This window comes from Salvelinus namaycush, chromosome 26 (assembly GCF_016432855.1).
Source record: "Salvelinus namaycush isolate Seneca chromosome 26, SaNama_1.0, whole genome shotgun sequence".
Lineage (NCBI taxonomy): Eukaryota > Metazoa > Chordata > Actinopteri > Salmoniformes > Salmonidae > Salvelinus > Salvelinus namaycush.
Genome location: NC_052332.1, coordinates 9,012,649 through 9,084,737, shown reverse-complemented (window position 1 = coordinate 9,084,737; position 72,089 = coordinate 9,012,649). Strand labels below are relative to the sequence as shown.

At 43.6% G+C, this 72,089-nt stretch overlaps 1 protein-coding gene across 2 annotated transcripts; it reads right to left on the bottom strand.

Moving 5' to 3' along the window:
* Window positions 1-28,318: 28,318 nt before the first annotated feature.
* LOC120021450 (protein CutA homolog) lies at window positions 28,319-51,242 on the bottom strand. Of its 2 annotated transcripts, XM_038965225.1 has the most exons (7): window positions 51,124-51,242; window positions 50,791-50,974; window positions 47,077-47,225; window positions 37,647-37,706; window positions 29,040-29,085; window positions 28,882-28,931; window positions 28,319-28,721 (listed from the first exon to the last, which is right to left on the bottom strand). In XM_038965225.1, the coding sequence occupies exons 2-7, from the start codon at window positions 50,869-50,871 to the stop codon at window positions 28,619-28,621; spliced, it is 489 nt and encodes a 162-aa protein (XP_038821153.1). In that variant the 5' UTR covers window positions 50,872-50,974; window positions 51,124-51,242; the 3' UTR covers window positions 28,319-28,618. The 2 variants fall into 2 exon arrangements, with proteins under 2 accessions (XP_038821153.1, XP_038821152.1); XM_038965224.1 differs by having other exon boundaries at window positions 50,791-51,227.
* Between the last annotated feature and the right edge of the window lie 20,847 nt (window positions 51,243-72,089).

The window sequence follows — 72,089 nt, the reverse complement described above, 5'->3', positions numbered from 1 at the left end:
CGCCCTGAGGTGCGTGTCATCAGCCCGGTGCCACCGGTGCCGGTCCCACGCATCAAGCCTCCAGTGCGCCTACACACACCAGAGCTTCCGGCGACAGTTCCCAGTCCAGAGCTTCCGGCGACAGTTCCCAGTCCAGAGCTTCCGGCGACGTTTCACAGTCCGGAATCTCCAACGAAGGGCCACAGTCCGGGAACCTCCAACGACGGGCGACAGTCCGGAGCCTCCAGCGACGGTCCCCAGTGCGGAGCCTCCAGCGACGGTCCCCAGTGCGGAGCCTCCAGCGACGGTCCCCAGTCTGGAGCCTCCAGCGACGGTCCCCAGTCCGGAGCCTGCAGCGACGGTCCCCAGTCCGGAGCCTGCAGCGACGGTCCCCAGTCCGGAGCCTGCAGCGACGGTCCCCAACCTAAGTGTATGTAAACTTCCGACTTCAACTGTATTTTAGTAGTGTATTTTTTATGAAATTTGTATCTAATAGTCGCATGCTAATTGCTAACCACTAGCTATCTAAGTGACATTTTGTCCTAGCTAGCTAGTTTTAGCTTCTGTTATTGTTAGCTGTCCATTGGTGTTTGTCACATTTAATACACAGGCCAAAAAGGGATTTCAAGGTATTTGAAAATGTGTGAATGCGTATGCTTTTAGAATGAATGTAAACAGATACCTTTCAACAAAGCGATGCGTTTGCATTAGGTCTGTCAGAGTTAATAAGTCAATATTGTGATTTTTTTTATCGTGATTAATCACATTGTCTGAAACTTTCAAAATACAGTGAAAACATTCAAAAGGCATAATCTACACAGGTAAAAACAACAATGCAATATCAAAACGTGCTGAAATTGAAAGTGTGCTTCATCAAGTTACCTGATTCTGCTAACCGTTATTTTGGAGAAAATCACCACGTCAATATTCTTGTAAAGCTTTTATATGAAAAATCTTAAATTACAGCTCAATTTGATCAAATTCTGAATAAGCGATTAATCATGATTAATCACGGCAAATCCTGCTATTATCTTTATTGCATTTTTAACGTTTGCCAGCCCTATTTTAAATTGAACCGTCAACATTCTGAGATTGAGAGAAATTGATAATAAATATACATTAGAAGAGGAACCAGTGTTGGCATTCTAATGGTCTAGACATAGGCTTCACCCGGGTTCTAATCCAAAAACTTAGAATATCACATGTGAAATGTTGGGAAGCCACGTGTGTTTGAGTAATGTGAACAATCCACGTGAAACTTCACACGTGTCCGAAAATCATGTCTGACTCTTGTTTTTTTATTCACAATAATTTCCAAAACCACTTTTTAAAAATCTGAAAAGCTGTAATGTCTTGAGTCAATAAGTATTCAAGCCCTTTGTTATGGCAAGCCTAAATTAGCTCCGGAGTAAAACTGTGCTTAACAATCCAAGCTTCCTGCCATCCAGAACCTCTATACCAGGCGGTGTCAGTCACTCCAGTCACCCAAGTCATAGACTCTTCTCTCTGCTACCGCACGACAAGTGGTACCGGAGCGCCAAGTCTAGGTCCAAGAGGCTTCTAAACAGCTTCTACCCCCAAGCCAAAAGACTCCTGAACATCTAATCAAATGGCTACCCAGACTATTTCAAATCAAATGTATTTATATAGCCCTTCTTACATCAGCTGATATCTCAAAGTGCTGTACAGAAACCCAGCCTAAAACCCAAAACAGCAAGCAATGCAGGTGTAGAAGCACGGTGGCTAGGAAAAACTCCCCAGAAAGGCCAAAACCTAGGAAGAAACCTAGAGAGGAACCAGGCTATGAAGGGTGGCCAGTCCTCTTCTGGCTGTGCCGGGTGGAGATTATAACAGAACATGGCCAAGATGTTCAAATGTTCATAAATGACCAGCATGGTCAAATAATAATAATCACAGTAGTTGTCAAGGGTGCAACAGGCCAGTACCTCAGGAGTAAATGTCAGTTGGCTTTTCATAGCCGATCATGCATAGCATCTTTACCGCTCCTGCTGTCTCTAGAGAGTTGAAAACAGCAGGTCTGGGACAGGTAGCACTTCCGGTGAACAGGTCAGGGTTCCATAGCCGCGGGCAGAACAGTTGAAACTGAAGCAGTAGCACGGCCAGGTGGACTGGAGACAGCAAGGAGTCATCATGCCAGGTAGTCCTGAGGCATGGTCCTAGGGCTCAGGTTCCCCAAGAGAGAGAAAGAAAGAAAGAGAGAATTAGAGAGAGCATACTTAAAATCACACAGGACACTGGAGAAATACTCCAGATATAACAGACTGACCCTAGCCCCCCGACACATAAACTACTGCAGCATAAATACTGGAGGCTGAGACAGAAGGGGTCAGGAGCCAATGTGGCCCCATCCCATGAAACCCCCGGACAGGGCCAAACAGGCAGGATATAACCCCACCCACTTTGCCAAAGCACAGCCCCCACACCACTAGAGGGATATCTTCAACCACCAACTTACCATCCTGAGACAAGGCCGAGTATAGCCCACAAAGATCTCCGCCACGGCACAACCCAAGGGGGGGCGCCAACCCAGACAGGAAGACCAGGTCAGTGACTCAACCCACTCAAGTGACGCACCCCTCCTAGGGACGGCGTGGAAGAGCACCAGTAAGCCAGTGACTCGGCCCCTGTAATAGTGTTAAAGGCAGAGAATCCCAGTGGAGAGAGGGGAACCTATTTGCATTGCCCCCCCCACCCCCCCCCCCCCCCCCCTTCCTCCCTCTTCTACGCTGATGCTACTCTCTGTTATTATCTATGCATGGTCACTTTAATAACTCTACCTACAGGTACATATTACCTCAATTACCTCAACACCGGTGCCCCCGCATATTGACTCTCTACCGGTACCCCCTGTATATGGCCCTGCTATTGTTATTTTACTGCTGCTCTTTAATTATTTGTTATTCTTATCTCTTTTACTTTTTGGGGTATTTTCTTAAAACTGCATTGTTGGTTCAGGGCTTGTAAGTAAGCATGTTACTGTTGTATTTGGCACATGTGACAAATACAATTTGATTTGATGTTGCATGAACACACTCTGTGTGCAATAATAGTGTTTAACATGATTTTTTAAATGATTACCTCATCTCTGTACCCCACACATACAATTATCTGTAAGGCCCCTCAGTCGGGCAGTGAATTTTAAACACAGATTTAACCACAAAGACCATGGAGGTTTTCCTGTATAGAGTAGACTACAATGTAGGAGTTAGGAGAGGGATAAAGGACCTTTTTTAAAAACTAGGCAAGTCAGTTAAGAACAAATTCTTATTTACAATGACAGCCTACCCGGGCCAAACCTCAGCTCAGACGACGCTGGGCCAATTGCGTTCCGCCCTATGGGACTCCCAAGCACAGTTGTGACACAGCCTGGAATTGAACCAGGGTCTGTAGTGACGCATCTAGCACTGATGCAGTGGCTTAGACCGATACGCCACTCGGAATCCCTTACAGTAGAGACATATGAGGTTCCCTCTGTGCAGACGTATGAGGTTCCCTCTGTACAGACATATGAGATTCCCTTTCATTATCTCTTCCCACAGACTGTGGGGGGAGATACGGTGCCTTGACTTATTCCACAGCCTGAATTCAAAATGGATTCAATAGGGGGGGGGGGGGGTTCTCACCCATCTACACACAATACCCCATAATGACAAAGTGAAAACGAATTTATTGAAAATGAAATACCGAAACAACTCATTTACATAAGTATGCACACCCCTGAGTAAATATATGTTAGAATCAGCTTTGGCAGCAACAACATGTTGAGTCATTCTGGGTAAGTCTCTAAGAGCTTTGCACACCTGAATTGTACAATATTTGCCACTGATTATTTTTTGAATTCTTCAAGCTCTGTCAAGTTGGTTGTTGATCATTGCTCGATAGCTATTTGCAAGCCTTGCCATAGATTTTCAAGCCAATTTAAGTCAAGTCTGTAACCAGGCCATTCAGGAACATTCAATGTCATCTTGGTAAGCAACTCCACTGTATATTCGGCCTTGTGTTTTAGGTTATTGAGTTAGGAATGATGATTGCATCTTTGTAGTGACTCAGTTCTTTGATACACCATACAAAGTGTAATTAATAACTTCATTATGCTCAAAGGGATATTTACCCATCTACCAATTGGTGTCCTTCTTTGTGAAGCATTGTGGTGCCATACAAATCAAATTGTGTGCTGAGGAGTTTCAATTATAAGCACAGGATTAAGACAGTACCAGTCCAACCTCACTGGCTCCAAACACATTATTTAACTGACATCAACTGACACTTGGTCCCATCACACTGGTAGGGACCTGAAGATGCGCTTTAGCTCCCTGAGAAAAATACCATTGAATTTTGGATGGGAAACTGTACTCATTCGAAGTGCACTACTCAGATCTTTAGAAAGAAATTGACAACTAAAGGACACGAAACACCCTGTAAGAGATAAGCAACTTCATACTTATTTCCCCAATCAGACAGTGAATATTTGGAGACACAGAGAGCGTGAGTGTGTATTAGCATGTGTGTGTCAGTGGAGGCTGGTGGTAGGAGCTATAGGAGGATGGGCTCATTGTAATGGTTGGAATGGAATAAATGGAACAGAGTCAAACATGTGGTTACCATACGTTTAATGTGTTTGATACCGTTCCATTTATTCCATTCCAGCCATTACGATGACCACGTCCTCCTATTGCTCCTCCCACCAGCCTCCACTGGTGTGTGGATGTGTACGTGCGTGTGTCCTAGAAGGTGTTCTTGGCAGTGCTTAGAGTCTAATAGAGATATGAGATAATAGCTGAGAGGCTATTACACACACACACACACACACACACGAGCCAATCTCATAACCTCCACTTGAGCCTGACACCTCTCTGCTGGAGGAGAGCCTAGATCAATACACAGCCGTGATAGAGCGGTACCATGGACAGCTCAATGTCCCTGATTGTGTGTGTGTGTGTGTGTGTGTGTGTGTGTGTGTGTGTGTGTGTGTGTGTGTGTGTGTGTGTGTGTGTGTGTGTGTGTGTGTGTGTGTGTGTGTGTGTGTGTCAGAGAGAGGGAGGAAGGTTCATGTAAATGTTTCGTTATTTCTGCCCATTTATTTTTACACTTGACCTCACCTGTCCTTACTGTAAATAAGACATCAGTCTTTTGTTTGGTCATATTCATCCGTACAGGAGCGAAAGACAGACATAGGGGGTGGAGTCGGGCATGTAGGATGCAGATATGATCATGTGAATTCAAGATAATTACCTGACAACACGCCTTATCCCTATATTGACAGTCAACATACTGAGGGGGACATTGTGGTCAGAGAGAGACAACAGTCGTAAACTACTTGATGTGATGTCATCAGCCAAATTTAACCAACCAGAGTGCACCACATCATAAACAGCAGCTGACTCGACTTCATTAGCAAAGTATGTAAGGAAGGAAAGGCGCTAATTCCTGAATACCGCAAAACAGTGGAACAATGACATTTGTGACTCGTTTCAGGAAACTAGGTGTATTTATATCAAAATATCAAACTTGTATGCCATCTGTAAATGCAAATAAAATTGTTAAATGAAGAGCCTGGTTTAGCCACGGAAAAAGACAGCAACCTTGCTGAGATAATGAGTGGGCTGGACATGCCGAGAGATGAGTTTGGATTGGTCTGCCATGTAGCATGCTTCTATCTATAACATGAGCTGGTCAGTATGTGTAGGTAATCCTTTCTAACACAGCTTTTTTGAAAGATATCGCGTAGTAGAACTGCATAAGTGTTGCTCTCCACTTTCTGGAGGACCGAGTTTTGAAATCAGTGGAATTAGAGTATGACAGCTAAGGAGATGGATAAAATTCTGCCGTTTGATTTCAAATATGCAAATGGAGTCCAAAAGAGAACACACAGAACGCTGTTGTATAAAACACCTGTCTCCGGATTACATCTTCAAACAAAGGGCAACCATTGCATCCGTGACAGAGGGAGAAGCGTCCATCCATATATGCCGGTAAGATAGTCTAGCTAGCTACATTTTCAGATATTGCCCGTTTCTAATTTGGTCAGAAAGTCGTTTTCATTTCAAGTTAAAGTGTACTGTTAGCTAACTAGCTAATGTTAGCTGGCTGTCTCGCTAGCTAACGTTACGTATATGATCTGTGTAGTGATATTATTTGTATCTCAGAGCCATTTGTATTGCTAGTTAGCCTAATGTTAGTTAGCAAACATTGAGCCTGGTTGGTTAGCTACCTGCAGATTCATGCAGGGTAGTAACATTTTGAGTTGGGACTATTGTTCATTGTTTAGGTAGCTAGCTACTGTACATGTCTAAACAAAAGACTCCACTATGCAAGTAACGATAGACGTAGCTGGTGAATAAGTGACAAATTTACTAACGCTCAACACCCATTGAATATGGCCGGTGTCAGTAAACGTTGGCACAAAAAAAGCGTAATTCAATTGTTGCCAGCAGCACAGTTGCAGTCACCAACACTCTGGATAACATAAAAACAACTTAACCAGCTATGCTAGGGCGAGTAAACTGGTCAGAGTGACCTGTTCTCTCATTTGTGTCAGGAAGTAGCTAGCAAGCTAGCCAACGTTAGCCAGTTAGCTTGTGCGCTTGACTGCTGCTGTTAGGTCAGAACGCTCGATCAACCCTACTCCTCGGCCAGAGGGTCCATTGTGCGATATGAACGCACCGAGAGCGAAAGGCTCTCAATTTACAAACGCACAATCTGACAATGCTTTGACTTTACGAACGCCCAGAGCACACTCTGGCACTCCAGATTTAAAACTTACGAACACACCCGTAGTATAAACCAGCCTTTAGTCTTGAAGTCTTTGGTTGTTATGTACTTGGCCTCACATGTGGATCCTTAAAGAGATGAGTGGGGTTTAAAGCTTAAGAGGTTGTGAACGATGCTGCATGGGTGTAGACAAAGAAGAGCTCTTCAGTATTTTATCAACTTTCAATGCAGAATTACTTTCCCATTGGTCCTCAACTGTAGTGTATGATATACCATTTTCTAGCTCCGAGTCTCTACTTTTATCCAATGTAAAAAACACAATTTCAAATTTTGCTACATAAGACCGATTTGAGCCAGTCAGTCCCATTTAGTGGAGGACAAAGGGTAATGGTAATACAAATTCATTTCAGAGGTCTTGATTGGCTGACTCTGAGTGTTGTAAAAGTCTGGGCCAGCAGCAACACATAATGAGCTCAGTGATATGAAGTTCATGGGATTCCTCTCCACAAAGCCAGAAAGAAAAAGCTTACATCTCTAGCCAGTTACTACAGTGTGTGTGTGTGTTTCACATCTCTACCACTGAGCATTCAGCCACAGCAGTTCTGATGTCGAACAGAAGAAAAAGCAACCCTCTGACATATCAAGGTCAGAAGAACTCCACACACGCATCCAAGTCACAGATTGACGATCCTAAATCAGTCAATCGTCTGAAAATGCATTTGTGGTGGTGGTGACATAATCACTATCACCATTCATTACTAGGGGAGCTGTCGGAGTGTTGAGTCGTGGTGAGAGGAAGTTAGTCACAGAATGTCTCTCTGTCAGGTCTGCTGTCAGACATCAATGATATCACATCAGACCAGATAGAGTGAGGTGCTTGGCTGTAAAGTACTACCGCTGGCTTTTCAGTTCAGCCTCAGGAGAGCATCAGTCACACAGGCTTGTAGAAAGGTAGGCCTGTCTGTGTAGCTCATTTTGTATAGCAATTTGCTTTGGATATCAGACACATGAACTGAGGCATATACTAACAAAACAGCTACTGATTGCCTCAAATGAAAAATGAGGAATCGGAAGCAGAATTAGAATGAATCATTCTTATTCTATGATTGGAACATCCAATGCAGGGTGAACATTTCTAGTGGAGTGTAGAGTCTGGCAGAGCCTGGTGAGTGTTTGTGTATGAGAATGTGTGTATGTTGAGAGAGAAAACGTAATGTACTAGCTTCTGGATACAAATAAAACTGAATTGGAAAAATGAAAGAAAGGAAATCAAATAGTGAGTGAGAGAGAAAAAAAAAGAAGAGAAATAAGTGAAATACAAAATGAGAGATAAAGGAAATAAAGAGAGAGAGAGACAGAGAGAGAGAAGGCAGGAAGAGTGGGGATGAGAGGACCATAATCAAAGTCTACTGTGTGTGGGTGTTATTCTCAGGTGTGCAGACTACACGGCTTGCTCTTCACCACATAAAGACACCCACACATAGCGTGGGCACTAGGCAGAGCCTGTTCTGAAGTCTGACTCTCTGACTCCTCTTCCAGCTAGAGCTCTCTCTTGCTCTAACTCTCTGTGTTTGTGTGTTTGTGTTATGACCTGGACAGTGTGGTGGTGGGTGGTAGGTTTCAGTAAGATTGACTAAAATAACAAAACCCAGACATCATGTGACACAGTGTCTGTCCTCTGAAACTAGGATCATAAGGTCATCACAAATATTAAAACATGAACTGATGCATTCTAAGGTTCTCATTCTCTCTAAAATCATAAACTCGTAGACAAACGTAATCTCCTTAAACAGTACCCAGTCTAGTGGACCAAGTGGGAAGCAGATGAGCCTTTCCATCTAAAAGGACTCATGAGCACCCACATGTGAAGTTTATAGGAGCATGTCAAATTGGGTCTATACATTTTTCAACCATTTTCCATTCAAAAAATTAGGAATAAGCAAAGGCTTGGATTTCTGGTCAAACAGATGGAAAAGAGGACTTAGACAACATCTACCAGACAAAGTCTTAAAAGATATTAGAAACACAATGGTGCATGGGCGTACCGATAGGATGCATGGGGTGTGAGTAGCTCTGTGTTGTACAGACAAAACTGTAGTTATATAAGGCAATAGGCAAAGAAGAAAATGCCTACCCAGAAGTGGCGCTCCTAGTGGCTGGGGACTTTAATGCAGGCAAACTTAATTCAGTTTTACCAAATTTTTACTAGCATGTCACATGTACAACCAGAGAAAAAAAAATTACTCCACACATAGAGATGCATACAAAGCTCTCCCTCGCCCTCCATTTGGCAAATCTGACCATAATTCTATCCTCCTGATTCCTGCTTTCAAGCAAACACTGAAGCAGAAAGTACCAGTGACTCGCTCAATACGGAAGTGGTCAGATGACGCAGATGCTACACTACAGGACTGTTTTACTAGCACACTGGAATATGTCCCGGGATTCATCCAATGGCATTGAGGAGTACACCACCTCAGTCATCGGCTTCATCAATAAGTGCATCGACGACGTCGTCCCCACAGTGACTGTACGTACATATCCCCAACCAGAAGCCATGGATTACAGGCAACATCCGCATCGAGCTAAAGGCTAGAGCTGACGCTTTCAAGGAGCAGGAGACTAATCTGGACGCTTATAAGAAATCCCGTTATGCCCTCAGACGAACCATCAAACAAGCAAAGCGTCAATACAGGATTAAGATTGAATCCTACTACACCGGCTCTGACACTCGTCGGATGTGGCAGGGCTTGAAACTATTACGGACTACAAAGAGAAACCCAGACGCGAGCTTCCCAGTGACGCGAACCTACCAGACCGGCTAGATGCCTTTTTTGCTCGCTTCGAGGCAAGCAACACTGAAGCATGGACGAGAGCACCAGCTGTTCTGGATGACTGTGTGATCATGCTCTTGGTAGCTGATGTGAACAAAACCTTTAAACAGGTCAACATTCACAAAACCGCGGGGCCAGAGAGATTACCAGGATGTGTACTCAAAACATCGGTGGACCAACTGTCAAGTGTCTTCACTGACATTTTCAACCTCTCCCTGACCGAGTCTGTAATACCTACATGTTTCAAGCAGACCACCATAGTCCCTGTTCCCAAGGAAGCGAAGGTAACCTGCCTAAATGATTACCGCCCTGTGGCACTCCTTGGTGTCCACATCATCTACGAACTATCATGGTCCAAACATACCAAGACAGCTTTGAAGAGGGCAAGATAAAACCTTCTCCCCCTCAGGAGACTGAAAAGATTTGGCATGGGTCCCCAGATCCTCAAAAGGTTCTACAGCTGCACCATCGAGAGCATCCTGACCAGTTCCATCACCACCTGGTATGGCAACTGCTCAGCATCTGACCGTAAGGCGCTACAGAGGGTAGTGCGAACGGCCCAGTACATCACTGGGGTCAAGCTTCCTTCCATCCAAGACCTTTATAATAGGCGGTGTCAGAGGAAAGCACATAAATTGTCAGAGACTCCAGTCACCCAAGTTATAGACTGTTTTCTCAGCTGAACAATTAAGAAAATCGACACCAGACAATTTACATTGACCCCCTCCCTCCCTCTTGTACACTGCTGCTACTCGCTGTTTATTACCTATGCATAGTCACTTCACCCCCACCTACATGTACAAATTACCTCAACTAACCTGTACCCCCGCACACTGACTCGGTACCAGTGCCCCCTGTATATAGCCTCGTTATTGTTATTGTGTTACTTTTTATTATTACTTTTTATTTTAGACTACACTTCTTGTATTCGGCGCATGTGACAAATACAGTTTGATTTGATTTATATGTAGAAACCAGACAACAAAGTTTAAATCAAGCCTCTAAACTTGATAAATCAACATATCCCCAAGCAACTGAGAGAGTGTGAGCGATCAGTTTTGTACAACAGCGAAGGTTTCAGTAGAAGGAAAGGACAAAGGACAAAAGGAAAGGACAAAGGACAAAAGGAAAGGACAAAGGACAAAAGGAAAGGACAAAGGACAAAAGGAAAGGACAAAGGACAAAAGGAAAGGACAAAGGACAAAAGGAAAGGACAAAGGGCAACTTGGAGATGCAAACGAGCGTAATGCTAACTGCTATCCAGGAAAGCTAAAATACTGTCACCGCACACAAAAACCAACACACTGCTACAATCCTTTGTAAAAAAGTAGATTTGTTTTAAAAGACAGTAGAGGCACATGAACGAACAAGACAAAAAAAAATGCCTTTTGGAAACAAAGATGCAAACTTTAGAAGAGGAAAACAGAATGAGACGCACCATGATAATATTGCCCTTACCAGAAGTCGAGGAAAAAGTAGACCTTTCCAGTTATGTGGTCAAACTGATATCAGAGGATCTTGATGTTGATATAGCACTAGAGGATCTGGAATGATGCCATAAAATAGGCATGACAGAGAAGAACTTCATATATGAAATGACCACATTTTACATATGGAACTATAAGACCAAATTCAACATTCTGAAGGCACAACGGGGAAAGGAGATCAAAGTCCAAGGCCAGACCATTTGATTCATCCACCTGTCTGCTAAGCTGAGAAAGAAATGCAAGGAACACCTGCCAATCAGACAGTCACTGGAGGATAATGGGATCAAATCTCAGTGCTGTGGGTACGGAAGGGAACGCAAAGGATGGAATTCACAAGCGCCGATGGAGCCTTAATTAAGCTGTAAGAAACCTTTCCACTTGAAGACTTATAAACATTACGAGTAATGGAGATCTCCGCTGATAGAATTGAACCCCCTGCACTGAGAAGAAGGTAGTTGGTAGTCTTTAACTAAATCTACTTTGAAACACACATGGTGATGGGCTTTAAAAGCAGAAGACGCCTGTACCATGTCAGAAATAGAGTGGAAATGTATTCAATTTCGAGATTGCATCACAATATTACAGCCTTATTCATAAATGGATTAAATTGTTTTTCATCAATCTACAATACCCCATAATGAAAAAGCAAAAACAGGTGTACACAAAGTTCTCCCATCTCCACAGAGGAACTCTGGAGCTCTGTCAGAGTGACCATCGGGTTGTTGGTCACCTCCCTGACCAAGGCCCTTCTGCCCAATTTCTCAGTTTGGCCGGGAGGCCAGCTCTAGGAAGAGTCTCGATGGTTCAGAACTTCTTCCATTTAAGAATGATGGAGGCCACTGTGTTCTTGGGGACCATCAATGCTGCATAAATGTTTTGATACCCTTCCTCAGAGCTGTCCCTCGACACAATCCTGGAGGTCAATGTGAGTGTCAAATTTAGTCAACAACCAAAATGTATTGCTAATTTTCTATGTGAGGCTTATTTGATTGAAGAGAATGTTTCATTAAGATTAGGTTGTTTACTAGTATACTGATATAAGTGGATGCACGTGGCATTCTGGCAACTTTGAGAAAAAACGTTTTATATGGGAGTTGTGACTGTTGTTCACACACGTATCTGCCCTCTCATTGGCTAGAATGTTCCCACCTTATCTTGCCTCTTATTGCCTGCCTTCCTTTGTGGACAATGACTCCAATTGTTAGGGCGGAGACACAAGCATCTCATCATAAAATACACAATCTCTGGTGGAGATTGAAAATTATATATTCTTTTGCACAAAATAAAATTAGACATACAGGAAGTATAAAAACAAACCAGAACATATTTACTATTTTAGGGGGTACAAAAAAATATGGATTATACAAAGGCCTTAAAAGACATTGACTGACACATTTTACAGCTGTCTGGTTAGAAGAATGTAACATTATCTTAATATACTGCTCAAACTCCTTATAAAAAACAGTGAATATAGTGATATTTTTAGTAGTGAATTTACATTTATGAATTTGAAATTCTGCCACTAGAACAACTATATTTAAGAGGTAAAATAGTTTTTCTTTAAAACTTCTAACAAGTATGAACACAGAAATGAATCACGCAGTTTACCAAATTATGCAAGATTGCATTTCTGGGTTAACAGAGATTAAGGCCTACCTGACACTTTGATCCATCGTTGGTGGTGAGTGCGAGACATCTGAAACACGGGGTTCTTGTCCACGATATCCCTTCTCAAATACATTTTAAAAACTCCTTACAACCCCAACTTATTCCCAAGAGAACCATACGACACTCTGTTCATCTGCTCATCACATGGCACTCTGGTTTTAGTGTGCGGCTCTCCGGTATGGACCTGCAGTACGTGGTCGCCGGACTGATTATGTACACACCATAAAGCACAACACAGATTTGTCACAGCAGAGCTGAGCAGCATGCGCTTGGAAATTGATATTGGATTGAAGACGAAGGACAATGGTTTATTATTCAGATGAAGAGGGAGCTCTGACTCATGCATTACTCAATGGCTGTCCCATTAAACCCAATCACTCGAGGCAAATAGGAGTGCTGTTTAGGCTATGGTAGGTGTGCACAGCAGGGTATGTAGGCTTACTAGATATCATCAATAACAATATACAGTGATTTTAAACGTTTTGAAAACATGCAGCTTGAGTTGACGTGCATTCTACAAGTTTAAAGTTCCCAAAATGTGTAGTGATGGGTATCCTTGACTGATTCATAAATATTCTCCTTGACTGATTTACAATGCATTCGTATAGTATCCAGACCCCTTGACTTTTTCCACATTTTGTTACGTTACAGCCTTGTTCTAAATTGATTTAGATTTTTTTTTGCTCATCAATCTAGACACAATTCCCAATAATGACAAAGCAAAAACAGTTTTGAATTTATTTTTGCATATATATTAAAAATACAAAACTGAAATATCACCTTTATATAAGTATTCAGACCATTTCCTCAGTACTTTGTTTAAGCACCTAAGGCACCGATTACAGCCTCACGTCTTCTTGGGTATGACGCTACAAGCGTGGCACACCTGTATTTGGGGAGTTTCTCCAATTCTTCTCTCAAACTCTATCAGGTTGGATGGGGAGCGTAGCTGCACAGCTATTTTCAGGTCTCTCCAGAGATGTTCGATCGGGTTCAAGTCGGGGCTCTGGCTGGGCCATCAAGGACATTCAGAGACTTGTCCCGAAGCCACTCCTGCAATTCTTGGCTGTGTGCTTAGCGTAATGGTCCAATTGGGAGGTGAACCGTCACCCCAGTCTGAGGTCCTGAGAGCTCTGGAGCAGAGTTGGAAAAAGTACTCAAGTGTCATACTAGAGTAAAAGTAAAGATACCTTAATAGAAAATAAGTAAAAAGTAAAAGTAAATGCTATAAATAAAATTCATTTTACGCAAACCAGATGACACAATTTCCTTATTATTATTATTATTATAATTTGACAGCCAGGGGCATACTCCAACACTCCAACAAAATGTACAAACTAAGCATTTACAGTTGAAGTCGGAGGTTTACATACAGTTAGGTTGGAGTCATTAAAACTAGTGGTGGCAGCATCATGTTGTGGGGATGCTTTGCTGCAGGAGGGGCTGGTGCACTTCACAAAATAGATGGCATCATGAGGTAGGAAAATGATGTGGATATATTGAAGCAACATCTCAAGACATCAATCAGGAAGTTACAGCTTGGTCGCAAATGGGTCTTCCAAATGGACAATGACCCCAAGCATACTTCCAAAGTTGTGGCAAAATGGCTTAAGGACCACAAAGTCAAGATATTGGAGTGGCCATCACAAAGCCCTGACCTCTATCCTATAGAAAATCTATGAGGCCTACAATCCTGACTCGGTTACATCAGCTCTGTCAGGAGAAATGGGCCAAAATTCACCCAACTTATTGTGGGAAGCTTGTGGAAGGCTACCCGAAACGTTTGACCCAAATTAAGCAATTTAAAGGCAATGCTACCAAATACTAATTGAGTGTATGCAAACTTCTGACCCACTGGGAATGTGATGAAAGAAATAAAAGCTGAAATAAATGATTCTCTCTACTATTATTCTGACATTCCTAAAATAAAGTGGTGATCCTAACTGATCTAAGACATGGACTTTTTACCAGGATTAAATGTCAGGAATTGTGAAAAACTGAGTTTAAATGTATTTGGCTAAGGTATGTAAACTTCCGACTTCAACTGTATGTTTAGTGAGTCTGCCAGATCAGAGGCAGTAGGGATACCCAGGGAAGTTCTCTTGATAAGTGCATGAATTGGACCATTTTCCTGTACTGCTAGTCATTCAAATGGTAATAAGTACATTTTGGGTGTCAAGGAAAATGTATGGAGATAATGTACATTATTTTCTTAAAGAATGTAGTGAAGTAAAAGTGAAAGTTGTCAAAAATATAAATAGTAAAGTAAAGTACAGATACCCCAAAAGTAGTGCTTAAAAGATTTTTACTGAAGTACTTTATACCATTGCTCTGGAGCAGGTTTTCATCAAGGATCTCTCTGTACTTTGCTCCGTTCATCTTTCCCTCGATTCTGATTCGTCTCCCAGTCCCTGCCACTGAAAAACATCCCCACAGCAAGATGCTGCCACCACCATGCTTCACCATCCAATTAAATCAAATCAAATGTTATTAGTCACATGCGCCTAATACAACGGGTGTTTCACCTTACAGTGAAATGCTTAGTTACGATCCCCTAACCAACAATGCAGTTTTAAAAAATACGGATAAGAATAAGAAATAAAAATAACAAGTAATTAAAGAGCAGCAATAAAATAACAATCGCGAGACTATATACAGGTGGTACCGGTACAGAGTCAATGTGCGGGGGCACCGGTTAGTTGAGGTAGTATGGACATGTAGGTAGAGTTATTAAAGTGACTTTGCATAGATGATAACAGAGTAGCAGCGGTGTAAAAGAGGGGGGCCTGTGGGTAGAAGCTGTTTAGAAGCTTCTTGGACCGAGACTTGGCGCTCCAGTACCGCCTGCCATGTGGTAGCAGAGAGAACAGTCTATGACTAGGGTGGCTGGAGTCTTTGACACTTTTTAGGGCCTTCCTCTGACACCGCCTGGTATAGAGGTCCTGGATGGCAGGAAGCTTGGCCCCAGTGATGTACTGGGCCGTTCGCACTACCCTCTGCAGTGACTTGCGGTCGGAGGCCGAGCAGTTGCCATAACAGGCAGTGATGCAACCAGTCAGGATACTCTCAATGGTGCAGCTGTAGAACCTTTTGAGGATCTGAGGACCCATGCCAAATCTTTTCAGTCTCCTGAGGGGGAATAGGTTTTGTGTCTTGGTGTTCTTGGACCATGTCAGTTTGTTGGTGATGTGGACACCAAGGAACTTGAAGCTCTCAACCTGCTCCACTACAGCAACGTCAATGAGAATGGGGGCGTGCTCGGTCCTCTTTTCCTGTTTCCATTGATCATAAGGATGGTGCCAGGTTTCCTCCAGACGTGACGATTGGCATGCAGGCCAAAGATATCAATCTTGGTTTCATCAGATCAGAGAATCTTGTTACTTATGGTCTGAGTGTCCTTTACGTGCCTTTTGGAAAACTCCAAGCGGGCTGTCATGTGCCTTTTACTGAGGAGTGGCTTCCATCTGGCCACTAACACGTTAGTGTACAGTGAATAAGCAGTTACACTGACGGGCCCCGATGGCAATAAATTAATAATACCAAAAGCTTACCTTGACTTGGAAGAGTTCCAGTGTTGTGTTGGAATGTCATAGCCAGCTAGCTAACAAAGCATCCCTCTGTTTGAGCAGGGTGTTTCAGTAGGCTAAACTAGCTAGCTGCATTTGCTAGCCATGTAAGTGAAACTGAAAGTTTAAAAAAAATAGCAATCTCTTTCTCTCTTGCTTCTCCTTCATTTTGGAATAAATTAATTGTTAAAAACTGTTCAACTATTGTCTTTCTCTCTCTTTGAGTCAACTACTCACCACATTTTATACACTGCAGTGCTAGCTAGCAGTAGTTTATGCTTTCAGTACGATATTCATTCTCTGATCCTTTGATTGGGTGGACAACATGTCAGTTCATGCTGCAAGAGCTCTGATAGGCTGGAGGACATCCTGCGGAAGTTGTCATAATTACTGTATAAGTCTATGGAAAGGGGTGAGAACCATGAGCCTCCTAGGTTTTGTATTGAAGTCAATGTACCCAGAGGAGGACAGAAGCTAGCTGTCCTCCGGCTACACCATGGTGCTAACCTACAGAGTGCTGTTGAGGCTACAGTAGACCTTCTTTGCAAAATAGTGTGTTTTAATCAGTTATTTGGGTGACGTGATTACATTTAGTATAGTTTAATCTAAAATGGATAACTTATATTACAATTTCATTTTTTATGAAATTCACTGAGGAGGATGGTCCTCCCCTTCCTCCTTTGAGGAGCCTCCACTGATCCTCTGTGATTTATGTTCCATTCCTGTGCTACAATTGACAACCATGGCCATGAATGCCAAAAAACAGCCTTACTGAAGCACGTTATTCCTATCTGTCTCTATTGGCCTCGGCTTACTCACAGGACGCTTCTTGGGATCCCTCACCCTGGACCCATCTTCCTTTTTTCACTGCCTCAGCATATGACACCTTCTGCTCGTACTCTGATCCTGGCAACCTCAACCTGCCTTTATCTCACCGGACACCTCTGATCTCCAGCACCATGGGTACCCCTACAGTTTACACACACAACTTTTTCCACCGATACCACACATTCGTTTGTCTCATGTCCTCCTGCACACTTCTCAAATCTAGGAATCTCCCTCCTACACACTGCTGCCACCGTAATGGATTCGGGACAAAATCTCTAACGGAATAACTGGCACATCCTAACTTGACTTTATCTGGTAGACTCTGCATCAAAACTCAGGGTCTTCTCTGTTTCACAATGCTCTACACTGGGTCTACGTTGCACCAAACAGCAGGTGTCACAGACACCGGGAATCTTCAACTTCAGTTGATCCTCCTGAACACTTAACTTCTTAGGGCTAGGGTCTATTTTCCTGAATTTCCGCCTGACTGACGTGCCCAAAGTAAACTACCTGTTACTCAGGCCCAGAAGCCAGGATATACATATAATTGGTAGCATTGGGTAGAAAACAGTTTGTAGAAATGTTAAAATAACGTATGAGACTAACACAATTGATATGGTAGGCAAAAATCCAAAGAAAAACCAACCAGAATGTTTTTGTTTGAGGTCCCAAGCTCTTATAATGGAAAGCTATGGGTCCTATGCAATCCTAGCTCCCAGATCCTAGCTTCCACTAGATAGTTTATTTACATTTTAGGGTACCTGAGGATTAAATAGAAACGTAGTTTGACTTGTTTGAACAAAGCTTAGCGGTAGATTTTTGGATTCCCTTGTCTGCATGTTGAACGAGTGGATTTCTGAAATCGATGGCGCCAACTAAACTGACTTTTTGGGATATAAAGAAGGATTTTATCTAACAAAACGACCATTCATGTTGTACCTGGGACCCTTGGGATTGCAAAAAGAGGAGGATTTTCAAAAGTAAGTGATTTATTTAATCGCTATTTGTGATTTTATGAAGCCTGTGCTGGTTGAAAAATATGTTGATGTGGGGCGCCGTCCTCAAACAATCGCATGGTATGCTTTCGCTGTAAAGCCTATTGTAAATCGGACGAGGCAGTTAGATTAACAAGAATGTAAGCTTTTAAATGATATAAGATACTTGTATGTTCATAAATGTTTAATATTACGATTATTTATTTGATTTGCGCGCCCTCCAATTTCACCCGATGTTGTCGACAGGTGTCACACTGACGGGACACCTATCCCTTTAACGTCACTCCAGTTATCATTCCTTTCAACGGCACCTTTCTCCGGAGAGGAAAGCAAGTTACAGTTCTTCCCAGTCGTGTGGTGTGGAGCTTATGCTTCATCTGGATGGCAGAAATGCAAGAATTCTACAAGATTACACTTCGAGTCACTTTGACCAACCCAAAATTTCCCAACCTCTGCTCCTCCAAACCTTACACCACATATGGATCTGCCAGAATCCTCTCTAAAAATCTCATTCCCTCTGGGCCAGAATCATATTTGTCATCATCAGGTCGAGGCCCAAATTCGCCAGTCTTCACCTGCCACCGCAGTTAATTTATCGTCACTCTGGTCACATTCAATTTCCTTCTCTAGCTCTTCCAAAAGTTCTCTGTGATCCACCACTCCATATTTACTAAAAAATGTCTCTATTTTTTTTACCTGTCCACCATCTTCTTCTTCATCAGATCCTCCAGAAGGCCTCTGCATTCCCCCATTCCTTATTTACTTTTAATATGTTCCAATTTTCTCCTTTGTTTCCTGTCCACCATCTTACCGCGACCTCTAAGATGGTGGACAGGAAACAAAGGAGAAAATTGGAACATATTAAAAGTAAATAAGGAATGGGGGAATGCAGAGGCCTTCTGGAGGATCTGATGAAGAAGAAGATGGTGGACAGGTAAAAAAAATAGAGACATTTTTTAGTAAATATGGAGTGGTGGATCACAGAGAACTGGTTCCCATTCTCAAAAACCCTCTGAGTCAATACATCATCTTTGGCAGTGATTACAGCGAAGATCTTTCCACACCTGGATTGTGCAACATTCGCCCATTTATTATTTTCAAAATTCTTCTTGCTCTGTCAAATTGTTGTTGACCATTGATAGACAACCATTTTCAGGTCTTGCCATAGATTTTCAAGCAGATTTAGTCAAAACTGTAACTCGGCCACTCAGGAACATTCCCTGTCTTCTTGGTAAGCAACTAGATTTGGCCTTGTGTTTTAGGTTATTCTCCTGCTAAAAGTTGAATGAATCTCCCAGTGTCTGGTGAAAAGCAGACTGAACCAGGTTTTCCTCCAGGATTTTTACTGTGCTTGGCGCAATTACATTTATTTTGTATCCTGAAAAACTCCCCAGTCCATACCAATTACAAGCATACCCACAACATTATTATGTACAGGCAGGGTGCAGTAGTGCTGAATTTGGCCTCAGCTGAGCTATTTTAAACTCATAGATTTTCCTGTGTACTTGCCATTTAAATTTTTGATTTATCAATGTTTGTTTTTGTCAGTCAACGTTTTAGAGCACTCTTTGTTTTGTTTTTCATATGCACGTGGATATTAGTGTTCTCCGTGCCATCTGTGGCCAGAAGTATACTATTTAATTAGCATTATTATTTTCTATCACTATTTATTTTCTTTCCTGGATCAGCTGATGATGGTCGCCAATATCACCAGACAACTAGCCTACAGCTAGACACCAATCCGCATCCAATCCGTCCAACATTAATGACAGTAGACCTATAGTTGACTCTTTTTGTTAGAAGCATTCAGTTTTATTATTTTGGATTTCTGTGCCCCTGAGAACTGTTTTCATGTCGAAACATAATGAATTGTTACGTAGGCATAGTTACACTTTGTTATGCATTTTCCAAGATCTCCAAGATCCAGGAATCGTACAGGGTTTAAGTTCAATGTGCTAAAACAATTGTTAAATGCTTAATAATTACAAATAACACTGTCATAAATGACATTCATGTAAGGAAAGAAAAGTGGTGTTTTATGTCACATGATCTGTGAAGACTCCAAGCATTCATTGAATTATGGACAACTCATGAACTAGGGTGTAAACATGTTTTGATTCAACTCATGTATTACATTGAATGCAGGCTACCTGTTCTGCGTGTTTTCATGTGTGTAAAATTGCCTTGGCTGTCAGGGTAGGCTACCAGCGGCGGTGTAGGCAGTGGAGGGTAACCTCAAGTTTATCCACTTTTTTCAGATAAATGCATTGAACGTATAGTGAGTGTTACTTTTATTGCCTTGACGGCAAACCTGCTTTTTTTTTTACCACTACATCACCGGCTACAGGTAGGCCTATTTAAAGTTCATGGTAATAGGCCTCCACATTGTAGCCTAGTCTAGAAAATGTAACATGTGTTAAACGCATGTCTGCATGGTGGTGCGTGACAGACCGCCCTAGAAAGTTATTGACCACGCTGCTGTATTCCCCATGCTTGTCCAGCTCATTCTGGCTGCTGTGGCCTAGGCTACTGGCCTATCTGTGTGCCAGAGAGAGAAATAAGAAGCCGATTAGGTGTGAAAAAACAAAAGAGAGAAGCATCTGGGGTGCACAGAATATTTGGCAATCTGTCACGGACTGTCACGGTCTGTCACGCACCACCATGCAGGCATGCGTTTCCCAATGTTTATACAGTTGAAGTGGCAAGTTTACATACACCTTAGCCAAATACAGTTGAAGTCGGAAGTTTACGTACACTTAGGTTGGAGTCATTAAAACTTGTTTTCAACCACTCTACAAATTTCTTGTTAACCAACTATAGTTTTGGCAAATTGGTTAGGACATCTACTTTGTGCATGAAACAAGTAATTTTTCCAACAATTGTTTACAGAGAGATTATTTCACTTATAATTCACTGTATCACAATTCCAGTGGGTCAGAAGTTTACATACATTAAGTTGACTTTAAACAGCTGTCCTTAAACAGCTTGAAAATTCCAGAAATGGCTTCAGAAGCTTCTGTTAGGCTGATTGACATACGTTGAGTCAATTGGAGGTGTACCTGTGGATGTATCTGAAATATAAATTGCGAGAGTCCCTATTTCCAGGGGCCTTTAGAACATCACCCACACCACAAGCCTACTGAGGGCCTTTCAATATTGGTATTTTATTGGCTGACCGGGGCCTCAAGGCCTGGAGCAGCCTGGTCTAGTGACAATGTCCACCACAACCTTGGATGAGTATGTGTCACACAGAATCATTGTTGCCATGTGATCGACATTCACTGGTCTCCAGTAGTTGAGAAATGGCTTATTCTACTAATAACACTGCAATGTTTCTGACTGTCATTTTGATAACAACATAGAGAGTTGGAGACAGCTTCAGATAAATACTAAAGGTTGTCGGGCCTCCTGCGATTCCCTCGTGGAGTTTTCTCAGTCTCCACGTGGGTTGTAATTGCTCTGACGGTTCTTTTTAACCTATTTTTATTAACGAACTCAGCGGGAGTGCTAAAGGTGACAGTTTGTAGCCTATTCTTAATTACTGTGTTCTCTAGTTAAACTCACAGAAGATACTTTTATCACACAGAAAGACAAATAACATTGAGCCATATGTCATATGGTTTTATTATTGACAAATGGGTGTTAAAGATAACACCAGGATTTGAGCATAAATTATAAGAAAGTATAGTTGCTAGCAGAGTTGGGTAGGTTACTTTCAAAATGTAATCCGTTACAGTTACTAGTTACCTGTCCAAAATTGTAATCAGTAACGTAACTTTTGGATTACCCATCTCAGAAATGTAATCTTATTACATTCCTTGACTTTTAGATTACTTTTCCCTTGAGAGGCATTAGAAGACAAAAATGTATGTTACAAATTGGACAACATCTATTGCAGGATAAATGAATGTTAAAGTTTACGTAGCTGGCCATATATGGATGTAAAATGTTACTTTATGGGTTGGTTATGTAGGCTTCTTATAACCCATCAATTTCTACTACATATAATACTACGATTAAATTATATCATTACATTAAAAAACAAAGTCTATTAGAATTCCAGTCATTCCAGTCATTCCCTTGATCTTCAAGAATTGGACTTGGAAATATGGAACTATAGATTAGCCAAATGATTTTACCTGAGCATGTCCCCAAAACCAACGATTTATTAGCCAGCCCTACTCTGTTGTTTATGTTTTTAACCATGTTATGAGACTATACAGTGTTTGTTTACATTTACAATGTTTACAAACGTTGGAGTAAAATAAGCTTATATTCTGGGTTCTCATGGACTGTGACAGTTGAACTAAGCTCATAAGTTATATTCTTCAAGAATCCATGGATATATATATATATAGTACCAGTCAAATTTTGGACAAAAATACTCTTTCAAGGGTTTTTCTTTACTTTTACTATTTTCTATATTTACAGTGGCTTGTGAAATTATTCACTCCCCTTGCCATTTTTCCTATTTTGTTGCCTTACAACCTGGAATGAAAATAGATTTTTGGGGGGTTTGTATTATTTGAATTACACAACATGCCTACCACTTTGAAGATCCAAAATATTTTTTATTGTGAAGCAAACAAGAAATAACAAAAAAACAAAAAAAAACATGGGCATGCAGAACTATTCACCCCCCCCAAAGTCAATCATTACTTTAAGAAATGAAGTACAGTCAATCTGGAAAATTTAGAGAACTTTGAAAGTTTCTTCAAGTGCAGTCGCAAAAACCATCAAGCGCTATGATGAAACTGGCTCTCATGAGGACCGCCACAGGAAAGGAAGACCCAGAGTTACCTCTGCTGCAGAGGATAAGTTCATTACTTACCAGCCTCAGAAATTGCATCCTAAATAAATGCTTCACAGAGATCAAGTAACAGACATCTCAACATGTACTGTTCAGAGGAGACTGCGTGAATCAGGCCTTCATGGTTGAATTTCTGAAAAGAAACCACTACTAAAGGATGCCAATAATAAGAAGAGACTTGCTTGGGCCAAGAAACACGAGCAATAGACATTAGACTGGTGGAAATCTGTCCTTTGGTCTGATGAGTTCAAACGTGAGATCTTTGGTTCCAAACGCCGCTTCTTTGTGAGACGCAGAGTAGGTGAATAGATGATCTCTGCATGTGTGGTTCCCACCGTGAAGCATGGAGGAGGAGGTGTGATGGCGTGGGGTTGCTTTGCTGGTGACACTGTCTGTGATTTATTTAGAATTCAAGGCACACTTAACCAGCATGGTTACCACAGCATCCTGCAGCAATATGCCATCCCATCTGGTTTGTGCTTAGTGGGACTATAATTTGTTTTTCAACAGGACAATGACCCGACCCAACACACCTTCACGCTGTGTAAAGGCTATTTGAGCAAGAAGAAGATTGAGGGAGTGCTGCATCAGATGACCTGGCCTACACAATCCCCCGACCTCAACCCAATTTAGTTGGTTTGGGATGAGTTGGACAGCAGAGTGAATGAAAAGCAGCCAACAAGTGCTCAGCATATGTGGGAACTCCTTCAAGACTGTTGGAAAAGCATTCCAGGTGACGCTGGTTGAGAGAATGCCAAGAGTGTGCAAAGCTGTCAAGGCAAAGGGTGGCTATTTTGAATAATCTCAAATATATTTTGATCTGTTTAACACTTTTTTTTGGTTACTACATGATTCCATATGTGTTATTTCATAGTTTTCATGTCTTCACTATTATTCTACTGTCACGGCATTCAGAGGAAGAAGGTGAGGACCAAGGTGCAGCGTGATACGTGTTCATATTATTTGAAACTGAACACTAAATACAAAATAACAAAAGGAATAACCGAAACAGTTCTGACAGGTGATACAAACACTAAACAGAAAATAACCACCCACAACTAACAGTGTGAAAACAGGCTACCTAAGTATGGTTCTCAATCAGAGACAACGATAGACAGCTGCCTCTGATTGGGAACCATACCATGCCAAAACATAGAAATACAAAACCTAGACATACAAACATAGAATGCCTACCCACATCACACCCTGAACAATACAAAGCAATCTACGGTCAGGGCGTGACATCTACAATGTAGAAAATTGTAAGAAGAAAGACAAACCCTTGAATGAGTAGGTTTTCTAAAACTTTTTGACTGGCAGTGTATGTATAATTTATATATATATATATATAAGTCCAAAAATGGATGTAGCAACTACAGATTGCCCCTTTAAGTCTATTCAAAGTGAGAGCATGTGTCCTTTAGGCCTATGGATTTTTTTTTATCAGCATGAATTAAATGCTTTTATTACATAGGTTTGGATCTGCACTATGCAGCTGTTGCAAGAGGGGATTTTTCGATGGCTGCCCACTGGTTTAAAAAACAATGATTGAAAGGCAGCTTAAACTTTTTCAATTCAACCATTATTGGGTTCAAATACACATTTAGATTTGTGACCAGCCATCCACAACAACCTCAATCCGTAAGGCGCAAATAGCTAAATGAGAGAGCAGCAGTGTTATTCTCATCAATGCGCCATGTAGATATCAATAATAAGTGATATCCACATCGCCGTAGACTACACCACTGCTGTCGTCCTTACCTCCAAGCGTTTATTCAAGTTGGATAATATTTGGATGCAGACAGCAGTCGCACCATTGGAAGACATAGCTTGGACTATAGCCTACAAAAGCCTATTCCTGCTCTTTTCCCGCGATCCATCAAACACATTTGGTGTGTCATCATAGTGGTCTCTGACATGTGGTCAGACTCGCTCAGGTGGAACAAACTTAAACTTGCGCCTTTTTTCAATGCTGATTTGAATGTAATTGAGAAAACCTCGAAGTGTGAAATATTTTTCATCTAGTTTTTCAAAAGTGTCTGTAATCTGATTACAATATTTTTGCTGGTAACGGATTAGTTACAGTTTTTTTGTAATCCCTTACATGTAATCCATTACTCCCCAACCCTGTTCGCTAGTAACCGAATGTTGAGATCCTTTATTGAATGTAGCTTGCCAAAATAGAAAGTAGGCCTATCCATCACAATACAATAGTGGTGAACACAGAATCTTGATCCCCTTCAATGTAAATGGTCATCAGTATGGAGTCCACTCAGTGATAACCTCCAGTGGGCATGATCAGTCAGCAACATGTCACTATGTTACGCTGACATAACAGTATGTGATTCAGTCTCATAGGAACTCAATCCACTGTTCATGACGCTGATAGTAATATCAAATAAATAGTGATGACATTTACATCATAGCTGTACATTTTTCAGGTCGTTCATCAATCCAATGGTGAAAAGGAAAAATGTCAGTCCCAAATGGCAACCTATTTCCTATACAGTATTCGTGCACTACTTTTGACCAGAGACCTATGGGCCCAGGTCAAAAGTAGTGCACTATATAGGAAATAGGCTACTCGCTACTGCCCTTTCCTGAGTTTGGGGGTAAAGTGGATTATGGGTAAATCCACAGGAACAAAACCTTGCTTAACCATGTCTGCATTTCCTTTGTGAGGTTCTGATGCTGGAAACCGTTTCCCGATGGGGGACTAACCCCCATTCTAACTTCAGCGAGTTAAGCGAAACTATGCTGCATCAATGGTTTAACCAGCATTCTTCTATTCAAGACTATGAGGAAGCAAACTAAACTGGCTCTGAAAACGGTACCATGATAAATCACTCCACTCAGACTGTAGCTGTTTGACATCTTGTCTATCATTTATTACAGAACATTTTTCAGTTAGTCCCTCAGGTATACTATGTACACTGTGTATGTGTGAGCAAGAGAGATGACCCTCAGAGGATGCAGGGTGCCGAGGTGTGAATGTAACTGTGTGTGTGTGTGTATGTGTCTATAAACTACAACTCAGTAATCTACAGTATGCAATGTAAACAGTGACCTAACCGTGTGGCTGTTTTAATGTGTATACACAACAGGCCCTGCTTTCACCAAGCCCGGATCCATCTGGGCCCTGAACAGGTGGACCTTTCTTCTCTGTGCTCCGTGTACCCAGGGGAACAGGTTTAATGTGGACACACAGCTTCCTCTCTGGATCAAACAGTCAGGGATCACGGGCTAAAGATTGGTGAACACAACACGCTACAGTATACACAGAGTGCTAGTGCATGCACCAAATCTCCTCTTTCCATATAAGGCAAAACCCAGATTTTTTTTTTAAAAGCCTTCACCCCATCCTAAAATTCAAACATGTAAGGGCTCTATTCAATTCATATCACGGAAGTTCAGCATTACAGCATGATTGAAATTTAAAGGCAATGTTCCCGTGTTAGCGAAGACTGCATTCACGGAAACAATGCATATGTCGGCTCAATCGGAATTTACCTTAAAATGTATATACAGTGATACAGATTGAATAGAACCCTAGTTGGTAGAAAGCATCATGTATCACCTCAAGGAAGAAGGAAAGTATTTTTGACCTATCATACAGTATATTACAAAACGCTATCCTTAGAGCAATCATTTCAAACTGAGCTCAATAATCCCTACTCAAAATGCAGAACTTTCAACTTTCACTTCACAGTGAAACGATAAACAGGGGTGCTGTGTCAGCTTTACGGAAACCAGATAACAAAAACAAATGTGATTTAATCATTAATCTGACATTTTAGGAATACAATTCAATGGAAATAACTTATAACAAATAAATGAACTCAGTAAAAAAAGAAACGTCCCTTTTTCAGGACCCTGTCTTTCAAAGATTATTCCTAAAAATCAAAATAACTTCACAGATCTTCATTGTAAAGGGTTTAAACACTGTTTCCCATGCTTGTTCAAGGAACCATAAACAATTAATGAAAACGCACCTGTGGAACGGTCGTTAAGATACAAACAGCTTACAGACGGTAAGCAATTATGTTCACAGTTATGAAAACATAGAACACTAAAGAGGCCTTTCTACGGACTCTGAAAAACACCAAAAGAAAGATGCCCAGCGTCCCTGCCCCCAAAGTCAATACTTTGTAGAGCCACCTTTTGCAGCAATTACAGCTGCAAGTCTCTTGGGGTATATCTCTATAAGCTTGGCACATCTAGCCACTGGGATTTTTGCCCATTCTTCAAGGCAAAACTGCTCCAGCTCCTTCAAGTTGGATGGGTTCCGCTGGTGTACCGCAATCTTTAAGTCATACCACAGATTCTCAATTGGATTGAGGTCTGGGCTTTGACTAGACCATTCCAAGACATTTAAATGTTTCCCCTTAAACCACTCGAGTATTGCTTTATCAGTATGCTTAGGGTCATTTTCCTGCTGGAAGTTGAACCTCTGTCCCAGTCTCAAATTTCTGGAAGACTGAAACAGATTTCCCTCAAGAATTTCACTGTATTTAGCACCATCCATCATTCCTTCAATTCTGACCAGTTTCCCAGTCCCTGCCGATAAAAAACATACCCACAGCATGATGCTGCCACCATGCTTCACTGTGGGGTTGTTCTCGGGTTGATGAGAGGTGTTGGTTTTGCGTCCGACATTTTTTCCTTCGTGGCCAAAAAGCTAAGTTTTAGACTAATCTAACCAGTGTACCATCTTCCATATGCTTGGGGAGTCTCCCACATGTCTTTTGGCAAACACCAAAGACGTTTGCTTATTTTTTTCTGGTCAATCTTCCATAAAGCCCAGCTCTGTGGAGTGTATGGCTTAAAGTGGTCCTATGGACAGATACTCCAATCTCTACTGTGGAGCTTTGCAGCTCCTTCAGCGTTGTCTTTGGTCTCTTTGTTGCCTCTGATTAATGCCCTCCTTGCCTGGTCTGTGAGTTTTGGTGGGTGGACCTCTCTTGGCAGGTGTGTTGTGGTGCCATATTCTTTCCATTTTTTAAAATAATGGATTTAATGGTGCTCGGGGGGGATGTTCAAAATGTTGGATATTTTTTATAACCCAACCCTGATCTGTACTTCTCCACAACTTTGTCCCTGACCTGTTTGGAGAGCTCCTTGGTCTTCATGGTGCCACTTGCTTGGTGGTGTTGCATGCTCTGGGGTCTTTCAGAACAGGTGTATATATACTGAGATCATGTGACACTTAGATTGCACACAGGTGGACTTTATTTAACTAATTATGTGACTTCTGAAGGTAATTGGTTGCACCAGATCTTATTTAGGGGCTTCATAGCAAAGGGGGTGAATACATATGCACGTACCACTTTTCCATTTTTATTATTATTTAATTTTTTTAAACAAGTTATTTTTTTCATTTCACTTCACCAATTTGGACTATTTTGTGTATGTCCATTACATGAAATCCAAATAAAAATCAGTTTAAATTACAGGTTGTAATGCAACAAAATAGGAAAAACGCTAAGGGGGATGAAAACTTTTGCAAGGCACTGTATACCCCTCTGGTGGGAGCTAAACAGTTATCATCTGTGGATTGAGAGTTCAAAAGCATGAGTTAAACTTTAGAGCCCTCGATCGAATCCAAAGCTTCCTGGTTCCCAGCCAATCCCTGTGGCCTAACTCTCCTGTTAATTAACCGATTGGAGATTCACATCCAATAAGATCACAGACCATTGGGGAAATTATGCTCCCTGATTCGTCAGTCGTCAGGAACGGCCTCGTCCATCCATTTCATATATGGCAGGCTCCCGTCCTCAACTGGAAAACTCAGCACCTCTGGAGTCTCATAGGGATGGACAGACCTGGGGTGGAGGGAAGGAACAACATAGACATTAGGCAAATTAGCATCCCTACTGCCTTCCTGAGACCTGAAGTACTGTTGCCCTGGACCCATAAATGCTTTGGCTTTACCTGACATGTAACTGCTTGGGATGATTTCTAAAGGAACCAAATGTAACTTACTTGACAAAGTCTGTGACCCTCTGGATCTGCGAGGTCCTCGTCTTCACAAACTACAATGCAGATAAGTCCCTGTTATCACTCTGGAAAGTTGGCTTCAACTCATAGCGTAATTTTGAATGACTGGCCAGAGACTTAAAAGCTCTGCCAAATAACCTTACCATCAGAATTTCCGTCGCATCTTGAATCTCTCCTTTCCAGTAATACCTATGGGACAATACAAAAAACCTTTGGGACATACAGTAGGAAACTGTACACACACAGTGAAAAGTATACTTCTGTGTAGTGTGACAGGCTGTATCACATCCGGCCGTGATTAGGAGTCCCATAGGGCGGCACACAATTGGCCCAGCGTCGTCCGGGTTTGGCCGTCATTGTAAATAAGATTTTGTTCTTAAATTACTTGCCTAGTTAAATAAAGGTTAAATCAAAAATATAAAAGAATACACACTCAAATATAATGGTTCTAAATAGTACCAGATAGAGGTTCTTTGGCTTGTAACCAGGACCTAGAAATTAACACCCACCACCTGCCAAATGCAGGTAGATTTTGACATTGGCAGGTAAAAGCCAATTCATGCTTGATCCGAAAATGTGGTTGGAGGCGCTATATGGATGGTGTGACGCAAATGCAGAGCCTCCAGAGGCACACAAAGGCCAAAACGAGCTCTGTACCGCATAGCCATGCACCTCTCATATTTTGTATCAATGCGGAGGGCTCCGTATAGCTCCGCATTGACATGATTGGTTGACGGTAGTTGGGGTAGGAGATCCTGCATAAACAAACTCACTTCCTTGACAACTTCATTCACAACAGCTCTGCGCTGCAAAGCGCAAGAAATATGAATGCACTGACTTCAGCAGTGGACATATGTGACCCGATTCAGGAAACTAGGTATATGTCGCAAGTCATGACTTCACAGGAGAGACGTTTGGACGTAAAAAATATGTTTTTTATCAAAATGCGTTTTTTGGCAGAATTGCCTTCTTGATAACCAACTTTTATGTCATCTGTAAATATGAATAAAGTTGTTAAATTACAAGCCCAGTGGGTTTAGCCAAAGAAAAAGTCAGGAACCTTCCCACTAGCCATGATTGGCTGAGATAATGAGTGGGTTGGACATGCAGAGAAATTAGTTTCAGATTGATCTGCGGCGTAGCATCTTGTGTGTATAAAATTAGCTGATGTTATGTGTAGATAATCCTTTCTACTGCAGTTTTTTTGAAATATATAACGTTAGCCATGGATAACTGCAAATATGTTGCTACTGCTCTCAATAACATTGCTGCCCTGATTTTATCGGGCACTATCAACAAAGGTCAGTGGGAAAAAGTTTTGGACTAATTTCTGGAGGACGATCGTGGCATGCTGACTCTGATTATGAAAATGAATCAGATGAGAAATGTAGGTAAAACATTCCCTAATTTAGGTAAAAACATTTTCATTGAAGAAGACATTGTAGATTAATTTACGTGTATGAAGTGTGGGTAGCGTTAGTGATGTTTTCTCAGAATGCCATTTTGCATGGCTAGTTATAGCCTAATGTTAGCTAGCTAACATTGAACCTATTTGGTTAACTTTAGCTAGCTATGACAATCGGTTTGTATTGCTAGGTTAAAGCTTGCTGTTAGCTAGCCAGCTGAAGTTCGATGGCTGCTTGCTAATTAACATTGAACCTATTTGGTTATCTTTAGCTATCTATGACAATCGGTTTGTATTGCTAGTAACATTACTTTATGGATTGGGATTCAAGTTTTTTTTTTTTAATTGCTAGCTAACGGTAACAGTACATGTCTAAACTAGCTTAACGTTAGCGGTGGTTAGATAGCTGGCTTGCTAGCTAACATTAACTTACGTGTATGAAGTGTGTGTAACGTATTGTAATGAAACAGCTCTTTATTCTGATAGGAACAGCACAAAATTGCACGTCATGCAATGCACGGCTCACCATCCAACTCTGCACTCACGCACGCTGGTTTGGTGCTTGTCGTTACACTACTCCCTCCTTTCAAAGAGCGCGTCCTCGCGCTAGCTTGCGACTCTACGTCTTACAGGAACGTGCTCACCGGCCAAGCACACGCACTGTCGTGGATGCATGGTCCGATCACTTCTGACACCAATGTAATGAAACAGCAAGGAGCCCGTGGTCCGGAGCGCTATCGACTGTGCCGCAAAAGCATGCTCGTGCGGCAGAGTCGATTTCCCGCTTATAATTTTTACAGTATGGATGAAACGGTTACCGGTTTCACGATAAACCACTGTAAAATTCCCTACGATTAGTATTACCGCTTCAAATATTAATTGTCATTAAAACCGTGTTTGATTACCACGGTTTGAAATACTCACTGTAAATACTGGCCAGCATCGACCAAAGTTAGCAACAGTCTTGGGTTATGTTGTTTTGTGTGAAAACGTGGCGGAAGGCAGTGACATCGCTCGGGAGATTTTTCAGCCTTCTAAAAGGACCAAGTCTGAAGTGTGGTCGTATTTTGGGGTTTATAATAGTGCTGAGGGAGACTTAATCTAAGATGGTCACCCTGCCTGCAGAACATGCAAAAGAAAATTTGATGCGAAAGGGGGAAACATTGTCACGATCGTCTTGCGGTGAGAGAGAGGACCAAAGCGCAGCGTGTGAAAAATACATTCTCTTTATTAGAGATGAGTGAAACACGAAACGAACACTTAAATCAAAACTAAACAAAACAACAAACGACCGTGAAGCTACAAACATAAGTGCAATACAAAAGCTACAAACGTTCTACATAGACAATTACCCACAAACACATAATGCCTATGGCTGCCTTAAATATGGCTCCCAATCAGAGACAAATGAAAGACAGCTGTCTCTGATTGAGAACCACTCAGGCAACCATAGACTTACCTAGACACATTCACTAACCACAACCCCATACACTAAACCCAACACCCCCTTTACCATATAACCACCCAAGATGAGACAAAACATAAACATTCCCCATGTCACACCCTGACCTAACTAAAATAATAAAGAAAACAAAGAATACTAAGGCCAGGGCGTGACAGTACCCCCCCCAAAGGTGCGGACTCCGGCCGCAAAACCTAACACAGAAGGGGAGGGTCCGGGGTGGGCCTTCCTATGGCGGCGGCTCGGGTGCGGGACGTGACCCCCACTCCACCATTGTCAATACCAGCTTTGGTGTCTCTGGTAGATCCTGGCTGACTGGCGGCTCTGGAAGATCCTGGCTGGCTGGCGGCTCTGGAAGATCCTGGCTGGCTGGCGGCTCTGGCGGCTCCTGACTGACGGACGGCTCTGACGGCTCGGGACAGACGGGCGGCTCGGGACAGACGGGCGGCTCGGGACAGACGGGCGGCTCAGATGGCGCTGGGCAGACGGATGGCTCAGATGGCGCTGGGCAGACGGATGGCTCAGATGGAGCTGGGCAGACGGATGGCTCAGATGGCGCTGGGCAGACGGATGGCTCAGATGGCGCTGGGCAGACGGATGGCTCAGATGGCGCTGGGCAGACGGATGGCTCAGATGGCGCTGGGCAGACGGATGGCTCAGACGGCGCTGGGCAGGCAGGCAGCTCAGACGGCGCTGGGCAGACGAGCAGTGCAGGCGGCGTTGGGGAGACGGCCGACTCTGACCTGCTGAGGCGCCCAGTAGGCCTGGTGCGTGGTGCCGGAACTGGTGGTACCGGACTGGAGACACGCACCTCAAGGCTAGTGCGGGGAGCAGGAACAGGGCACACTGAATTCTCGAGGCGCACTATAGGCCTGGTGCGTGGTACCGGAACTGGTGGTACCGGGCTGGGGACACGCACCTGAAGGCTAGTGCGGGGAGAAGGAACAGGGCATACTGGACCCTGGAGACGCACATTAGGCCTAGTGCGTGGTGCCGGAACTGGTGGTACCGGGCTGGGGACACGCATCTCAGGGCTAGTGCGGGGAGAAGGAACAGGGCATACTGGACCCTGGAGATGCACATTAGGCCTAGTGCGTGGTGCCGGAACTGGTGGTACAGGGCTGGGAACACGCATCTCAGGGCTAGTGCGGGGAGCAGCAACAGGATGCACAGGACTCTGGAGACGCACAGGAGGCTTGGTGCGTGGTGTAGGCACTGGTGGTAATAGGCTGGAGACACGCACCACAGGGCTAGTGCGTGGAGGAGGAACAGGGCTCTGGAGACGCACAGGAAGCCTGGTGTAGGCACTGGTGGTACTGGGCTGGGGCGGGGAGGTGGCGCCGGAAATACCGGACCGTGCAGGCGTACTGGCTCCCTTGAGCACTGAGCCTGCCCAACCTTACCTGGTTGTATGCTCCCCGTAGCCCGACCAGTGCGGGGAGGTGGAATAACCCGCACTGGGCTGTGTAGGCGAACCGGAGACACCATGCGTAAGGCTGGTGCCATGTATGCCGGCCCGAGGAGACGCACTGGAGGCCAGATGCGTTGGGCCGGCTTCACCGCACCGGGCTATGCACACGTACAGGAGACACCGTGCGCTCTACCGCATAACACGGTGTCTGCCCGTACTTTCGCGCTCCACGGTAAGCTCGGGAAGTTGGCGCAGGACTCCTACCTGATTTCGCCACACTCCCTTGTAGCCCCCCCCCCAAAAAAAAAAATTTGGGCTGACTCACAGGCTTCCTACCACGTCGTCGTGCTGCCTCCATTCGCCGGTATCCCTCCTCGCACTGTTCCAGAGAATCCCAGGCGGGCTCCGGCATTCGCCCTGGGTCGATCGCCCACCTGTCGATCTCCTCCCACGTAGTATAGTCCAGATCCTGCTCCCATTGCCATAAATCCTGTGTATGTTCCTGCTGCCGCTTGACACGCTGCTTGGTCCCGTTACGGTGGGTAATTCTGTCACGATCGTCTTGCGGTGAGAGAGAGGACCAAAGCGCAGCGTGTGAAAAATACATTCTCTTTATTAGAGATGAGTGAAACACGAAACGAACACTTAAAACAAAACAACAAAGAAGCTACAAACATAAGTGCAATACAAAAGCTACAAACGTTCTACATAGACAATTACCCACAAACACATAATGCCTATGGCTGCCTTAAATATGGCTCCCAATCAGAGACAAATGAAAGACAGCTGTCTCTGATTGAGAACCACTCAGACAACCATAGACTTACCTAGACACATTCACTAACCACAACCCCATACACTAAACCCAACACCCCCTTTACCATATAACCACCCAAGATGAGACAAAACATAAACATTCCCCATGTCACACCCTGACCTAACTAAAATAATAAAGAAAACAAAGAATACTAAGGCCAGGGCGTGACAAACATTTAAAAATCTTTTGAGTCATCTTGGTGACCACCACCCACTACTTTATAGCGAATGCAAGGTAAGTTAACTTTCAGCTCAATGCATGATGTGGGGACTTCGGAATGGGGAAAAATGTCAAGGTTTGTCTGTCTAACTTGCTAACAGCTTGTCAATAATGTAAACTGAAGCTTTCGGTGTTATTTACTCTTGTAAAAACACTACACGTTGTTCTGCTGCTGTATGCATCGTGTGTCTGCAGACTCTATTCACCCATTGCATACGATAACACGTTATGTAGTTTAGTCACCCAACCAACATATTTTGTTAATTTAAAATCCGGCAGACGTCGACTTGGTTGTAAAAGTGTTCCAACAGGAGAAACACTATACAAGACTCCTGTATTTATGTCAATTGTTGGGCTCATTACAATTACTATCACAAGACTCATTTGTATTTGTAACGATCGTCGTCATATTCCTCCTCCTCGGATGAGGAGGAGCATGGATCAGACCAACACGCAGCGAGGTATGTGGACATAATGATTTATTAGACAAAAAACGACGAAACACGAAATAACACTTTAGAAATACAAAATAACAAAACGAACTAAACAGACCTAAACTTACGAACTTACATGAAACGAAGAACACACGAACAGGAACAGACAAACCGAAACAGTCCCGTGTGGTAACATGTACTGACACGGAAGACAACCACCCACAAACAAACAGTGTGAAAACACCTACCTTAATATGATTCTCAATCAGAGGAGATGAAAACCACCTGCCTCTAATTGAGAACCATATCAGGTACCCAAAACCAACATAGAAACAGAAAACATAGACTGCCCACCCAAACTCACGTCCTGACCAACTAACACATACAAAAACTAACATAAAACAGGTCAGGAACGTGACAGTATTTATGTAAATTGTCCATGGGGTCATTGCATATACTCAAATGCAACACAGGAGATAGACTGTGTGTAAGTGAAGAATAATTATGATGTAACAACACTAATAATAATACATTTGCTATTCCCTTGTTTACAGAGTGGGCGTGCAGCAGGCAAACCCAGTGATGCTACTGGTCCCTCCCCATCTACAGTTGTGACAGACACTCGAGCAAGCATTTAAAAGGCAGGCTGCTTATGCACCCACATCAAAAAAAATGCTCAAGGCCCTTTCATATTACATTGCAAAGGACATGATGCTATTTCAAATTGTTGAGGCCTGGCTTTCTGAGCCTGACGAAGGTTGCCGTGCCTCACTACAAAGTGAGTGCTGCTCATTTTATTTGTTTGTTTGACTTGCTTACTTAAGGTTGTGTTCATTTAAACCTGCACTAGGGAAACTTTTACCTCTCGTGGCCACATGGTGCCATCTTTAATGTTATTATTTTAATGCTTATGCACACAAAAAGTGCATAGTGCTGCTAGTTTATTTGTTTGTTTTCAATATAAAACTTGGTGAAAGGATTTCAGTGTGTCAGTACTTTTTGGAACATTTCCAGCACATTTTAACAATACTGCGATAATTCTGATAACCGTGATAATTTTGGTCACTAAAAATTGTGATATGAAATTTTCGTACCGTTTCATATCTAATGTAACGTTAGTGATGTTTTCTCAGAATGCCATTTTGCATTGCTAGTTATAGCCTAACGGTAGCTATCTAACTAGGTAACATTGAACCTATTCGGTTAACTTTAGCTTGCTATGAAAATCTGTTTGTATTGCAAGTTAAAGCTTGCTGTTAGCTAGCCAGCTGACATTACGTGTATGAACTGTGTGTAGGGATGTTCTCAGAATGCCATTTTGCATCTATTGTATAAGAATGCTAAAATATTTGTCAGATTAACATTTTTGTCTCATCTGTGATATTTTGGTTGAAATAATTAGGTCACAAAAATTGTAATAAATTAAACAATATTGCACATTACTTCTTACTAGTAATACATTTATTGTTTTAGAAACAGTACAAAGCGTCCTAATACATTTTGGGGTGTTTTGTTGGTGTAATATTAGCGGGAGAAAAAATATTTTGGGTTGTAAAAAATCTGAGTGGCTGCCATCTTCCTGGACTATAAAGCAAATGTTATGCCCTGCTTGTAACCACAGAGTAACCCTTTTTGGTGCTATAAAGAACTATAAAAAAAAATCTAAAAAGGACCAAAAATGGGTTCCACTATGGTTACCTTTTGTGGGGCTATATAGAACCCTTTTTTATGGTTCTTTATAGAACCTTTATGGATAAAGGTTCTATAAAGAACCTTTCTCAATCTGAATGGTTATTTTTAGATCCTTTTGAAGAAACATACATGTTTTTTATTCTGGTCAGCCATATTATATTATTACAATTCCATACATGTTATTATTGTGTTAATTGACAAGTTGAATGAAGTGAGCTACATCTGGAACAGCTGGGGGTCCAGGAGGAGAGAATTGAGAACCACCGACTGACACAAAGCCATACGTAAGTCTTTCACAAGAGACCATCTTTGCCCATAGCCATAGATAATGTCATTCCATAACACAACACATTAGTTGAACTGGAATAAAACACTCTCACTCATGGTTGCACAAAAAGTTAGTCTCAAGTCAAGCAGGACTTTCAGTAACAGACACAGCCACTTTGATTGACAGCTGGCCAATATCCACAGTTTCTCTACAGTGACACAAGTCACACAATGGCCTGCTAATGTGAGGGTTTGGCACTTGTTTCTGGCCTGGTGGCTGTCGCTGTATCTTACTCCATTGATCTTTCTCTTCTCTTAGGCCATGAATAAGAATGTATGGTCTGTTCTCATAGAGGCTTGTCAATGTTTAAACAGCTACTCAACTAGGTGTTACTGAAGTTACACTTTCAGGAAATAGAACAGCTTGACCTGCTACTAAAATAGTTACGTATCAATCAGTTGAAGGCTGAGTTAAAGGAGATACCCAGCAGGTAGCCTAGTGGTTAGAGCATTGGACTTGTAACTGAAATGTTGCAAGATCGAATCCCTGAGCTGACAAGGTCTGTCATTCTGCCCCTGAACAAGGCAGTTAACCCACTGTTCCTAGGCCATCATTGAACATAAGAATTTGTTCTTAACTGACTTGCCTTGTTAAATAAAGGTAAAATAAACTTCCAGTCATTGCGCTCTGTCCTTATCTGACCTTCTTTTGGTGGCTCAATGACATTGTGAATTCAACTTATAGATAATTAACTATTTTAGTAGCAGGTCACTGCTGTTCTGTTTCCTGAAGGTGTAAATTCAGTAGCACCTTGTTGAGTAGCTGGTAAAACATTAACAAGCCTCTATGAGAACAGAACACACTTTCTTATTCATGGCCAATGCATTTACAGGCTTACACACTTTATATTGAAACTTTCTCACTCTCCTGTGGTAATGTGAGTAATTTACATTCAGTCAAGTAACCACAATAGTGATTTCCTTAGCAACGGGTGCCCATACTCAAGAAGTGCATGCATGCCAGCTAGCCCGACAATACTTACATCGTAGAAGTCCTGGGCAGAATATTGATGCATGCTGCCATCCTCCTCTCCATAAGGGCTCTGTGGACGAGAGGGGGAAGGAGGAGAGAGACATCAATTAAAACACTTATGGATATGATCTGGTTATGTTGAGGATGTGTTGTTTCTAATTTTGAAAAAAAAAATCAAATGTAAAATCAAATGTATTTATATAGCCCTTCTTACATCAGCGGATATCTCAAAGTGCTGTACAGAAACCCAGCCTAAAACCACAAACAGCAAGCAATGCAGGTGTAGAAGCACGGTGGCTAGGAAAAACTCCCTAGAAAGGCCAAAACCTAGGAAGAAACCTAGAGAGGAACCAGGCTATGAGGGGTGGCCAGTCGTCTTCTGGCTGTGCCGGGTGGAGATTATAACAGAACATGGCCAAGATGTTCAAATGTTCATAAATGACCAGCATGGTCAAATAATAATAATCACAGTATGTAACGGGCTTCCTCCTTCTCTTCATCCGAAGAGGAGTAGCAAGGATTAGACCAAAATGCAGCGTTGGAGTTATACATATTATTTATTACAAGGAACAGACGAAGACGGAAAAAACTCTTGAACAACAATACAAAACAACAAACGAAGTAGACAGACCTGGACTACGAACTTACACGTAACGAAGAACGAACGAACCAGTACTGACTACAAACAAAACGAACGAACGATACAGTCCCGTATGGTGCAACAAACACAGATACAGGAAACAACCACCCACAACAAACAATGTGAAAACACCTACCTTAATATGGCTCTCAATCAGAGGAAATGAAAACCACCTGCCTCTAATTGAGAACCATATCAGGTCACCCATTAACCAACACGAAACACATAACATAGACTGCCCACCCAAACTCACGCCCTGACCGACTAACACATACAAAATAACAGAAAACAGGTCAGGAACGTGACATAACCCCCCCCTCAAGGTGCGTACTCCGGACGCACCACCAAAAGTCTAGGGGAGGGTCTGGGTGGGCATCTGACCACGGTGGTGGCTCAGGCTCTGGGCGAGGTCCCCACCCCACCATAGTTAATCCCAGCTTCCGTATTCCCCTCTGAATGACCACCCTCCTATTCCACCCACTTAATTTAAAGGGTACCGTCGAGATAAGGGGCAGCACCGGGATAAGGTAGCTCAGGACAGAGAGGTAGGTCAGGATAGAGAGGTAGGTCAGGATAGAGAGGTAGGTCAGGATAGAGGGGCAACTCCGGACTGAAGGGCAGCTCCGGACAGAGAGACAGCTCTGGACTGAGGGGCAGTTCTGGGTGGCTGGCTCTGGCGGATCCTGGCTGGACGGCTCTGGCGGATCCTGGCTGGACGGCTCATGGCTGGCTGACGGATCTGGCTGCTCATGGCTGGCTGACGGATCTGGCTGCTCATGGCTGGCTGACGGATCTGGCTGCTCATGGCTGGCTGACGGATCTGGCTGCTCATGGCTGGCTGACGGATCTGGCTGCTCATGGCTGGCTGACGGATCTGGCTGCTCATGGCTGGCTGGCGGCTCTGGCAGATCCTGTCTGGTTGGCGGCTCTGGCAGATCCTGTCTGGTTGGCGGCTCTGGCAGATCCTGTCTGGTTGGCGGCTCTGGCAGATCCTGTCTGGTTGGCGGCTCTGGCAGATCCTGTCTGGTTGGCGGCTCTGGCAGATCCTGTCTGGTTGGCGGCTCTGGCAGATCCTGACTGACGAATGGCTCTAGCGGCTCCTGACTGACTAACGGCTCTGACGGCTCGGGACAGACGGGCGGCTCTAACGGCACTGGGCAGACGGATGGCTCAGATGGCGCTGGGGAGACGGATGGCTCAGACCGGATGAGGCGCACTGTAGGCCTGGTGCCGGAACTGGAGGCACCGGGCTAAGGACACGCACCTTCAGGCTAGTACGGGGAGCAGGGACAGGGCACACTGGACTCTCAAAACGCACTATGGACCTGGTGCGTGGTACCGGCACTGGTGGCACCGGGTTGAGGGCACGCACATCAGGACGAGTACGGGGAGAAGGAACAGTGTGTACAGGGCTCTGGAGACGCACAGGTGGCTTAGTGCGTGGTGCCGGAACTGGAGGCACTGGGCTGGAGACACGCACCATAGGGAGAGTGCGTGGAGGAGGAACAGGGCTCTGGAAACGCACTGGAAGCCTGGTGCGTGGAGTAGGCACTGGTGGTACTGGGCTGGGGCGGGGAGGTGGCGCCGGAAATACCGGACCGTGCAGGCGTACTGGCTCCCTTGAGCATTGAGCCTGCCCAACCTTACTTGGCTGAATGCTCCCCGTCGCCCGACCAGTGCGGGGAGGTGGAATAACCCGCACCGGGCTATGTAGGCGAACCGGGGACACCATGCGTAAAGCTGGTGCCATGTAAGCCGGCCCAAGGAGACGTACTGGAGGCCATATATGAAGAGCCGGCTTCATGGCACTTGGCTCAATGCCCAATCTAGCCCTACCAGTGCGGGGAGGTGGAATAACCCGCACTGGGCTATGAACACGTACAGGAGACACCGTGCGCTCTACTGCGTAACACGGTGTCTGCCCGTACTCCCGCTCTCCACGGTTAGCCTGGGAAGTGGGCGCAGGTCTCCTACCTGCCCTCGGCCCACTACCTCTTAGCCCCCCCCCAAGAAATTTTTGGGGTTTCTTCCCGGGCTTCCGTGCTAGCCGCGTACCTTCATATCTCCGCTCCTGGGCTGTGGCTGCCTCCTTCTCCTCCCCAGAGCGGCGATTCACTCCCACCTTAGCCCATGGTCCTTTTCCTTCTATGATTTCCTCCCAACTCCAGAAATCCTGCAATCCTTGTTTTGTGGACCACTGTTCGTGGTCCCGCTGCTTGATCCGGGTTTGGTGGGTGGTTCTGTACCAGCGGAATACCCAACCTACGGGCGAGTCCGCGATCCATAAAACTCCCAGCTGCGCCTGAGTCGACTAGCGCCTTATGCTGAAGAGAGGGGAAAAACGCAGGGAAAAACAATACAAAACAACAAACGAAGTAGACAGACCTGGACTACGAACTTACACGTAACGAAGAACGAACGAACCAGTACTGACTACAAACAAAACGAACGAACGATACAGTCCCGTATGGTGCAACAAACACAGATACAGGAAACAACCACCCACAACAAACAATGTGAAAACACCTACCTTAATATGGCTCTCAATCAGAGGAAATGAAAACCACCTGCCTCTAATTGAGAACCATATCAGGTCACCCATTAACCAACACGAAACACATAACATAGACTTCCCACCCAAACTCACGCCCTGACCGACTAACACATACAAAATAACAGAAAACAGGTCAGGAACGTGACACAGTAGTTGTCGAGGGTGCGGCAAGTTAGCACCTCAGGAGTAAATGTCAGTTGGATTTTCATAGCTGATCCATTAAGAGTATCTCTACCGCTCCTGCTGTCTCTAGAGAGTTGAAAACATCAGGTCTGGGACAGGTAGCACGTCCGGTGAACAGGTTAGGGTTCCATAGCCACAGGCAGAACAGTTTAAACAATTGAGAACATATCCTCAATACTACTGCGAAACTGAAATCTGTCTTACCTATTTTTGTTTTACCAGCATGTCACCTGTGCAACTAGAGGAGATACAACTCAAGATCACCTTTACTCCGCACACAGAAACGTAAGTTCTCCCTCGCACTCTAACAAGAAGTACCAGTGATGCGCTCAATACGGAAGTGATCCTATGAAGCGGATGCTATCTACAGGACTGTTTCGCTAGCACAGTCTGCAATATGTTCTGGGATTCATCCAAAAACATTGAGGAGTTTACCACATCAGTCACCGGCTTCCTTAATAAGTGCATCGACGATGTCGTCCCCACAGTGACAGTACGTACATATCTCAACCAGAAGCCATGGACATCCCAACATCCCAAGAATGCCAAAGTAACCACTCTAAATGACTACCTCATAGCACTCACATCTGTAGGCATGAAATGTTTTGAAAGCCTATTCATGTCTCCACATCAACACCATCATCCCAGACATCCGTGACCCATTCCAATTCGCATACCTCACTAACAGATCCACAGATGATGCAATCCCTATTGCACTCCACACCAGAACTGGGCGGAAAATGTGCATGAGTTTCAGGTCCCTGTATTAGGGTAAAACTAGATCCTCAAAATAAGGCCTTATGAAATATTAGTATTTTGTATTTTATTCACTTTGATTCTTACTTGGTGAAATCCATTGGACAGAAAATGGATGAATGTCACAACCATTTCTCTGTCCTTAACAAATACAGTCATGGGTGGTAACTCTACAATTTAACCGAAAGGCAAGGCACGGTGGGAAATATTTGAATACGGCTTTAGACTAAGCAGTGTATTAATTTAAAATATGTCTATATGTCAGTGTTAATTTGTTTTATTTTAACAGTGGAGAATTTGCTGTGCAGCATAGTGTCAAAACGTATTTATACTTATCTGTGGATAATATCATTGGTTGGTTGGTTGGGTTTACTTGATTATCTACACCTGGGAATGGAAATGAAAATAATACTCATATAGAAACAGACGTCATCTGTCCCAATCCAACGGACAGACGTTAAACTCAACTTCGTGGCCCATGGCAGACTGGACACTCACAAGGCGTAAGAGATTGGGGAGGCAGTCTGGGCACCCTTCATCTATCCAAGAAGATTCAATCCAGTTATCAAACTGGTTTGCCCCCCTTGATGCCGGACCTACCAGCCCCGGGAGGGGGAAGGAGGAGAGAGACATCAATTAAAAGCACGGATCCTGGGTGTTTACCAACAGCCGGCGGCCGCCCAGTGGCACCTCCCTCACGGCCACGGCAACCACAGTTCAACAGGTTGCTTCCCCATCGGATTCCATCACGACCACCATCATGGTGGGCAGCTCGATGGTGAGAGATTTTGGCCTGCCTATGATCTGTGGACCGACCAAGGTCCACTGTCACCAAGGAGCATGTGTCCATGACAACTCCCTCCTGCCCACGGTTCTGGCCAACTACTCTAACATTGAGGCCATCGTCACTCACATACAGTAGGTTTAACAACCTTCGTTTTTGGCGATCTGAGGGAGGACAACAAACATGTTGTAAACATGCTCGCTAGCACAGGGAAGATAATAATACTCTCTGTTCCCCTCCCATGCTACCGAAGGGGTTCGGAACGTTTCAGCCGACTCATTGCCCTGAACAAGTATTGCCTGATTAACAAGTACCTGATCAACAGGAATGTCTGTTTTTGTGACAACTTTGATTTGCTGTGGAGAAACCTGCACTTTTTAACAGAGACAGGATTCACCCTAGCCGTAGGGGTTCCAGGATTATTTCCAGCTGTTGGATTCTAGCTTGAAATATACTTATTCACGTCACCATACTAGAATTTATTGATTAATTTACATGTACACTACCCGTCAAAACTTTGGGGTCACTTAGAATTGTCCTTGTTTTTGAAAGAAAAGCCCATTTTTTGTCCATTAAAATAACATCAAATTGATCAGAAATATAGTGTAGACATTGTTAATGTTGTAAATGACTATTGTAGATGGAAACGGCAGATTTTTTTATGGAATAGTTACTTTCCACAAAGCATATTTAAAACTATAGTTATCCCAGGTCTGCTCCACACTGCCCTCTCCCACCTGGACAACTCCATAGTGCCTTCCAAGCTCATCACTAAGCTAAGGACCCTGGGACTGAACACTTCCATCTGCAACTGGATCCTGGACTTCCTGACGGGCCACCCCCAGGTGGTGAGAGTAAGCAACAACACATCCGCTACACTGACCATCAACACGGGGATCCCTCAGGGGTGCGTGTTTAGTCCCATCCTGTACTCCCTGTTCACCCATGACTGCGTGGCCACGCACAACTCCAACACCATCATTAAGTTTGTAAACGACACGACAGTGGTTGGCCTGATCACCGACAACATTGAGACAGCCTATAGGGAGGAGGTCAGTGACCTGGCAGTGTGGTGCCAGGACAACAACCTCTCCCTCAATGTCAGTATGACAAAGTAGCTGATCGTGGACTACAGGAAATGGAGGGCAGAGCATGCCTCCATCCACATCGACAGGGCTGCAGTGGAGCAGGTCAAGAGCTTCAAGTTCCTTGGCATCAACTAAGGACCACACACACCAACACAGTCATGAAGAAGGAACGACAACGCCTCTTCCCCCTCAGGATCCTGAAAAGATTTGGCATGGGCTCTCAGATTCTCAAAAAGTTCTACAGCTGCACCATTGAGGGCATCTTGACTGGCTGCATCAGCACTTGGTATGGCAACTGCTTGGCATCTGACTGCAATGCGCTACAAAGGGTTGTGCGTATGGCCCAGTACATCACTGGGGCCAAGCTCCCTGCCATCCAGATCCTCTATACCAGGTGGTGTCAGAGGAAGGCCCTAAAAATTGTTAAAGACTCCAGCTACCCAAGTCATAAACTATTCTCTCTGCTACCGCATGGCAAGCAGTACTGATGCACCAAGTCTGGAATCAACAGGACCCTGAACAGCTTCTACCCCCAAGCCATAAGACTGCCAAATAGTTAGTTAAATAGTTAACCAAATAGATACCCGTACTATCTGCATTAACCCTTTTTGCACTAAGTCTTTTGACTCATCACATGTGCTGCTGCTACTGTTTATTATCTATCATGTTGCCTAGTCACTTTACCCCTACCTACAGTGGCATGCGAAAGTATTCACCCACCTTGGCATTTTTCCTATTTTATTGCTCTACAACTTGGAATTAAAATTAATTTTTGGGGAGTTTCTATCATTTGATTTACACAACATGCCTACCACTTTGAAGGTGCAAAATATTTTTTATTGTGAAACAAAAAAGAAATAATTAAAAAAAAACTGAACTTGAGCGTGCATAACTATTCACCCCCCCAAAGTCAATACTTTGTAGAGCCACCTTTTACAGCTGCAAGTCTCTTGGGGTATGCCTCTATAAGCTTGGCACATCTAGCCACTGGGATGTTTGCCCATTCTTCAAGGCAAAACTTCTCCAGCTCCTTCAAGTTGGATGGGTTCCACTGGCGTACAGCAATCTTTAAGTCATACCACAGATTCTCAATTGGATTGAGGTCTGGGCTTTGACTAGGCCATTCCAAGACATTTAAATGTTTCCCCGTAAACCACTCGAGTGTTGCTTTATCAGTATGCTTAGGGTCATTGTCTGGAAGGTGAACCATCGTCCCAGTCTCAAATCTCTGGAAGACTGAAACAGGTTTCCCTCAAGAATTTCCCTGTATTTAGCGCCATCCATCATTCCTTCATTTCTGACCTGTTTCCCAGTCCCTGTGATGGTGTTCTCGGGGTGATGAAGGGTGTTGAGTTTGCGCCAGACATAGTGTTTTCCTTGATGGCCAAAAAACTACATTTTTGTCTCATCTGACCAGAGTACTTTCTTCCATATGTTTGGGGAGTCTCCCACATGCCTTTTGGCGAACATCAAACATGTTTACTTATTTTTTTCTGGCTACACTTCCGTAAAGCCCAGCTCTGTGGAGTGTACGGCTTAAAGTGGTCCTATGGACAGATACTCCAATCTCCTCTGTGGAGCTTTGCAGCTCCTTCAGGTTTATCTTTGGTCTCTTTGTTGCCTCTCTGATTAATGCACTCCTTGCCTGGACTGTGAGTTTTGTTGGGCGGCCCTCTCTTGGCAGGTTTGTTGTGGTGCCATATTCTTTCAGTTTTTTAATAATGGATTTAATGGTGCTCCGTGGGATATTCAAAGTTTCTGATATTTTTTTATAACCCAACCCTGATCTGTACTTCTCCACAACTTTGTCCCTGACCTGTTTGGAGAGCTCCTTGGTCTTCATGGTGTCGCTTGCTTGGTGGTGCCCCTTGTTTAGTGGTGTTGCAGGCACTGGGGCCTTTCAGAACAGGTGTATATATACTGAGATCATGTGACAGATCATGTGACACTTAGATTGCACACAGGTGGAATTTTATTTAACTAATTATGTGACTTCTGAAGGTAATTGGTTGCACCAGATCTTATCTAGGGGCTTCATAGCAAAGGGGATGAATACATATGCACGCACCACTTTTCCGTTTATATTTTTTCACTTCACCAATTTGGACTATTTTGTGTATGTCCATTACATGAAATCCAAATAAAAATCTATTTAAATTACAGGTTGTAATGCAACAAAATAGGAAAAACGCCAAGGGGAATGAATACTTTTGCAAGGCACTGTATACGTACATATCTACCTCAATTACCTCATACCCCTGTAAATAGCCAAGTTATTTTTACTCATTGTATACTTATTCCTTGTGTTATAATTTTTTTCTCTCTGCATTGTTAGAAGGGCTTGTAAATAAGCTTTTCGCTGTTAGCCTACACCTGTTGTTTGACGAAGCATGTGACAAATATAATTCGATTTTTTTACTTGATTTGACTGCTCTAACCTGTGAAGACAGGAGGGAGGATGGACATTTACATTTTTGGCAGAAGATCGTGGCTTGTTTGTAAGCTACTCAGTGTTCTCTCCAGGCAGGCACACGGTAAACAGAGAATAGCTCATCTACATGCACCACAGACGCAGGGAGAGAGGAAGCTGCACACACAGTTGTACTCCACTGGCTTATGGCTTCCACAGCTTACTCACTTATTTCCTATAAATGCAGAAAGAGAAAGCAATAATAAGAGCTTATATCTGAAGTGAACGTAACATCACTCAGTATTCAGGAATGCTGTAAATAAGTATTTATTTATTAATTTATTCTTTTTAATTTTTTTAATGAATCATCTACAAATAGGAGAGAACTGCCGCATTGTGGAAATACTAATTACCTAGCATATATTCTAGTTAGTGGTTAGATATATCACATGGGTGATATTAATAGGGCCAGGAGTTTTTCCTGACCAAGCGTCCTCACCAGGAAAAACTCTGGGCTCTATACCGAGACTGGTCTTAAGTACTACAACACTGGAGTGTAGTATTCTGTTGTTACAGTGCGGTAATGGTATGCTGTCCCAACCTAGTCTCAGAGAATTTTGTATAATTCTGTATCTAAATCCGAGAAACTACGTTTAGTATGATATGTTACGATTGGTATGGTATGTATTCATTTGTGGATGTCCATCATCCATTTCGTAAGATGTGCTACAAATTACAATTTGTATTATATGTTACGAATTTGAAAATGTACAATATGTAAAGAATATGCAAAACGTAGGAAATGTTACGAATGCTATGTCGGTGCTAATGTTAGCTAGCTTGCTAACGTTAGCTAGGCTAGGGGTTATGGTTAAGTTTCGGAGATATGTTAAAGAGTTTAAGTAACTATCTGTCTTTTGTAACCATACCACACGTAACATATCATACTAATTTGAGTAACCTGCTTTTACATGTACTATATTATGTCTAGTCTATGAGACCAGGCTGGCTATTCTGTAGCCTACCTGCCTATGTCCTTGGCTGCCTGTTCATTGGGGCAGTTGATGAGGAGGACAGAGTGGTGTCCAGGTACGTAGCTCCCCATGAAGGTAGAATGGAGCTGGACACACAGGGCCCTCAGCATGGGATACATGGACATGGTCAACACCATTCCCTGGAGAAGAGGACGGAAGGGAGAACAACAATACAATTCACTTTAATACAATTGCAAGATGTCACCCACACAGTAACAAATTGCTGTAAATTTACAGCAAAATTTCACTGTGAGGTACTGTAATTCTAAATTACAGTACCGTGCTGTTCCGCTACACTGATTTAGAATTACAGCAGCATACTGTGAATTATGGTACACTGTGGGAAAATGTTGTGGGGCGAAATAATCTCAGGCTCATTATCATATTTTGAGGATTGCCTTGAAAGGGGCTATATTTGTTGCACCTGTAACAGTATAACTTTAAACCGTCCCCTCGCCCCGACACGGGCGCGAACCAGGGACCCTCTGCATACATCAACAACTGACACCCACGAAGCGTCGTTACCCATCGCTCCACAAAAGCCACGGCCCTTGCAGAGCAAGGTGCAACACTACTTCTAGGTTTCAGAGCAAGTGACGTAACTGATTGAAACGCTAGTAGCGCGTACCCGCTAACTAGCTAGCCATTTCACATCCGTTACACACCCATTAGCGAGAATGATCTATTTTGCTCTGTAGTAAGTGCCAGTTTAGAAACTTTTGTTAAGGCCTCTACCTCTACCTCTCGCTAAGTGCAAGTGATATATAACAGTAAATATTAATTGGTATACTGTAATATACAATTACATATTCACTGTTAGCAATTGCTGTAATTGTATTACAATACAATTTAACAATAAAGTACTGTATTACTGTTTTGCTATACATTTACTGCAGTGTTTCGTAAATGATGGGGCATTGTGGGAAAATGTTGTTTGAGAGGAAAGAATAGCTGGCTCATTAACACATTTTAAGTGGCTATATTTGTTGCACCCGTTAGTGAGAATGCTGTACCAATTGAACTGATTTAAAGTACAGTATATAGGGTAAAGATCAGAGTGACAGTGGGTCTTAAACCTCTAATGGTTGAATATTAACCCTCCTGTTATGTTTGTGTCATGTTAATTAATTCTGTGATCCCGGTCCACAATGACCACCCCATTATAGCTGATTATAAATCCATAATAATACATATATTATTATTATTATTATCACCTAATGTTGTGTTAGATCTTTTTATCAACTTAAGTTATTGTGAACATTACAAGTTTTGAACTTCTATTTGCTGTTTATGGCCTGTAGGCCTCATTGACCTGAGCTCATTCAACTCGTTTTTCAGTAGAAAAAGCATAATGTATGGATTATTTTGACTATAACAAACACTCAGATGAAACACATTGTGCTATTTATCACAGACTACTTTGTGTCAAAGTTTAACAAGGACTCTCTCCTCCTCACCAGTGTCATGATCAAAGATATGATCAAGAGCCTCACATACAGTATATCGTTTGGTCATTGTGCTGCCACTGAATGAATTGTGAGCAAGGCCTCAAAAAAGCTGTATATACCAGAGCTGCGAGAAAAGTTATTTATATTATTGAAACAATGTTGCGATTGTTTGTGAGAATGCCAACAGGTGTGGTTCCCGTGGGGGAAAGATTCTATTGGGGAAAGTTTCCTGTTGGGGTTGCCATGGAAGCCAAGAAGGGGAGTGAGGTGTGTGTGTGCTCAAACACACATGCATGTGGGGGTCTGGGAGAGGAAGTGTGTCCATCTGATGAATGGGCTTGTGCCTGAACTCAATTTTAGACACTAATTGTAGTCTCACCCGTTCATTTCTAACGACCGGTCATTTTTGTATTACAAAAGTTAAATAAAACACCCAAAATCTTATGAAAAGCATCAAAATATATTTTGTGTGTTCAGATGCCCTGTGTGGACAAAGTCATGGAACCTTATGACAATCAGATTAAATAAACTACATTTTTCAGAGAGGAAAACTTGTAAATCGGTTCATTTTGACCAGAACACAGCAGGAAGGTTAAGCAGTGTCCTTTTGATTTGTTTTGCCCTGTAATCACTGCCAGTTTGGAAGCCTTTGTTTAGGCCTCTAAAAGCTATTAAACACCAACTATTCATACATTTGCTGTAATATACAAATACCTAGCAGCCAGCCTGCTTGCACTCATCCCATGTGATTACCGTAAAATACCAACATGATTACAGTAGCATTTGTTTTCTTACATTATAGTAGGCTCATTTCACAGTTTTGTACTGTCAGTCATTGCTCTGCATTTTACAGTTACTTACAGGACGCTGGTGGCAAGTTAATGTGAATATTACAGTAACGTACTTTGCACTAGCCAGAGATGGGAAAGATACATCCAAAAGGTATGTTATTACAAATACTGGATATTTTGAAGACCAATGTATCCTTAACTAAAACAACATTCCCAGTAACAGATACAGATTTGTTTTACTTGCTATGACGGTAGCACTGACTGGGTGTTGCTCTGGACAAGAGTGTCTGCTAAATGACCAAAATGTATTTTAGGCCAGTGACATACAAATTACAAAATAGGTATTGGAAGTATTGAAATACCTATTTCAAATACATGTAACAGAAATACTGCCCGTCATTGGCACTAGCTACCTGCACTGTATATCTAAAACAGTTTACTAACCACTCTGCTTCCAGTAATGCACTGTAAATTCTAGAAATACAGCATGTTACTGTAGTCAGGTGTTCCATTAATATGCTGTACATTTATGTTACAGTAAAAGTCCTGTAAACCTACAGTAATTTACTGTACATTTACAGTAACCTTCTGGTTACTGTACTGCCTGTAATTTCTTTTAAAAATGACAGGAAATGTTTTACAGTGCACCTTGAGGTGGTAGTAATGATGATGACATAACAAACATAATACTTTTACATATTCTTTTATTTAACATTTATTTACTCAGAATACCTTTTTCCCCAAGGGAGAACCATGTTGCCCTTAATCACAGATCTAGTATTAGATACAGTACCCTATCGCAACTCCTAATCTGAACCATTAGTGAGCTGAACAAAACCTAACCCTGCATCAGTGTTTATAGGGACATATTTCACATATATGCCTACATCACATCTCTGAGTTGAGGTCACTGCAGGACAGGTTGTGAAAGGATTCAGGGCATGGCCCTGACCCTGACGATCATTCATTGGTAGTGAACAAAGCAAGGTATTATCAATATAACTGTTCTCTCAGAATGCTGGAATGCTGTGTCCGGGATACAGCTTGGTGACTCTCTCTGTCCACTATCCTCTTATTATTGCGCTGAATGGTTAGTTGGAACAGATGGTGGCCAATTTATAATCCGCTCTCTCTCTCTCTCTCTCTCTCTGCAGCTCCTGTCCCTGCTTCATTGCAAGCGGCATGGTATGAGATGGAATGATTGGCATTTCACTCAATATTAAAGTGGCCCCCCTCCCCGTCCAAAACATCCGCCAATATTTTTTATAATACTACAGACGCATTTCACGTAGGCTAATTAAATACATCTGACTAGGCCTATTTGGTGAGGGTTGCCCCATATAATTTAACTGATCTTATATAGCTAATTGTTTTACTTATTGCTACAAAACTGCATCCAACGCGTAAATAATTTGCCACCTGCTGGATACATTATATACTTTTATTCAACAAAATAATGAACTTACCATACAGATCACGAACAATCCCAAACGACAGAGAGTTTGAGCTAGGGACTCCTTGTGAAATCGTGGGTACAGCCAGTCCATTTTACTGCCAGTAGCAAATGTCAATCCGACCGAGTTATTCAAACTGTCAGGTCCGGGAGAGAGTGAGGTCGAGAACAGAGGCACCTTGTGCGCTCAATTTGTCCTGGAGAAGGGAAGAGTAGGCTGCTAACTTCTAGGCAGCTATGTGCTTACCCTCACCTACCAATACAGTTCTCACTTCATAGTCCGTGAATAATTCATTGTGAATAATAGTCTATTTTGAATGTACAAAATCTGCAAAAGTTAACTCACTTTTCTGCTCGATAAACCACATTTCGGTGGATCAGCGCAGTGGCAACAAGAATCCGCTTGTCATTGGATGTTTGACACTTCCTGATACAACAGCGTCCAACCAAACACCGGTTTCGCCCTAGGTCGCTACCCAAACCCCTGTCATAAGCAGTTTTTGCGCTGTAATAAACAAGTGCTTTTCGTTGGATGCGACATAGTGAATAGAGTGTGCAGATTAGGAATATAAATGGTTGAATTTTTGTGGGCAAGGCTATACTGTAGGCCCGTTTGTTTGACAGGAACAATTGAGTAAATCTGCCAAAAATCTGCACAATGAAACAGCTCCATTGACCTGCAAACCAACATCAGGGCCATGGCATCAACAACACAATAATGGTTGAGTTTATTGAACACGCAATTCATACTTATTAAATATATAAATATGTTACGATAAACAAAGACATAATGACATGCCCTAAAAATATTGCCACAACCTAATCCCACACTCTGAATATATAGATAATTTGAGGAAGTTGGTTTTCTTTATCATAGGCATCAGACATCTTCTTCCATTAATCAAGACACTGGCTTCTTTCAGATTCTCTATCCTGGCTTCACCCAGTTTGGGACAAGGGTAGAGAATTGGAATGTAGCCACATACTTCCTCCTATAACCCACAGAGGACATGGTGGAGGACTTTGGCAGGGCACACCTTTAAATGAAAATAAAATCAAATGTATTTATGAAGCCCTTTTTACAGCAGTAGATGCCACAAAGTGATAAACAGAAACCCAGCCTTAAAAACTTATTTGGGATCGGTGTCCATTCCACGGGACGGTTGAGCTAACGTAGGCTAATGCGATTAGCATCAGGATGTAAGTAACAAGACCATTTCCCAGGACATAGACATATCGGATATTGGTAGAAAGCTTAAATTGTTGTTAATATAACTGCACTGTCCAATTTAGAGTAGCTATTACAGTGAAAGAATACCATGCTATTGTTTGAGGAGAGTGCACAATTTTGAACATGAAAAGTTAATAAACAAATTAGGTACATTTGGGCAGTCTTGATACAACATTTTGAACAGAAATACAATGGTTCATTGGATCAGTCTAAAACTTTGCACAGACACTGATGCCATCTAGTGGCCACAATCTAAATTGCACCTGGGCTGGAATAATACATTATGGCCTTTCTCTTGCATTTCAAAGATGATGGTACAAAAACGATACAAAATAATGGTTGTTTTCTTCTTTGTATTATCTTTTACCAGATCTATTGTGTCATATTCTACTAGATTCCTTTCATATTTCCATAAACTTCAAAGTGTTTCCTATCAAATGGTACCAAGAAAATGCATATTCTTGCTTCAGGGCCTGACCTACAGGCAGTTAGATTTGGGCATGTCATTTTAGGCGAAAATTGACATCCTTAAGAGGTTTAAACCACAAACAGCAAGCAATGCAGATGTAGAAGCACGGTGAGTAGAAAGGCAGAAACCTAGGAAGAGGAACCAGGCACTGAGGGGTGGCCAGTCCTCTTCTGGCTGTTCCGGGTGGAGATAAGAGTACATGGCCGTTAAGGCCGGATTGCTCTTCAAGATGTTCAAATGTTCATAGATGACCAGCAGGGTCAAATAATAATCACAGTGGTTGTAGAGTATGCAACAGGTCAGCACCTCAGGCGTAAATGTCAGTTGGCGTTTCATAGCCGAGCATTCAGAGGTCGAGACAGCAGGTGCAGGAGAGAGAGAGAGAGGGAGAGAGACAAACAGCAGGTCCAGTGAACAGGTCAGGGTTCCATAGCCGCAGGCAGAACAGTTGAAACTGGAGCAGCAGCACAACCAGGTCGACCGGGGACAGCCAGGAATCATCAGGCCAGGTAGGCCTCAGACACTATGTTCCCGTCCGAGGGTACCCCCGGACAGGGCCAACCAGGCAGGATATAACCCCACCCACTTTGCCAAAGCACAGCCCCCACACCACTAGAGAGAATATCAACAGACCACCAACTTACTACCCTGAGACAAGGCTGATTATAGCCCACGAAGATCTCCTCCACCGCACAAAGCCGAGGGGGCGCAAAACCGGACAGGAAGATCATATACAAACACAGATAAGCTACTGTAACTAAGATCCTGCTGGTAGAGAAGAGGTCATAAACATATACAGTCAGTTGTCATAAGCTAACAACAACAATTTTATGACTGTTTATGGCATTTATCATAGTTATAATCATATGATGTAGCTGCTGGTTCTTTCCACAAAATGAGTGCCCTTTGCCTCCCTTTGATATTTTAAGTAGAAATTGTGCACCAATATTGCATTTTAAAAGCCCTGTTATATTAAATGAAGTGTCCATTAATATACACCACTTGGAACATTCAATAAATCTGATATTTATATATGAAAAAATTATTCATTTTGACATGTCCCTCCATCAACCCTGTGTCACTTCTTGGAAGATTTCAACCCACTTAATCCAAAAATGTCACCATCATTGTAACGCCCTAATTATTTTGTTGCTTTGACATGTGATTAATGATTCATTCACTACTGTTCCTCATTCTATATTTTAACCTTGTTACGTAAACTGAACTTTAATTTATTATGGTGAAACTAGTCCTTTCTTTTTTTCCCCAAAAGAAACATTGGACACCTAATCGTCAAATCATAGTGTAAAAGCAGGTGAACTGGTTTTACTCTTTTTGGCCATTTTGGTGTTTGCTGTGGAAAACTGAGCGGGTCAAGCATAACACATCAAACCTCTTACCCAGAGAATGACAGCCTGGTGTGAAGCTTGCATTCAATTGCCACTCCCTGTTTCACACAACAGTGTTCCATTCCCTGTCACAGTCAACACTGTAACTTTATTTGGCAATTAATACACACTTACTACAGTCATTTTTTATTTATTTAACCTCTTGGGATTGGAGTTCTTTTAAATTAAGTTGAACATTTGCTATTTATGACAGAATGTTAAAATTATATGAAATCAAACGTTTTTTTTTTTTTACCAAGTTTTACTTCGTTAAAGGCACCGAAATGGAAGGATGTCCCTGTTATGATTAAGATGGCCTGGTGATAAAAAAAGGATGGAGCAGAGAAGATGATAAATAAAAGGATAAACAGCTCCATGATTGTGACATGGTTAAGTTGTAGTTGGCAGTAGACAGTCAACTGACTTGTGCTTCAGTTTAAGGACACACCTCTCAATAAAAGCCTGTCAAACCTGTGATGCCATAATGCATGGCCGCCACAAGATGGGGGTGTATCTTCACATATCTTCTCCTTCATAATCTTGCCTTCAATGTGAAAATCAATAATTCAGGGCACTCGCTCAATCCACATGTCATAATAGGCAATAACCAGAATATACTGTAACGAAACAGGCTTGTTCCAAGAATGAAAAGAGTGTGACTCATCCGTCCAATTCAATCTCCCTCCCCACCCATGACCCCTCCACTTTATGTGTGCATGTGTACCTACATGCGTGTGTGTGGCTGTCTAGCTGTCTCATCCTGCAACGGTGCAGATCAAAGAGTTCACAGCATTGGTCGCCACCAGGGCCACAGCCCCCAGAACCAACCAATTTACTTCCCCTCTCAGCCAACTCACACAGGCTTCATTTGAGAGGCCCGTCAGAAACAGATATAGCCACTTAAGCCACTCTTCCCTAACATGAAAGAGGAAAACCAAAAGAGGGATGGGTGGAGAAAAAAAGAGAGAAAGGGAAAAAAGGAAGTTAGGGAGAGAGCGTTTGATCTGCTCGTTCTGGGGCATCGCTCGGTGGGGGGGGTTGTTCCCTAGGAGTTCAGTAGACAGCATTTGTGGTCCCCTGGAATGTTTTTATTCTGTTTTTTGTTTTTTTTCATCTTTCTTTTATTTTTATACCAGCAGGCTTAAAGTGGGATGTGGAGAGGTAAATAATGAGGCCACAGGTCCCAATTTTTTATTTTATTTTTTATTTATTTTAAAGTTAAAGAGAGAATAGGGAAAGCGGGATGAGGGGGAAATGGTGAGGAGTGACAAAGGAGATGAGACAATAATAGAGAAGGTGAAGAAAGATACATCTAAAGAACGAGTGTAGGGAGTCAAGAGGCAGAGGGCGGCAGATGAGGGCTGAGAAAAGAGAGTAATAAATAATGAAGAGAGAGAAGAAAGTAAAGGAATCATGAAAAGAGCAGCAGAACAGCCAGAGGAGACAGGGTGAATAGCGAGATCGTGGGTGACCTTCAAAACGGTTCTCTCTCCTCCCTCTATCTGTGTGTAGGTTGAAGAAGGGAGGGATTGGGGTGGAAGGGCGGAGTGGTAGGTAGGGGGGTCAGGTGAGGCCTAACGAGGGGTTTTCCCCGGTAGTGATTGGAGCTAAAGGAAGAGGAGCCCCCCCCTCCCCCACACACACTCTTCCTGGACAGAGTGAGTAAGCCATCCATCATGTGATTCCTGAGGTTGGTTGCTGCGTTGCTTCCTGTACAGCTGCAGTCCCTGAATGATGACTCAACCACATCCACAACCACTAACTGACTGGCTGTGACAATAACTGTTACAATAATGCCACTGCTCTCTCTGTGCTGCCTGTTTGCCTGCTTGTCTGGCTGGGACAATGACCACCAGGGTATTCAATGATATTCCTCCCCAACCCTGCATACATTTGGTAGACCATTTCTTCATGTTACTGTGAACTACATTTGTGCCGTTTTCATGTTTTCTGACCACAGATTCTAGCTGTAATTTGGTGATCATAACCACAGCTTGAGAGAATCACCACCATCGTTTAAAAAAACACCCTCCAGGTATCCTTGCCAAAGAGAAAGAATGACTTTTTTCCGTGGACAGAAGTACAGATGAGTGACAGAGAATGAAGGTGAAAGGAAAAGAGAGAAAAAGAGATACAGGAACGGTTGAGTGGTTTTGAGTTAAGACAGACAGCTCAGCAGAGGCACAAAAAGGTCCATTTTGTTTTTACATCTTTGGTTTTACTTGTGGAGTCTGCCTGCTGCCGTGGGCGTAGGGCTTAAATCATGTCACACATGATCAGCAACAGACTAGGAGAGGAACCAGGGCTTAGAGCCAGCCCCTTCCTACCGCCATGGAGGAAAAATCCATACCCTCTCAGTACACTTCCATACCATGTCATCGCCTCACTCATTGCCCCCTCTGATGGCTGTGGAACGATCTCATTACAGCTCCACTCATAATATACGCAGCCTGCGCCAAAATCACACAGGAGGGGTGGGAGGGGGATGATATTTACCTCGGATTGAAAGTTTCAGTGTGCTGGCTTATTGATCATTTGCAGTGGCGTGTACTGTGCCTTCGGGCGACAGAGTAAAGGGAAAGCAGAGCGAGAGATGGAGGGAGAGAGCGAGAGGGAGGGAGAGAGAGGGAGAAAGAGAGAGAAAGGAAGAGAGAGGAGAGACAGAAAGAGAGAGAGAGATACAATAAACATCTTCATTCCCTGTAACTGCTTAAATGCTTTGGACCCATGGGACTTCTGCAGCACATAATGATTGACACCTCAAAATCACTTATCAACACAATCTTAAACACAAACACAAAAAACACGCGTATGCACACATGCACACACACGTGCGTACACACACAGACATTTAAAAAATCATGTGGAAACAATAAATGTGGTTTTCAGACACATTTATGAAACACACGTTTGAATAAATTACATCTAAATAATGTCACAAACACATTTTTTGTTGTTGTGGTTTTCGGACAAGTGTGAAGACTCAAACAGATTTTCACATTTTGACATGTACCCCTTATTTTTGGCACTAAACAGTCTCCATATATACAGTACTTCCATAAATATTTTTAAATGGTACCGGGGGACCTTCAGACGAGTCTTGTGAGGCCTGAGGGTATCCTAGAGAAAAACAACCGACATGTAGAGTTGAAGTCGGAAGTTTCCATACATCTTAGCCAAATACATGTAAACTCAGTTTTTCACAATTCCTGACATTTAATCCTAGTAAAAATTTCCTGTCTTAGGTCAGTCAGGATCACCACTTTTTTTTAAGAATGTGAAATGTCAGAATAATAGTAGAGAGCATAATTTATTTCAGCTTTTATTTCTTTCATCACATTCCCAGTGGGTCAGAAGTTTACATACACTCAATTAGTATTTGGTAGCATTGCTTTTAAATTGTTTAACTTGGGTCAAACGTTTCGGGTAGCCTTCCACAAGCTTCCCACAATAAGTTGGGTGAATTTTGGCCCATTCCTCCTGACAGAGCTGGTGTAACTGAGTCAGGTTTGTAGGCCTCCTTGCTCGCACACACTTTTTCTGTTCTGCCCACATATTTTCTAAGAGATTGGGGTCAGAGCTTTGTGATGGCCACTCCAATACCTTGACTTTGTTGTCCTTAAGCCATTTTTCCACAACTTTGGAAGTATGCTTGGACTCATTGTCCATTTGGAAGACTCATTGGCGAGCGACCAAGCTTTAACTTCCTGACTGATGTCTTGGGATGTTGCTTCAATATATCCACATAATTTCCCCTCCTTATGATGCCATCTATTTTGTGAAGTGCACCAGTCCCTCCTGCAGCAAAGCACCCCCACAACATGATGCTGCCACCCCCGTGCTTCACGGTTGGTATGGTGTTCTTCAGCTTGCAAGTCTCCCCCTTTTTCCTCCAACCATAACGATGGTCATTATGGCCAAACAGTTCTATTTTTGTTTCATCAGACCAGAGGACATTTCTCCAAAAAGTACAATCTTTGTCCCCATGTGCAGTTGCAAACCGTAGTCTGGCTTTTTTATGGCGGTTTTGGAGCAGTGGCTTCTTCCTTGCTGAGCGACCTTTCTGGTTATGTCGATATAGGACTCGTTTTACTGTGGATATAGATACTTTTGTACCTGTTTCATCCAGCATCTTCACAAGGTCCTTTGCTGTTGTTCTGGGATTGATTTGCACTTTTCGCAAACAAAGTACGTGCATCTCTAGGAGACAGAAAGCGTCTCCTTCCTGAGCGGTATAACGGCCATGGTGTTTATACTTGCGTACTATTGTTTGTACAAAGGAACTTGGTACCGTCAGGCGTTTGGAACCTTCTCCCAAGGATGAACTGTAACGCTCGTCGTATGAAGTAGACGGAGACCACGGTGCAGCGTCGTAAGCGTTAATGATATTTAATCAAACTGAACACTGAAACAAAATAACAAAGTAGAACAAAACGAAACAGTTCTTTCAGGTGCAGACACAAAACAGAAAACAACTACCCACAAAACACAGGTGAGAAAAGGCTGCCTAAGTATGATTCCCAATCAGAGACAACGCTGCCTCTGATTGGGAACCAGACTCGGCCAAAAACAAAGAAATAGACACATAGAATGCCCACCCTAATCACACCCTGGCCTAACCAAAATAGAGAATAAAAACCTCTCTATGGCCAGGGCATGACAGTACCCCCCCCCCCCCCCCCAAAGGTGCGGACTCCGGCTGCAAAACTTAAATCTAAAGGGGAGGGTCCAGGTGGGCATCCATTCACGGCGGCGGCTCCGGTGCGGGACGTAGACCCCCCTCCACCCGCAGATCCCTCCGACTAGGTGGCGGCCCTGGTGCATGGACCTTCGTCACCGACCCCGGACTGGGGACCCTCGTCACCGACCCCGGACTGGGGACCCTCTCTGCAGGCCCCGGACTGGGGACCCTCGTTGCAGGCCCCGGACTGGGGACCCTCGCTGCAAGCCCCAGACTGGGCACCCTCGCTGCATTCCCCGGACTGGGGACCCTCGTTGCAAGCCCCGGACTGGGCACCCTCGCTGCAGGCCCCGGACTGGGGACCCTCGCTGCAAGCCCCGGACTGGGCACCCTCTCTGCAGGCCCCGGACTGGGCACCCTCTCTGCAGGCCCCGGACTGGGGACCCTCGTTGCAGGCCCCGGACTGGGGACCCTCGCTGCAAGCCCCAGACTGGGCACCCTCGCTGCATTCCCCGGACTGGGGACCCTCGTTGCAAGCCCCGGACTGGGCACCCTCGCTGCAGGCCCCGGACTGGGGACCCTCGCTGCAAGCCCCGGACTGGGCACCCTCTCTGCAGGCCCCGGACTGGGCACCCTCTCTGCAGGCCCCGGACTGGGGACCCTCGTTGCAGGCCCCGGACTGGGGACCCTCGCTGCAAGCCCCAGACTGGGCACCCTCGCTGCATTCCCCGGACTGGGGACCCTCGTTGCAAGCCCCGGACTGGGCACCCTCGCTGCAGGCCCCGGACTGGGGACCCTCGTTGCAAGCCCCGGACTGGGCACCCTCGCTGCAGGCCCCGGACTGGGGACCCTCGCTGCAAGCCCCGGACTGGGCACCCTCGCTGCAGGCCCCGGACTGGGAACCCTCGCTGCAGGCCCCGGACTGGGGTCCGTCGCTGCAGGCCCCGGACTGGGGACCGTCGCTGCAGGCCCCGGACTGGGGACCGTCGCTGCAGGCCCCGGACTGGGGACCGTCGCTGCAGGCCCCGGACTGGGGACCGTCGCTGCAGGCCCCGGACTGGGGACCGTCGCTGCAGGCCCCGGACTGGGGACCGTCTCTGCAGGCTCCGGACTGGGGACCGTCGCTGGAGGCTCCGGACTGGGGACCGGCGCTGGAGGCTCCGCACTGTGGCCCGTCGTTGGAGGTTCCCGTACTGTGGCCCTTCGTTGGAGATTCCGGACTGTGGCCCGTCGTTGGAGGTTCCGGACTGTGAAACGTCGCCGGAATCTCTGGACTGGGAACTGTCGCCGGAAGATCTGGACTGGGAACTGTCGCCGGAAACTCTGGTGTGTGTAGGCGCACTGGAGGCTTGATGCGTGGGAACGGCACCGGTGGCACCGGGCTGATGACACGCACCTCAGGGCGAGTACGGAGAGGAGGCACAGGACGTACTGGACTGTGGAGGCGTACAAGAAGCCTGGTGCGTGGAATCGGAACTGGATACACTGGGCCGTGGAGACGCACTGGAGGTCTCAAGCGTGGAGCTGGCACAACCCGTCCTGGCTGGATGGTTACTTTCACCCGGCAAATGCAGGGCGCTAGCACAGGACGCACTGGGCTGTGCAGACACACCAGAGACACAGTGCGCAGAGCCGGCGCAGGATATCCTGGGCCGTAGAGATGAACTGGAGGCCAGATGCGCTGTGCTGGCACCATCCGTCCTGGCTGGATGCCCACTCTAGCCCGGCCGGTGCGGGGAGCTGGAATATAGCGCACCGGGCTATGAGTGCGCACTGGAGACACCATGCGCATCAATGCATAACACGGTGCCTGACCAGTCACACGCTCCCCACGGTAAGCACAGGGAGTTGGCTCAGGTCTCCAACCTGACTCAGCCAATCTCCTCGTGTGGCCCCACCCAATTTTTTGGGGGAGCTTCCTCTCGAGCTTCCGTGCTAGCCGTGACCCCTTGTAAAGTTGCTCCCTCCTTGCTACCTCCATCTGCTCCCATGGGAGGTGATCCTTCCCAGCCAAGATTTCCTCCCACGTCCAGGATCCTTTACCATTCAAAATGTCCTCCCACGTCCATTCCTGCTGACGACGCTGCTTGGTCTTTTTGTGGTGTGTAGTTCTGTAACGCTCGTCTTATGAAGTAGGCGGAGACCAAGGTGCAGCGTGGTAAGCGTTCATGATATTTAATCGAACTGAACACTGAAACAAAATAACAAAGTAGAACAAAACGAAACAGTTCTGTCAGGTGCAGACACAAAACAGAAAACAACTACCCACAAAACACAGGTGGGAAAAAGGCTGCCTAAGTATGATTCCCAATCAGAGACAACGATAGACAGCTGCCTCTGATTGGGAACCACACTCGGCCAAAAACAAAGAAATAGAAACATAGAATGCCCACCCTAATCACACCCTGGCCTAACCAAAATAGAGAATAAAAACCTCTCTATGGCCAGGGCGTGACATGAACCAGACTTGTGGAGGTCTACAATTGTTTTTCTGAGGTCTTGGCTGATTTCTTTTGACATCCCATGATGTCAAGCAAAGAGTCACTGAGTTTGAAGGTAGGCCTTGAAATACATCCACAGGTACACCTCCAATTGATTCAAATGATGCCAATTAGCCTATCAGAAGCTTTTAAAGCCATGACATCATTTTCTGGAATTTTCCAAGCTGTTTAAAGGCACAGTCAACTTAGTGTATGTAAACTTCTGACCCACTGGAAATGTGATAGTGAATTATAAGTGAAATAATATGTCCGTAAACAATTGTTGGAAAACTTACTTGTGTCATGCACAAAGTAGATGTCCTAACTAACTTGCCAAAACTATAGTTTGTTAACCTCTTTGGGCTGCAGGGGCAGTATTGAGTAGCCTGGATAAAAGGTGCCCATTTCAAACGGCCTCGTACTCAATTCTTGCTCGTACAATATGCATATTATTATTACTACTGGATAGAAAACACTCTCTAGTTTCTAAAACCGTTTGAATTATATCTGTGAGTAAAACAGAACTCATTTTGCAGCAAACTTCCTGACAGGAAGTGGAAAATCTGAAATCGATGCTCTGTTCTAGGGCCTGCCTATAAATGTGCTTGATATTTATTAGTATACATGCACTTCATACGCCTTCCACTAGATGTCAACAGGCAGTGAGAGAAGAAATGGAGTGTATAACATGATCTGAGGTCGAATAAAAGCTCTTGGCATGACGTGACCCCAATTTCCTGTTTTCTGGAACGCGCGAGAAGTGACCTGGTATTGCCTTCTGTAAAGCTGTCGTTATAGACGACTAATATCTCCGGCTTTGATTTTATTTGATACATGTGACAATATCATCGTAAAGTATGTTTTTTCAATATAGTTTTATTAGATTATTGACATTTTTTCGGGACCTTAGGCGTGTTGCTTTGTCTGCGTATGTTCAGGAAGGAGAGCTTCGCGCCACTTTGCTAGCTTTCCGTGCTAATTGACTGGAGAAGAGGACATTCTAAATCCAAACAACGATTGTTCTGGACAAAGGACCCCTTGTACAACATTCTGATGGAAGATCATCAAAAGTAGGACCCATTTTATGATGCTATTTCATATATCTGTCGAACATGTGAACTAGTAGTTTGCGCCCAGATTTTGGGCACGCTCTCGCCATAACGTAAACTGCATGTCGTAATGAAGTTATTTTTAGAATTCTAACACGGCGATTGCATTAAGAACTAGTGTATCTATCATTTCCTATACAACATGTATTTTTTAGTAATGTTTATGAATATGTATTTGGTCAGAATATGTGAGTGTCAGAAAAATATCCGGACGTTGTGGGAAAAAGATGCTACGTTAGCACAATGTATAACCACTGATTTCAGCTCTAAATATGCACATTTTCGAACAAAACATAAGTGTATGTATAACCTGATGTTATAGGACTGTCATCTGATGAAGCTTATCAAGGTTAGTCAAAAATTATATATCTTTTGCTGGTTTGTTACGATCGCTAACTTTTGCTGCTGGTAAATGGCTTGTGTTTCTGGCTATTGTGGTAAGCTAATATAATGCTATATTGTGTTTTCGCTGTAAAACACTTAAGAAATCGGAAATATTGGCTGGAATCACAAGATGCCTGTCTTTCATTTGCTGTACACCATGTATTTTTCAGAAATGTTTTATGATGAGTATTTAGGTATTTGACGTTGGTGTCTGTAATTACTCTGGCTGCTTCGGTGCTATTTCTGACGGTAGCTGTGATGGTAGCTGCAATGTAAAACTGATTTATAGCTCAAATATGCACATTTTTCGAACAAAACATAGATTTATTGAATAACATGTTATAAGACTGTCATCTGATGAAGTTGTTTGTTGGTTAGTTTGGTTGGTTCTTGGTTAGTTAGGTTGGCTTTGTGCATGCTACCTGTGCTGTGAAAAATGTCTGTCCTTTTTTGTATTTGGTGGTGAGCTAACATAAATATACGTGCTGTTTTCGCTGTAAAACATTTTAAAAATCGGACATGTTGGCTGGATTCACAAGATGTGTACCTTTCATATGCTGTATTGGACTTGTTAATGTGTGAAAGTTAAATATTTAAAAAAATATATATTTAGAATTTCGCGCCCTGCACTTGAGCTGGCTGTTGTCATAAGTGTACCGACGTCGGGCTTGCAGCCAGAAGAAGTTTTAACCAACTCTGCTATTTTGTTTGTTTTTTCGCATTGTTTGTAACTTATTTTGTACATAATGTTGATGCTACCGTCTCTTATGGCCGAAAAGAGCTTCTGGACATCAGAACAGTGATTACTCCACCAGAGCTGTTGCCAGAGAATTGAATGTTGATTTCTCTACCATAAGCTGCCTCCAATGTCGTTTTAGATCATTTGACAGTACGTCTAACCGGTCTCAATACAGCAGACCACGTGTAACCACGCCAGCCCAGCACCTTCACATCAGGCTTCTTCACCTGCAGGAACATCTGAGACCAGCCACCCAGACAGTTGATGAAACTGGGTATGCACAACCAAAGAATTTCTCAGGGAAATCTCAGGGAAGCTCATCTGCATGCTCACCAGTGTCTTGACCTGACTGACACTTGACACCAACAAACGTTCCATAATATCTGGCCCTCTGCCCTTCCTACATCGTAGCATTGAACGTTCAGCAAATGTGTAGCCCTCCATAACTGGCTACGAGACTATTGCAGCACTGTGGGTGTAAAATTTATTGACCATTTTGATACAAAGCTCAAAAACAAACCTGGTATTATAAGGAGGATGGGATCCACCCAATTCATTTGGGTTCCTGGATTCTTTCACAGAATTATAAGGCTGCGTTGAGACAATTACTTATCAATGACCCACGCCCAGCTCATTTAATCCCTACCATTGTTTCACTGAGTTGTCATAATTCTTCAGAAAATGTACATTATCCCAGGGGCATTGGAAGACACAATGTAAGTAACTTAACTTCTTATGGCTGCAAGGGGCAGTATTGAGTAGCCAGTTAAATGGTGCCCATTTCAAACGGCCTCGTACTCAATTCTTGCTCGTACAATATGCATATTATTATTACTATTGGATAGAAAACACTCTCGTTTCTAAAACCGTTTGAATTATTTCTCTGAGTGAAACAGAACTCATTCTGCAGCACATTTCCTGACCAGGAAGTGGAATGTCAGAAATCGATGCTCTGTTCAACTTCCTGCCTATACATGGGCATGATACGTAAGAGTCTACGTACACTTCATACACCTTCCCCTGGTTGTCAAGAGGCGGTGAGAGAAGAAATTTCGTGTTTATCTTGGTCTGAGGTGGAATTAAAGCTCTTTGTATGACGTGACCGTCCATTTCCTGTTTCTGGAGCGCGCGAAAGGGGACATGGATTTGCCTTCTGTTTAGCTGTCGTTATGGACGACTAACATCTCCGGTTTAGATTTTATTTGATACATGTGACCATATCATCGTAAAGTATGTTTTTTCAATATAGTTTAATCAGATTATTGAAATTTTTTCGGGAGTTTTGCCGTGTTCCGTTCTCTGACTTTGTTGACGTTGGAGAGATCCGTGCCACTTGGCAAGTGCCCATGCTAAATCAAGAGGGAAATTTGCCGTTCCAGATCCAAACAACGACTGTTCTGGACAAAGGACACCTTGTCCAACATTCTGACGGAAGATCACCAAAAGTAAGAAACATTTTATGATGCTATTTCTAATATCTGTCGTGCATGTGAACTGGTCGTCGGCGCCCAAGTGTTTCTGGCTATTGTGGCTACGCTAATATAACGCTATATTGTGTTTTCGCTGTAAAACACTTGATAAATCGGAAATATTGTCTGGAATCACAAGATGCCTGTCTTTCAATTGCTGTACACTATGTATTTTTCAGAAATGTTTTATGATGAGTATTTAGTTATTTGACGTTGGTGTCTGTAATTTTTCTGTCTGCTTTCGGTGCAATTTCTGACTGTAGCTGCAATGTAAACTATGATTTATACCTGAAATATGCACATTTTTCTAACAAAACATATGCTATACAATAAATATGTTATCAGACTGTCATCTGATGAAGTTGTTTCTTGGTTAGTGGCTATTTATATCTTTATTTGGTCGAATTTGTGATAGCTACTGATGGAGTAAAAAACTGATGGAGTAAGAAAAGTGGTGTCTTTTGCTAACGTGGTTAGCTAATAGATTTACATATTCTGTCTTCCCTGTAAAACATTTTAAAAATCGGACATGTTGGCTTGATTCACAAGATGTGTACCTTTCATATGCTGTATTGGACTTGTTAATGTGTGAAAGTTAAATATTTAAAAAAAATATATTTTGAATTTCGCGCCCTGCACTTTGAGCTGGCTGTTGTCATAAGTGTACCGACGTCGGGCTTGCACGCCAAACAGGTTAATGTATGTTCCTCTTACTGCCCTGAATGCCTCTGCTGATCCTACAGCTCTTGTATGCAGTAACCATTGCCCATGAACCAGAGTTATACTGTTAGCAAAGGTGGTGTACCCTAGCTGGAAGTCCACTGTGTGCAGCTCACCCCGCACTAACATAAATAACCCGATTATGTCTACCTCTGCTAAGCTTCCCAGTAAAGCAAGAAAAACAATCAAGAATCCCAGAAAAGTGTTAAAAATTGCCCATATGTAGCTATAGAAACAAGGTTAATCAAATCAATAATTTGCTAGTAACAGATGACATTCACATTCTGTGTCAGACCCTGATCTCTTTCACCGGTCTTTGTGCTTGTCTTCACCTCCGTCCAGGTGTCGCCCATCATCCCCATTATCCCCAGTGTATTTATACCTGTGTTCTCTGTTTGTCTGTTGCCAGTGCGTTTTGTTTCGTCAAGCCTACTTGAGTTTTTCCCGTACTCCTGTCTTTCTCTAGTTCCTCTTTTCTAGTTTTCCCAGTTTTGACCATTCTGCCTGCCCTGACCCTGACCCTGCCTGCCGTTCTGTACCTTGTCACTCCACCCTAGATTACTGACCACTACCCGCCCTTACCCTGATCCTACCTGCCATTCTGAACCTTTCGGAGTCTGCTCTGGATTACTGACCTCTGCCTGCCCTTGAACTGTCTTTTGCCTTCCCCCCTGTTTTTGCAGTAAAATGTTGTTACTTCGAAACTGTCTGCATCTGGGTCTTCTCCTGAGCCTTGACAGTACGAACTGGGCATGACGGACCCAGCACACTTGGACCAGCTCCGCAACGCAGTCTCCTCCCAAGGAGCCACCGTTGGAAGGCATGAAGTGTTGCTTCATGGTCTTTTGGAGGGGTTCCAGACCATGGCCAAACGCCATGACCGCACGTTGAACACATTGCTGGAGCAATTCCACGGGTTGTCTGTCAGGCAGCCTACCACAACGGTAACCTCTCAGCCCCTCAGTAACTCAGCTGTTAGCAGCACGGCCACCCCAGTTTCCCGAGAACCCCACTTACCTCCCCTGGAACGCTTCGCTGGAGAGTCGAGAACCTGTCGGGCATTTCTAGCCCATTGTTCTATAATCATCGAGCTGCATCCCTCCTGCTTCCCCTCAGACCGCTTGAAGATAGTGTACCTCATCAAGCTGATGTCCGGGAGGGCTCTTGCCTGGGCTACGGCCGTGTGCTTCAGTCTGGAGTAGTTTGTGACGGAGTTGAAGAAGATTTTTGATTCTCCATTGTCCCCGAGAGAGGCTGCCCGGAGGTTACTCCAGCTTCAACAAGACTCCCATCAGTGTGGCATACTTTGCGGTGGATTTCCGCACGTTGGCAGCTGAGAGTGCCTGGAACCCGGAATCGCTGTTCAACACATTCCTGCACGGATTATCGGAGGAAGTTAAGGATGATCTAGCAGCCCGGGAACTACCAACAGATCTCGACTCGCTCATAGCCTTGACCATCCGGATCGATGGGCGGTTATGGAAACGTAGGAAGGAGAAGAGGTCTGATTCCAATCACTCGCTCAAGGATTCCACCTCGCCTCCAAGGCATCCCAGAAGTCCCCGACGTCTCCGTGAACGAGAGGACCCGAGGCTACCCGAGTTCTCCCGAGAGTCTTCAGTTCCTCTGCACCGACCATATTACTGTGGGATCGTCCTTCTCCCAGGCACCACACCACCCCGGGGACGACTGTACTCTCGGTCGGGTCCGGAGACCAAGGCTATGGAGACCTACATCGAGGACTCCCTAGCTGCAGGGTGTATCCATCCATCCATATGCCTCCCCCGCATCGACTATCGGGTCCTCAATAACATCACTGTGAAGAACCGCTACCTGCCAACACTCATTGGCTCGTCAGCCAGCCTGTCCTCCGGGTTCCACCCTCAGTCCAACGGCCAGTCGGAGCAAGCCAATCAAGATCTGGAGACGACTCTTCGCTGCATTGTCTCCGATAACCCCACAACGAGAGCCAGCACTCGTATGGGTTGAATATGCCTGCAACACCCTCGCCTGCTCTGCCACCGGGCTCTAACCTTTCAAGTGTTCAAGTCTTCCCGTAGCAAGAGGAAGAGGTCAGCATACCCTCGGCCCAGATGTATGTCCGTCGCTGTCGATGTACCTGGAAGAGTTTCTAAAGACTACCTCCAGGTATCGGTGACAAGCGGACCACCTCCGACTCCCCGGTATCGTCTCGGGCAGAGGGTATGGCTCTCCACCAGAGATCTGTCCCTCCAAATGGAGTCCTGCGAACTTTCCCCCCGTTTTATCGTCCCTTTCCCCATCTCCAAGATCATTAGCCCCTCTGCCGTACATCTTCCCTTCTCGTACCCTCCGTATACATCCCACTTTTCATATGTCTAGGATTAAACCTATGTCTCACAGCCCTTTGTCTCCGGTACCTTGTCACACCACCCTGGATTACTGACCTCTGCCTGCCTTGACCCTGAAAATGTCTTCATCTGGGTCTTCTCCTGAGCCTTGACATTTTGACAATCTCTGAAACTCACTTAGATAATACCTTTGATGATACAGTGGTAGGAAGACATTGCTATAAGATCTACAGACAATACAGAAACACCAAAGGTGGAGCTGTGGCTGTTTATATTCAGAACCACATTACTGTAAAGCTTTTAGAGGATCTCATGTTAAATACTGTTGAAGTAATATGGCTACAAGTTCAATTGCCTCACCTATAGTCCATTCTAGTGGGAGGCTGCTATAGACCAACAAATGCTAACAGTCAGTATTTGGATAACATGTGTGAAATGCTTGACAATGTATGTGATATCAATGGAGAGGTATATTTTCTGGGTGATTTATATATTGACTGGCTTTCATCAAGCTGCCCACTCAAGAGAAAGCTTCAAACTGTAACTTGTGTCTGCAACCTGGTTCAGGTTATCAATCAACTTACCAGGGTAGTTACAAACAGCACAGTATTGAAACTATCAACATGTATTGATCTCATCTTATTTTAATTAACTAATGCTGCAGAAATTTGATTGAAAGCACTATCCAAATCCACCGGATGTAGTGATCACAATAAAGTAGCCATATCTAGGAAAACCAAAGTTCCAAAGGCTGGGCCTAATACAGTGTATAATAGATCATACAATAAGTTTTGTAACGATTCCTATGTTGTTGATGTAAAAAATATTTGTTGGTCTGTGGTGTGTAATGATGCTGCACTTGACACATTTATGAAATTGCTTATTCCAGTTACTAATACACATTCACCCAATAAGAAAATGACTGTAAACTCTGTTAAATCCCTGTGGATCAATGAGGATTTGAAAAACTGCATGGTTGAGAAGGATGAGGCAAAATAAATGGCAAATAGGTCTGGCTGTACAACCGATTGACAAACGTAATGCAAATTGAGAAATCATGTGACTAAACTGAATAAAAAGAAGAAAAAACTCTATTAAACAAAGATACATGACAAGGAATGATAGTAAAAAGCTTTGGAGCACCTTCAATTAAATTTTGCGCAAACATGCACACTCCGCTCCATCATTAATTGAATCAGATGACTCATTCATCACAAAACCTATTGATATTGCCAACTACTGTTGCTGGAACAAAATGTGTGTGTTATGGCTTATGTTATGGATTAAGAGTTACCTATCTGACAGATCACAGAGGGTGTTCTTTAATAGAAGCCTCTCCAAAATCCAGGTAGAGTTCCCCAGGGCAGCTGTCTAGGCCCCTTACTTTTTCAATATTTACTAATGACTTGCCACTGGCTTTGAGTGAAGCAGAGAAAACCCTCTAAATTATATTTTTTTCAACTTGAAATTTGATGACTTTTCCTAGAGTGACCCCAACATTAGAAAAAGTTCAACCACGCCTTTGTTCATATTTCCATGAAAGCTGTACAAGGGTACAAATATTGTCTTAGGGTCATTTTTGACCTGGCAGTTATACACTAATTTACACACCACAAAAACCACAAAGACACACAATAAGAAATTGAGAATATGTGTGCTACTGATTGAACTCAGCCAGCAGCTCCTGAAGAAGAAGATCACCATAGTTGGCACAGTTAGAAAGAACAAAGCTGAGCTCCCCCCCTGCAGGCCTTCTCATCAAAGTTTGCCTTCACCCCCACCACCACTCTAGTTTCTTACCTCCCAAAGAGGAACAAGAATGTGGTTCTCCTGAGCACACTGCACAAAACGGCTGAGATCAGTGATCGTGAGGACAGGAAACCAGTCATCATCCTGGACTACAACCACAAGAAAGGAGGCATGGGCAACCTGGACAAGGTGATTGGAACTTACAGCTGCAGGAGGATGACTGCCCATTGGACCCTGGTTATCTTCCATAACATCATTGATGTGTCCTCATACAATGCCTTCGTGATATGGAACAAGATCAACCATACCTGGATGCCTGATAAGCGGAACAAGAGGAGGGTGCTGGGAAAGGCACTTGTAACCCCACAGATCCAAAGAAGGGAGCGCCTCCCCTGCATAGCAGCCTCTGCAGCGCTTGTGAAAGATGTTCAGGGGGCTGAATCTTGTCCTGATCCACCTGAGGCTGCAGCTGGGGCAGGCAAGGGTAGGAAATACCAATTCTGCCCCCAAAGAAGGATAGTAAAACAAATACTATGTGCTGCACATGTGAGAAATACATCTGCAAAGTCCATGCACACATACTTGCACATGTGCTAATTAGAGTTGATTTATGTTCTTCAAGGTAAAAAAAAAATCTATTATCTTATTTTATTGTTATTTATTGTTGTTGTTTATACACCTTGTGGGTGGGGGCAATGGTTAAAAAAAAAGGGGTAAAGACTAGTATTTTGTAGTTGAATTCCTCATTGTACAATATATAAGAATATATCACTATGTTGCCAAAAAAGTTCAAGACTTATTGTTTCCCTTCAATAAAAATGTTCAAACTACTTTCTGCACATTTCTGCCACTTTCTTAGGCTATACAAGTGCTATCTCTTGCAAAAAATATTTGTTTACCTTTAGCAATAATAAGAATAATTATAAACCTCTACTTCAGTAAATAAAACAATTACGACAGGTGTGTTGTAATAAAAACGAGTGGTGTCCACTGATTAAATGCAGTCTTTCTGCATTGTGAAGAGGGAAAACCCAGATATTCACAAAGTTTGTGAAATAGATTTGGGGTTTAAAAGTCAAATAAGATGCTTTATTTTAGGGGTTTAGTGAAGACGGGTAATTTTTTACACTTAGGACCAGGGTGTATGCAGAATGTTAAGACCAAACAAGGGTTAACGGGAGAGAAAAAAACAGGATATAAAATAAGGAGACACAGAGAGCTAACTTCTCTTCTCTTTTCACTGAGCTTTTTCCAACGGTCGCAGACCAACATATGAAGAAGAGACGGTTGAGCGTCTGCAGCAGTAACAATCTCCCGAGTGGTGAAGAACTTGTGAAGTGAAGAACTTGTGACTTCACATGTGAAACTGCAATTCTATTCTCCTCACATGGGAAAAGGTGGTGTAAACATGTGAACTCTAAATGTAATAAACGTGAAAATATGATTTCTCATGTGAAATCTAAGCTCAACATGTGAAAACATTGTCCAAGGCCTTCACAGAGTGCAAAAACACCTATTAGCAAGGTCATCTTTTCAAACATTACTGTGTCTATCTATGTGTGTGTGTTTGTGTAACACTATAGCGTCCAGCCCTCTCCTCACCCCAACCTTGACTTGAAATCAGGGACCCGCTGAACCCATCAACAACTGCCTCCCACAAAGCATCGTTAGCCATGGCCCTTGCTTCAAGGACTCAGAGCAAGGCTTGTCACCAATTTATACACTACTAGCACACCCTGCTAACTAGCTAGCCATTTCACACCGGTTACGCTCACCCCCTTTTACCTCCTCTTTCTCCACAGCAACCGGGCAGAGCCCAACTGAGTGATCCGGGTCAACAGCATCAATGTAGCACAGTGTTCCTTCCTTCCCTCTCCTCGCCTCAAAACAGGGACTCTCTGAACACCACAACAACAAAGTATCGTTACATTTACATTGGAGTCATTTATCAGATGCTCGTATCCAGAGGGACTTACAGTAGTTAGTGCATACATCTTCATACTGGTCCCCCGTGGAAATCGAACCCACAACCCTTGCGTTGCAAGCACCATGCTCTACCAACTGAGCCACAAGGGCTCCTATTGCTCCACAAAAGCCACGGTCCTTGCAGAGCAAAGGAAACAACAACTTCAAGGTCTCAGGTCGAGTGACGTCACCAGTTGAAACACTACTAGCGCGCAACGCTAACTAACACGGTTATATTTATGTGTGTGTGTGCGTGTGCGTGTGCGTGTGTGTGCGTATGTGTGCGTGTGTGTACGAGCATGTGTGCATCCCCTGGACGTGTCAGAGAGTGGTTTGATGTAAATGAGTAGCATTAAAACCAGGGGCCTCAGGCTTACCTGGGGCCAAACCCTATCTACGTGAGCAACAACCTATTACCTATTGCCTATCATATATTGTATTCACCTAAACACATAGCGACCAACACCTCTTATATCCATCACCCCTCGTCCCCTCTCCCTCACCCCTCACCCCTATTCCCAAACAAACAAGTGCCCTGTCCCCTAAGTGGCCCCTGTGCTATTGGATTATTATGCAGCCTCTCTCTGCCAGGGAACTG

What these genes read in the sequence shown, in the direction of transcription:
- LOC120021450 (XM_038965225.1), bottom strand. Translation starts at nt 50,871, where the DNA reads ATGGACTGGCTGTACCCACGATTTCACAAGGAGTCCCTAGCTCAAACT. An exon ending in CTGCCCAGGACTTCTACGAT is followed by an intron (nt 29,086 to 37,646) that starts GTAAGTATTGTC and finishes ATTGTCCCATAG; the next exon opens with GTATTACTGGAAAGGAGAGA. An exon ending in AGGGTCACAGACTTTGTCAA is followed by an intron (nt 28,722 to 28,881) that starts GTAAGTTACATT and finishes CCTCCACCCCAG; the next exon opens with GTCTGTCCATCCCTATGAGA.